Source organism: Pararge aegeria, chromosome 21 (genome assembly GCF_905163445.1).
Source record: "Pararge aegeria chromosome 21, ilParAegt1.1, whole genome shotgun sequence".
NCBI lineage: Eukaryota > Metazoa > Arthropoda > Insecta > Lepidoptera > Nymphalidae > Pararge > Pararge aegeria.
The window spans coordinates 8,894,569-8,953,441 of NC_053200.1; the positions used below are offsets into that span (position 1 = coordinate 8,894,569).

At 35.6% G+C, this 58,873-nt stretch overlaps 1 protein-coding gene across 1 annotated transcript; it reads right to left on the reverse strand.

The window, feature by feature from the left end:
• Positions 1–483: 483 nt before the first annotated feature.
• On the reverse strand, positions 484–31,668 carry LOC120633433 (thrombospondin type-1 domain-containing protein 4-like). The gene is made up of 7 exons (XM_039903641.1): positions 31,625–31,668; positions 20,895–20,961; positions 19,779–19,894; positions 5,456–5,591; positions 1,627–1,729; positions 960–1,085; positions 484–587 (listed from the first exon to the last, which is right to left on the reverse strand). Exons 1-7 carry the CDS (start codon positions 31,666–31,668, stop codon positions 484–486), a joined length of 696 nt encoding a protein of 231 aa, XP_039759575.1.
• Positions 31,669–58,873: the final 27,205 nt, after the last annotated feature.

Here is a 58,873-nt window from a genome sequence, read left to right on the forward strand (position 1 = left end):
CATCACGATGTTATTTAATGCTAGGCATACGCTAAAGGTACATGCCGTGTGGTGAAGGTAAATCAGAATACAGCTATCACCACTCCTTCTCATCCCGCGGATGTCGTACGTAGCGACTAAGGGAATGTATCTGAGATAGAGCAGCAGCATCCTCTGTGCTACTACTACCATCTGTTGACATCACCATCTGCCCAGCGTGGTGATTATGGGCTAACTTTCCAGTTGGGAGACGCCAACGAGACGTCTAGTCCAGAAGCATCTGAATAAGGCTTTTGACTATAGGTTATTTCCCAATTTTAATCCCGTCGTGTTCTGCCAATGCCACTGAGTCACGATCCAGGATCACGCAGCAGAATTAATTTATCACTCCACTGAATAACAAAACCTACCACCAAGCTACTACTTCCTACCACCAAAAGTCCACTGCTGGACTAAAGGCTCTGCCAACGGGAGGGCTTGTCGATAATTACTACTCGTACGGTATCACTTACTAGTACGGTAATATTTCCTCAGTCTCCACCTGCAACATCCGCGGTCAGAGTAGGGGTGGTCACATAATGTATTCTTATCTACAGTCAGCACTCGGCCTGCGAATTATAGATTATAGGAGAAAGTGTATTATGTCATCATCATCATATGAACCTACATTACCGTCCCACTACAGGTCTCCTCTCGCAATGAGAAGGGGTTCAGGCCCACCATAAAGGGATCAAGGGCCCACATTAAGGGGTCCACCACGCTGGCCCCGTGCGGCTTGGTCGACTCCACACACCTTTGAGAACATTATGGAGAACTCTGAGGCATGCAGGTATCCTCACGATGTTTTCTTGCACCCTTGAAGAAATTTATATTTTAATTCGGCTCCCGAAAGTGTACTCCTACCCATTGGACTATAACCGCTAAAATGTATGCTTTGTGTATAAAAATAAAGGTATAATAATAATATATACTGGCCTTACAGCTCCCTTGCACGCAGATGGCGCGATATCCGGGCTTGGTGCACGGTGTCCCATCCGCCACCAGTGATAAGGAAGCGTAGAAATGTTGACCCAGAGGTCTACAGTTCAACATGCAAGGAGAATCACCTGGTAAAAAGAAAAAATTGCATATGCTTTTACAGTCATTAAAGGTTATGATTTTTTCGTCTCTGTAAATATAGGTACATGTATATCTTATATTTATTTAAGTTATTTTCCTTTGGAGCTTTATGTAGGTACATATAAAGTACCCCTTATGGATTGTTTCTCAAAAAAATATTTTAATAACATATTTACAAACTTCATAGACATGGAAAAAACAAACAATCTTCAAACCCCTCTTTCAAAAACCCAACTTGTCCATTACACTCACTCACTCACTTACACCCCTATGTATGTACATGAAGACAAGTTATGTTAAGCCGTCAAGGCTCTGTTATTATCACAAACATATGATAATAGCCTTTAAAGCCCTCCAACCCGTAAAGGAGCAACGTGTTGGAGTTGTTGTCTTATACCCCCCTCTCCTATGAGATTCCATGACATACCCATGTGAGAAGGTATGTGACCTGCCGTGTACAGGTCTCCTGTCATGGGTATTAAAACGGTCGTCTGCTTAACAGTACGTTCTAAATTGATTATTTCTTACCATCCACATAAGGTACCCAGGTATAAAACCTTCCCCGGAAAGGTCTTCGGTCATAGGACGAGCACTGATCTGCTCGCATGTCACTTCCTCCGGTAACACAGGGCTAAACAAAAAAATATATTAAGCCCTAATATATAAAAATAAGGTTGAGCCCATCCGGAGTATTTATCGGTATTTCAATTATTTAAACAATTAGAGAAACTAAATAAAGAATTTTACGCAAACATAAAACCCCAACTTTACTTCTGAATCGGAAATGACTTTCGTGCCAACATAAATAACTATTATGCCTACATCTTCAAGATTGGTAACCTTCCAAACTTTATGAGATAACGTTGTAAGTCACCGAATGAATGCGTCTGTAAAAGCAATCTGCTTTTAATACTTATCGTTTTCGGAATAAAATTCAAATTAAGAAATGAAATGTGTAAAATTTCACGTACAGCTATTTACAAGTAACAGCTTCATATAGCTTCTATAAAATATGATCACTCTCTGCAAAGCAAACCCAAGCTCTTATTAACTGAATTTTTAAAATTCCTTGCGAAGATCGCAATAAATATTATTAGTTATACAGCGCGTTTTCTTTCAAGTAAGTACACGCGGAAAATTAAACAAACATCCAGCCAATAAATTCAAAATCCAACATTTATTACCCGTTAGCAGCGAACAATGCCAATCAAGGAAACATTTACGAGGCATAAAACTCTTAAATCATATGGGAAATTACTCTTGCGACTACATTCGACCTCAGTGTTATTCATAGATTTATGCCTATGTATTCATACTTCAGATACTCCAAGACACTGACAAGCGAGCTAAAACACCCAAACGTGCAAGTGTGGGTGTTTTAGCTGACTTCTCCTTCTTCTTAGTCCAGGACGCGTTTGGAACCCTCGCAGCTTTAGTTTGAAATTTAGGAATATGGTTATCGCCATCATCTCACTACCATATAATTCTCATGTAATGTACGCATTAAAAGTGCCACCTATGAGCTACTATGAAGACTACCTACTACTACTTGAATGAAGATATTTTTGACTTCGACTTAAGTAGTGTTAGAGCTTTTTATATCAGCACGGCTAGCATGGGCAGGAGGCAATTATCTCCGCGGGGAAAGGATAAATTATTTTCTCCCACAGCATAATCCACTCTCAGAGCACTAGCGCACAATCGGAAATAATATCAAAATAATATATTTGCAATAATAAACGGCGGTAAACTTCTCCTATTCCGTGCTTGAGCAGGTGGACGACACGTGAATTATATCCCTTGTCATAATCGGTGGATATAATTTTTGTCTCCTGCCTGTGCGAGCCCTGCAAAGCTCATCCAGGGAAGTACCTACTACCGCCATACTTATTTCTGCCGTCAAGCAGCAATGCTGTAGGTATTACAGCAATTCCAGGCACATAACACCTATGACTGATTTGTGGACACATGGGTGGGTGGCACATTGTAGGGCGTGTTCGTTGCATGATCTGCAACGAACACGCCCTACAAATTTTGTTTTGTTTATAGGCGAAAGTTTTCCACTTATTGCTTGATTATTAAAAAACCAAGAACTTCCTAACAAAAGTGTGAAGGGTAGAACCAAGAAGATTTTAATGGCTAAGAATCCCACATAAATCCCCACCGGCTATCCCCTAGGAAGTCGCGTATCTCATAAGTTTGAGATTTTTGTCAGTATCTTTTCATTCATTAAGTATGCATTGATTATACATTCCGCTGATAATTAGACACTTATTTATTTATATGTCCAAGGAAATCTGCATCGATCACAAAATGAATTGTCATCCTAAATGTAAAGTATATTTGGGCTTACATCTTCAACCATCTTTGTGATAAGATCAGATTCCATTACGAAGTGAAACATCAATGATTAAAGCTTATACGTCTGTTCTAATTTTAATCATAATGAGAAAAAGTGGTTTGGAATATAACCATTTTTAACCTAATAATAGTTTAACCGATGAACCGATCTAGTAGTACCGATACCGAATATAGTTTAATAAAACCGATAATAGTTTAATCGAGAAACTGACCACGGTGGGATCATTAGCCAATATTTGTGCCAAGTCAAAATACTATAAACAGTCCCTGACAGAGTTTAACAGGTAAATAAATTAAAATTACCATAAATGAGTGTACAACTTCTTGATAATAAGAACCGCAAACCGGTGCCCAACACTTCGCAGTACTAAGTAGGTATGTATGTAGCCAGTGTGTTATCTTAACGATTATGGCTAAGCTTAGGTGATTTCATGTGGATTACATTGTATGTTAGAATATTTTTTCCCATCACCTATAATATTGCTGGCATCCGCAGCTAGTTATTATATATTATTAAGTAAACAATCTTTTCATTACTCTTAAGTGTAAAGTATGTTCAAAAACATTAAAATAATACTCCTTTATATTTGACTGCTTTTATCATTGTTTTCACTATACCTCTTTATTTGTACAACACATCAAGAATATATTCAAGAAAAACAGAAACATGAGGAAATAAGTAAAAACCACAAGGGCCTTGTCGTTTAATAGACATCTCTGCCAGACAACCATTGAATTAGGTGAAAACAAAAGGAGTACAGACTGCAAGTGGTACAAAAGATTTTAAAATACATGCTTGCGAATAACTACGTCCTACATAAGATAATTAACACAAATACATTATACAAAATATAGTTAATAATATAAAAAAAAAACTAAAAGATAACATTATAAATAAGAAAAACTAGACACCAGTATATATTTGAATACTCTAACATACAATAAATATTTACTTTTAAAAGTCGTCGTCAATATGAATATAATGCGTCAAAACTGCTATTTCAAATATCGCCAGAAAGTTTGTTGTTTTTTTTTTTATTTTACAAAAAATAAACTAAAAAAAAATAGTAAAAGATTCATTCACTCAACCATAGGGCGTCTGCTGGACATAGATGTTTTTTGTAAAGATTTACACTTGATTTTATGCCGCTTGTATCCACTGAGAACCAACATCGGCTTTCCAGTGCGAGGCATCGCCACTCCACATCTTGGGACGCCCACGTTCATCGGTTCTCCTAGCTTTATAGCTACAAGTTATACAAGTCCTTTGTAAATCACGACTTCATAGTTTACAGCTGCTTAGGTTCAATCCTATTAGAATTATTGATACGGATAAAGGTTACCCACTTGTATTTAGTAATCTGTGATTAATATGAATTCTATTTAGTGTCAAATAAATTCAATAGGTGTAGTTAATGTGTCTGTATTGAATATAAAGTATATTTCTTCTGTTTGCTATAACTATCCAAAACTTTTTTTTTTAAATATATAGACTAGCGCTTGACTGCAATCACACCTGAAGTTAAGTGATCATAGGGCGCGCTTGCCTAGAAAATGCCTATTCACTCTTGATTTAAAGGTACCTAGATTATAGGTATCAGGGAAGATGGGAGGGCATTCCAAACCTTTGCGGTGCGTTTAAGAAAAAAAGAAGCAAAGTGCTCCGTACGTGTTGATGGTATTTTGATGGTTCGTAACAGTTCAGATTATTTCGATGCCTTGCAGTTTGATAAAACTTAAACTTAAAACTAAACCCGGTTAACTGCTACCATCTTAGACTCCGTCATCATTTACCACCACGTAAGATCCCAGTGAAGGAATGAGTTGCAGTTATATAAAAAAAAATGTAACAAACAAACAAACACACTTTGATTTATAATGCCATTATGAATAACTTAAAAAAAAAAAAAGTTTATTTGGGTAAATAAAATTACTGTAAACACTAATGGCTGGAGCCTTGTTTTAAGGGTAGTAACACTACCCCTGTGTCACTTACAGCTGTATTGCACTCGTGATATCTTTTGGATATGCCAAGGCAGTCTTGTGACGTCTGCCTAGTCACGCGTACTCTGATGGTAGGGGTGTCTAGGGTAGTATTAGGTGAAGCTATAGGAGTTGCTTGATCACGTGATCTGGAACAAAATTTTAGTTGTTAGCAAAACACAAAAAGTGTATCGTTCGATTGTAAGTAGATCAAGTGTAAGTTCTTGTGCTTACAAACTTGACAATGAAGGTAATTGCCTTCTTTGTCGAGTCTTACTGAGTGGTAAAGTGGACGTGCCGGCTCCGATTCCCTGGTCGGGACAAGAGCTTGTATTGGGTTTTTCTTTATAATAAAATATTAGGACCAGCCCTTTGGAAATGGGCGCTATCCACATTAAGCCGACGGTCTTGGTTTTTATCACTAACAATGTCATTATTAGATATCATTAAACCCCACCAACCCACATTGGAGAAGGGTGGGGGTCTACACTATAAACTCTCTTCACCTCTTAGATAAAGAATAGTAAATTAGAGAAAGTATGTAAAACTTTACTTACGTCTTCACCTACCCTGGCATAATCGTGAGCGCTGTGATCGTAGAAGTGGGAGGTCCTCTGATCGATTTCCGACATAGCATTTGGGAATTTATAATTTCAGAATTTTCTCTAGTCAGGTCAGACTTACTAGTAAACGATTTAAGGGTGCTACTATCTTAGAAGTCATCATGGGCAAACTTGTAGTGGAATTCAAAAAAATACGTTACGTAAAAAGAAACTACCACCAATGACTGCGAGAGAAAAGACTGCGAGTTAAAAGGTTGTACTAACCAAACTTTTTATTTTATTTATTTAAAACAAATCATATAAATCACACCTCCCTTATTAATTACCACTTGATGCTCTAACAGTTTAAAACAAGGCGTTTGGGGCGGTAACATCAAAGGGTCCTGCCAGGATATTAACGAGTTGAGTTACAAATAACTTCAAACCCGTTAATCTAATTTAATGATACTTAGATATTATCAGACGTATTAATAGAAAAGAAAAAAAGGACTTTCAAATATAGAGTTCATTTTCGAAAGGTATGGAATTGTGATTCCCAAAAAATAATACTCAAATATCCTCTATAAGATGCTGAGTGCTGCTCTAAATTTTACTTGGCAACGACTTAAAAAGATCGTAGAAAATATTTATTTCTTGCTTTTTACATGATTTTCTATGATATTTCGGTTTTCTATGTCATTCTTTTTATACTTTAGTTGTTTTTTAGGTTTTTTTAAATATTACCATTGCTTGCTTCTCTGGAATTGCAGTGCAAATTTAATACGAAAATAATTGCATAGCTACCTAACATTTATTAATTTTAACATGTATACTTACTTAGTCATGCTAGGTACAAGGTCGGGTCAAAAAATATTCCAGTTAAAAAAATGTCTGTACACTCAAAAAAAAAATTGGTTATTCCTAACAAGATAGTGATTGTTGTGATCAAGCATCTTGATTCCATACGAGCCTAACAAGAACATAGATACATCAAATAAGATGATAATGATTGTTTATCATAATTCAATGGACTGGGCAACTTTATTGCTCCTATTATTTTTACTTAACTAAGGCATATTCTTAACTGATTCAATTTACGTACTTGTTTAAGCTAAATAATTAAAAATTATCTAATCATACAAAGAAGTAAATAATAATAGAAACAACGTATTTATTTGTTAGAATCAATGAACATACCTACATTGTTAGCTCAATCTATAATGAACTTGCTGCTATAACTAATCAGCTTTTGTTGTTATGTTTATTATCATAATTGTTATAATTTATAAAACGTCAACTAAGAGTAAATCTCTCTTAGTTGGCTTTCTTTTTTTAGAGTGTACCAGACCGGAGACTGAAGATTGTTGCCGGTCCCGGTTAACTTCGTAAAACCCTAAAGCTTCATGGACTGACGTAGGCAATTGTAATTCAAATGTAAATTATCATGCGATATAAAGACGGCCGATTGGCGCAGTTTACAGCGACCCTGCTTTCTGAGTCCAAGTCCGTGGGTTCGATGCCCACAACTAGAAAATATTTTTGTGATGAGCATGAATGTTTTTCAGTGTCTGGGTGTTTATATGTATATTATAATTATTTATGTATATTATTCATAAAAATATTCATCAGTCATTCCTGTACACATAACAAAAGCTACGCTTACTTTGGGGCTAGGTGGCGATGAGTGCGTTGTAAAAATATGTATATATATATATATATATATATATCACTTCTGTTATTACACGGCGAGCGAAATGCGTTAGGAACGTAGGTGAAAAATTAGGCTGGAACTAGTGGTCCCTATCAGCAGTATAGGTACTCCAGAAATGGGCTCCACCCCGCCCGAGAATCGAACTCAGTCCCGCAAAAAGATAGTCCGAAGTCCTAACCAATAGGCCATCACCGCTACACTTGTATTAAACTAACTGCAAAAAGAACAAGAATTATAAACAGTAAACTCCAATTTTTTTATGAACTGATCAAGGCAGTTGTAATTCAAATGTAAAGGACCATGCGATATATCACTTCTGTTATTACTCGCCCAATGAAATGCGCCTCCTGTCGTTAGGGACGCAGATGACAAATGAGGCCGGAGCTAATTCGTCTGGTTTGTAACACCGCAACCTGGTCCCTATCAGCAGGATACTAAGGGAATGTGCTTAATGAAGGAGTTTATTCCCTCGAGGTGCTCTAGATAATTTATTTCGTGCGATAATGAACTGGAAGCCGCGTCGGTAGTTTAACTACTTGAGATATAAATTAATAAATTGATGTTACTCTTTTTTTCAAATCTTTACGCACTTTAGTTGGTTTTCGATGAATATATCATCATCATTAACATATTACCAGCCCACTGCTGGGCACGGGTCTCCTCTCAGAATTAGAAGGGTTTAGTGAAAAGCCCACCACGCTAGTCAACCATCTAAGTACTAGACTTTAATATTATATAATCTTATCTTCTTGAAAATGTACCATCTACTAGACTGTAATCCCTACTAATGTTATAAATGTCAATGTAAGTTTGTTTGTTACGCTTTCACGCAAAAACTACTTAACCGATCCTCATGAAACTTTGTACACATATTCTTGGAAGTGTTAGAAGTAATATAGGATACTTTTTATCCCGACATCAAGCTCGGTTCCTTTGGGCTCCGACAAATTATAACCGATTTAAATAATTATTTTTGTACTATAGAGGTATTAATATGTGTTTAATTTTGCCCAAACTGTGGTTGGAGATAGAGGACAGAACTCCTCAGCGGACAGCAGCAAACCTCTCATTTAAGGCTTAGCGATACTGAATAGTTAAATTTTTTTTAGAACTACAACTAAATTTAATGCCACATCAAAAAACAAAATCAAACACAGACGAAGTCGCGGGCAACAGCTAGTATTATATAATCTTATATCTTTAAACGAACAATTCTTGAAATTTTAATTTTCTTCTTAATTATATATAAATAAGAAGAAAATTAAAATTTCAAGTTCATTGTTCATTTCAAATTTAGTGTACATTTAATGAAATTTAGTATACCTACATTAAATTTAGTTTCGGGGGCAATAAATCGATCTAGCTAGGATTCATTTATATTGGAATCTCGAAATCATTTATATTGGACATATGACTATTTTTTAAGTCGACTCATTAGCGGACGAAGTCGCGCGGGTCCACTAGTTGTTTTTATACCTCTACAGGTTAAGCGATGACTGCAACGCTATTTGTGAAGGTTAATAAAAATGCGGTCTAATATGGTATAGGGCTAACCTGTTAGAAGTATTTAGCAGTTTTATTAAAGCTTTTATACTACTTATGGGTTTTAACGCTCCATCGTACCGGTACGTAAAATCGCAATAACTAACGGGAACACACATAGCCGAAACCTACCACTGGACCGGACCAGCGAAAATTCAGATATTAAAAATTACCAAATTTCCCGTTCCCAAATTTGCCGGGAATCGAACCTTCGATCTTCACTCATACCGCTCACCATTGAGTCAGTGGAGTCGTCAATTATTTATTATTATAAGAAGTAAGTATTAATAGTCGAGAATAGTTTCGTTAAAAAACTTTAGTTGGAAAGCGAGAAAGCCAATGGGTTTCTTCCTTTAAGGTTGTACAAAAAATTCAAGTGACTATTTATCTTATTCACAAGCAGACTTTTTTCAACTTTAGTTATTTATAAAGGGCATAGATAACCGTTACAGAGACGCTATAATCTAAATCGATACTAAATCGATAATACGATATCGTTTTCTCATTTCCTCTATGCTTAGTCTAGAATCTTTTATCTCTGGATCCCGGCCTAAGGCAACCCGGCAAATTAAGATTGACTGTATTTTGATTACCTACTTATCTCACTAACAGGACTTCGAAGCTGGTCGCATTAATTCTGTTGTTTTGTTACAATTATCTGTGGACTTGTACACTTTCATTTGTAAGCAAATAGCCTGGATCGTTAAAATAACGGTTTTCTCGTGTTCTATTTACTTTAATGGGTTGATTTGCCAACAAAGTTCGTGTAGCTTTGAGTGCCGCATTGACTAAGCCTTTAATGGAGTACCTAAGGCGCTGCATAAATCTTTACAGCAACTAAATAAACTATACAATGTTCTAAATATGTGTCAAACGATTATTGCAACAATTAAGTTGCCCGCGAACACATCTTTTTTTTCGGTTATCTAAAAAACTCTTGGAAAGGAGTTAAGGAGTTTTTCCGGCATTTAAAGTAAATACAAGGCAAGTTTTGTTAAATGTTTGCCAAAATCAGTTAAGCAAGGCGTTCGTAGGTAACAAAAACATTCCCCGGTAAAGATACTCGTGCTTTTATGATATGAAGAGTATCCATACTCTTCATGACATAAAAGATTGACTATCCATCTTGCATCTTGCAGGATGCAAGCTACACATTTGTGAATTTCATCAGTATCGGTGCAGTTTCGAATAGTGGTAAATAAATTTAGCCAGGTATTTTATTTCAACTCAATGAAGTCAACACTTAATTAGCTATGAGGTTAATGTGATAGTTTCTACCTGATAGAAGAACAAAAATAGAAGTATCGAGATAAAGTATTATTCTGTGTACAATTTTAAGATCAAAAATACCGTAATATCAAGTATATTTTTAGCCGTGCAGCTGTTTTAACAAGAAGGAGAATTTCAAGTTGAAGCAAACGAGACGAGCATAAAAACGTATTAATGTGGACACGCCAATTAAAATAGAAAAAATACTACAAGTTATAATGGGCATAGAATAAATTAAACACTATCACACTTCATCCTAAGTGCGGAAACAAGTACCCTTAGTATAAGATTTGCGCGCGCGCAATCGAAGAGTCGTTTTAGAGGATCAAAATATTTGAGCATCTAGTTAAAATTGATCTCATTTTATGTTGTGTTAAAGCTCAAATTTGCCTACAAAACGTCAGGTAGGGCTTATGTTAGAACGTTTATAAAATAAAAATCAGATGTACAAGATTTGCGAATCTAAAACTAGTGATATTAGGTCCATTTTACTTTGGCGGTAAAGAGTTTAATATTCGAAAACGACTCCCCGATTGCAAGTGCGCAAATTTGTACTAAGGCTACAGGTTGTGAACCCCCTTAGAATCTGGTATTCGCATCTGATAAGCGTAATGGAGGAGGCGTCATGGCGTTTTCATTCAACGTACGCATTCATTGCTGTCAGGTGTACGCTACGTGAAATGCGATACTGCGGCTGTATAGTACCTGCAATTATTTGTCAAAATGCAGGAAATTTATGTGAGAGTCATCCACAATGGTCACTAAAGTATAAGATCCAAGATTATCTTATCTTAATGACCACTGATGGCGCATTGGAATATTGAGTGGCTATGAATTCACTTAAATAATCAATCCATACTTGCAAACTAATATTATACAAAAGTTTGTATGGATTTCTGCTACTCAATCACGCTAAAAAGGCTGATGAAATCTGGGTGAAATTAACACAGAGATAGATTGTATACTCTGGAATAACTAATATAATTGATTTACTCTTGGTACGGTTCCCGTGGGATAGATTTTTTTGTTCTTAACAGAGAAAGAGATCCACTTTTTTTAATTGGTAGTAGTGACCAAGGATCAGAAAATAACAAAGGCATACATATCACTTCTACGAGAACTTAATAGCGTGTAGCAACTGGTAATATTACAAATGCGATAGTTTGTTTGTTTGTTTGCTTGCTTGTTACTTATCTATGGTAAGATTGGATCTTGACCAAAGTTGGTAAAATATAGCTTGTAATTTGGAGATAGAAATAAAGTACTTTTAATACCAGAAAAACACTCTGAATAAAAAAACGAACTTCTGTTAGCTACGTAAGCCTTAACCACTCAACCATACGTATAAAAATATAAAGACTTTATTTTTCAGCACAAAAAAACACATTTTCCCTGATAAAATCGTCATCATCATTTCAAACCTCCACTGGTATTACCTATGTGAAAATTTCTACCGTGTCGTGTCTTATGTCGCTCTGCACCTAGTGCTGCCAACGCTGTGATCTCTGGTGTGAAATTGCCGCTCCAGCGCCTTGGGGCCCAACACGTCTCGCCTCTCTCTACGAGCTACCTGCGTTGACTTTTGCCCGGACCAACTTATAAGACAGCACTCACTTAAGATATGAGGAGATCCGTAGAAGAAGTCAAAGAACTTATATTAACGATTATTATAAACGATTCGCCACTTGTTAACATACAACGTGTAACGGAATCACGAAATAGTGTTGAAGGGTGCGTAACTATATTTTGGAAGGAATCAATACCTGTAAAAATATTGTATCAAAAGAAGCATATTTTTTTTTCCATACAAACTAATGCATAACATTCGAAATGTTTACTTATGACAACCCTATTGAAGATAAAAAACTATGGCAATGGTTTACTCAAAACCTATTTAGCTTTTCGGTTTCACAGATAAGGCTCAGAGACCGTAAATAATGTACCTCTATAGCCTCTGAAGTATTATTTCGGTTTTCATTATCACGTTGTAAATCGGTAGCTTTGACTTCTTAAGACTACGGATCTCCTCATACCTTTAGTGAGCACAGTGTCTTATAAACTGGTCCGGTTTGATTTACAGCATAGGTAATTAGGGAATTAATAATTTCTTCATGTCCCCTGCAGGCCGATTCTGTATCTTAATTGATAGCCACCAAATAACTAGTTAAATCCATATTTTGCATTTTTAAACCTAAATTTCCCAACTGAGTTCATTTCAATTCGGTTAGCAGATACAATTACGCAATGTATTATGGTTTGGGCATTATTTCATGATAGCATTCTACACTGGCTAGCCTTATTTTGTGTGAACTCAAATACGATATAGATCAACTGGTCTGGTCTGGGGCTTCAGACATGACTATAGTTACCACCCTACTAGCAAAAACGTGTCCTAGCGATAAAGCGTTCCGGTACTATGCCGTACAGAAACCGATAAAGAAGAGAAAGAAACCACAAACATTTTAGACTGCATCATCATTTGGCACCAGGTCAAATTGCAGTTAGCGATTAGTGATGATAACCCCTATTGGGTAAGGCTTCGGTTTCCTTTGCAGGTGGACTGATTTCGCTCTCCGGCACGCAAATCAAACTTTCAGAGTTATGTGCGTTTTTAATTTAAGTAATTAAATTATCATTAGCTTTAACGGTGAAGGAAAACATCGTGAGGAAACCTGCATGCATAAGAGTTTACCATAATGTTCTCAAGGGCGGGTGCAGTCTACCGATCCGCACTTACCCAGCTCGGTGTAGCCTAAACCCTTCTTATTCTGACACGTGTCCTGTAGAGGACTGTTAATGTGTTGATGATGAGATTGCAGTTAATCTCCGATTGGGAGAGTTTTTTAGTCCAGTAGTGGACGGTTTCAGGCAATCGATTAATTCCAGTCAAGGGCTAACTTGTAATGGAAAAAAAAAACTTAATCATGTTAAGGTACGCATAGCTCGTTTCAATTGCTCAAATGTCAATGATCAAATACAAATAACATATAGGGTCATGGGCACAATACATGCAAGATATTGTTCGATAACACGATCTAAATAACTGCTCGTAACGACGTGGATTGACATTAATTATCCCTAAACAAAGAGAATATAAATCACTTACATGTCTTGTCCTGTATTACAAGAACTGCCCGCAGCTTCGCTCGCGTATCTATTCGTGAGTACTTTATCCTACCGGCCTACTAATGTTATAAATGTGTGCTTGTTTGTTGGTCCGTCCTTTACACCTTAACTAAGCAGCCAATCTACTTGATATTTGGCATAGAGTTAGTTGAAAAGACGAATAGTAACATTATAAAACGTTCTCACTTCGTATTTGTAAAAAGAAGTAATAAATGCGGACGAAAAACTCGGGTACTTACTAATAGGTTTTTCAGGTTAAAACAGGCTAAGTATTAAGTATAGAATCAAAAGATTCTTCTAAGATAAGCAAATCTCTAAACTAAAATTTTACAGGTCTAAAAATAGTGGAATCCTTTCCCACGGAAATGATTGTTTTTTTAAAGTACATAAAAGTGGAAGGACTAAGTCGATGGCCCGTCTGATTTTAAGTGTAGAGCTATCGTCTGTAAACAAAGCAACACCTCGAAGGGCGTGCAAGGAACAAGTCTTACGAAATTCGCCCTGTATCCATCAACCTGAGGTTTGTAAATGTACATACAATGTTCAACAATTACATATCGGATAGAAGCAGGCGTTACTTTGAGGAAAACCATAATATATTATGAAAATTAAGCTTAATTTACTATACTCCGCGAAAACAGGAGAATCTGTATGGTGTAATTTTTAATTACTTCAATCCGTATACTCCACACCAAACAGATCCTCGGCAATGTACCCTCTACGTACGCTTCGCTCCGATACCGGAGCATCCGCAGGAGATATTCAATGAATAATTGTTAAGTGATTACTTAACACATTTATTACATTGCCGAGGGATTAGAGGGTACATTGCCGAGGATCTGTTTGGTGTGGAGTATACGGATTGAAGTATTGGATATGACTTCGAGTGTTTAATTATAAATAACACTATACAGACTCTCCGGAGTATAGCAAATTAAGCTTAATTTTCATAACCACAATTACGCCCTTCAGACCGGTATACAGCAATGCTACTTGTCTGCAGAAATAAGCATGCCAGTAGTACCTAGAGTAGAGCTCTGTCTCAGAAAGCTATACTATTTCTTTATATTATAAACAAGACAGCACTAGTTTTAGTCAACTTTGTTTAGTTTAGTTACTTAATACATATATTTTTTGCATGCCATCTAAGGCGGATTGTTTGTTCCTATATTTTATCTACCAACAATGTAAAACCAATCTGCAAATAAACGATTTGAATTTGAATTTTGAATTTGAATTTAGACATTTGTTGATGCATAAGGGAATTTTAGACCCATAAAAACTGTGCATTTTAAAATCCTATGGCACTCACGAAGTATGTCTTTGCCGCAAATCATTGCTCATGCTGCGTGAAAGAAGAACAAACAAACAAAGTCATTCGCATACATAATATTATAAAGTATGCATATAGTACGAGATTATGCACAAGCCTTTATACGGCGCCACGTTGTAAGGTGTATTAAACAATTGCCGACTATAATCGACAGTAATTGCAACCTCATTAGCTACATGAGAGTCATGCGTGTCAATCACGATTACTGCAATCAGAGCCCAAACAACCTGTTGGAAGGTTAACGCTAAACACCTTTTATGAGATAAAAAAGTGTTAAGGTTGCGCCATTCATTCATTTTCTAATACTAAAACTTACTCTTATCGAAAATCTGGATGCATCATTTTAAGTATCCCAGTTGGTCAAGCATTAAATCACTGGTAAACAATATAATATTAGTAATGCACAAAAAGCTCAAGTTTATTTCTTATTTTTTTACCTGTTGAAAAGTATCTTAAACTCCTGACTTATGCTTAACCTAGCATTTCTTACAATTTTCTACCTCTCTCTTTCTCTCGGTCTCTTTGTAGTATTTTTTTTTACTTTGTTAATCTTCCTGTAACTTTTATTTATTTATGGATCGCTAAGGATACGAAAATGTTTTAGTATGATGAAAAGGTTAAGTGCTAAAGTTATTTTTACAGAAAAATTGCAAGTTATTCAAAGAATGAAAATTTAAATCAAAAACTTGGAGCTGGAGACTAAAAAGCTAATTTAAAAATGCTCGAAGATTATATTGTTAGTGTTTACTTAGTGGATTATATTATTTACAAAAATGTGCATGAGCAAAAAATTATAAAAAATATGAAATACATCGCTTTTTAAAATTATTCCTGATGTCCCCACACCTATAAAAAAAATCCGGGAACGATAAACTCCTACAAGGGCACTTTAGGGGTGACATATTTCTATTTAAACTTGCATAAGTAGTTTTAAATATAGTTTCACTAGCCATTATTAATTTAGTTTTAGTTCACTAATGCGAGGGAAATCATACTTTAACACTTTTTATTTTGCACTCACCCATGACTCAAATCTCCGGCCAGCGTACCCTTAAACGCAAGAGACATGTGCATTGTTAATGTAATCGCTGTTTTATTTTTGAGACAATAAGGTCTACTGAGAAAGCTTTTTACTTGGTTCAATGAACGATCGACCGCATATATTGTATTCAATCTATTATGAACTTTACTTTAAGAAGTGCAAGGTGTAAAGTTGGAAACCTTACGCTTATGTCGCACACCATATTTAACCTTTTAACCCGAGTAAAGCTGTACTTAAAGCAAAATTTAAACTCAACACAACTCCATCTAATAATATCATTATAATATTTAAAGGTTATTAAATGCTTAAAAATATGAATGCAGATATAATTAAGCAAAATCGCAGTGTTCTTCGGAATAATCCTCTGGTATAATATTCTGTTTTATAAGTGCTGGGTTAGTTAATTTATAAATGTACAATTTTGTAGGTACCTATATAGGTAGCAGTACGCCAACCCGAATCCTTTAGTGTGGTAGGTCAAAGCTTTATATCCCTATCTTTTATGAGACAGTTTGCATGTACTTTTTAATAGATTAAGATGATGGTTATAATAATAATAAACCCATTTCGGTTACATCCTCAATAAAAAAGTACATTTAGAAGTTTTTTTTATCACCGTCATTAGAGTGAGTTGATTTTTTTGCATAAAGACTTTTCTGAATTGGGCAGTGCAAGGCAAATTTTTTATCCCTAGAAAGTTTTAGAAAGCGCAATTCTTTTATAACCTGTTACTAAGGTATTTTAAGTAATACCTAGGATATTGCTTATACCGAGAAACCTACTACCTAGCCATACTTCGAAATAAGTATGACTACTTTGATTAATGCGAATTTATAGACTTTTGTAAATCAATCAAGCCAGAACGGCTGCACACACAAAATTGCCATAATGATGGATTCAAATTTGGAATAGCACATAAGTAACTGATATCCCGGGAAAACTAACAGCTCCTGGGGCATTTGTAAAAAAACCGTAATTGAAAGTGTGTTTGTTTTTTTGTTACCTCAATTTGGCTCAAAAACTGCACCAATGTTGGCAAATTAATTCAGTTAGAAATATATTAAAAAAGCTATCTAAGCTTGCATCTTGGAAACTGATATATATTTTTACTTTATATCTATAACTAATCAATAATGGCTAACGTATTCATATATGAATCACAATGTCCTGGGTTCGCTTCTCGGATGGGGAGAATAATTCTTAGGTAGGTATTCTGTTAAAAATACTATGCTAGGGTTACGAATTGGGTAATTCGGAGAACAGGTGAAGCAGTGGGCATAATAATTTCAATTAACCTAATAAAGATAAATGGCAGAATGCAGATCTAACTTTAATAATAGGGCGTGGCGATTTTATCGATTCCCGTTAAAAAGTATAGATACAAAACTAATTGCATTAAATTTAATTGCTTAATTTTATGATCACGTCATAATTGCATTTGATAACGGCACTAGCTATAAATTTGTGTGTGTTTTGTCATGTACAATGTAAGGTGCATACTTAAGATGGTAATCTCCAGATTGAAGGTGTAATCCGTTAAAAGAGAATTGCCATAATGGGTATGTAAATGTACGGTGTTAACGAATTTTGTTCTATCCACCACAACACGCCTTAAGTGTGTTAGCAGCGCCTTGTTTAGTAATGCATACATTTTAGTTAAAATGTTTTCTTAGTGCTTTTATACGTCCGACAACGCCTGCTTAAAACAAGTTTAATTTTCACAAATTTTGAATGGACACTTCTTTATTATCAACCCGTTTACTTGCCGAGTAATGGGCGGTCTGCCCTCAAAATGAGAATGGTAGTCACGGTGACTAAGTTCGGATTGGTAGACCTCACACGCCTTTGAGAACATTATGAAGAACTGTCAGGCATGCAAGTTGCCTCACGATGTTTTCCTTTACCGTTAATATATATATATATATATATATATGTAATCGCTTAAATTAAAAACGCATATAACTGCAAAAAGTTAGAGGTATATGCCGGGCGTCACACTGGGTCAGCCCACGCCCTAAAGAGAAGTCCAAAGGTCCGAGGAAGTCTAACCTATTCTATATTCTACTCAATTTGTTTGTTTATAGTTTATTTAACTTTATTAAATTACCTAATTTTAGGATCTGTTTTTTATTGTTTATGTTCTCTTTGATATGTTTTTGTGTAGCGTGTAGGTACTCTATAAGTTGATTCTTATGTGTTGTTTTTTTCTCGAATAAAAGATTTATTGTTAGATATTATTTACCGCTGCAGGTAGGCTATCACTGGTTACAGAGTTTAAGAACAGTCCAATAATTTTATTTGGAAAAAAAAATACTTCGTATGTGGCCTTCGAACTCAGTAATAATTATATAAATTAGTTCTTTTTTAAAAAAAATAATCTAAAACGAATTTAAAAACGTGTGTGTACTTATGTACAGGCGTTAGAAGTTATACTTTGGCGTAATAAAATAAAAATCTTTTTGAAAATTTTTCCTTTCGCCTTATTCTACGTTTGTAAAAAAAAAACTAAACTAACAATATAAAAAATGTATCTCATTCATTGAAAGTTTATTATAAAGCACTATCTAGTTAAATAAAGTTAAAAATATTTCTACATAACTAAAGAAATTGACATAATAAACATAATTTTTGCAACACTAATAGACAGTTAGTTATCGGAAAACCAAGTTTCACTCAACATTAAAATTTGAGATTTTCGTACACTTGAATCAATTATATTACCGGAATGAGCCCGCAGACTTTGACAATTCAAAGTGTACACTGTCAAACCTTATAGCTAACTTCAGGGTGTCGGTTTTTTGGGACGGTGTGCGCGCGCATCGTAAAAATTTGCTCTCATCATTTTTCCCTAACACGCCAAAAGAAGTATAACTACAAAACAGAAAAATCTTATTTTAATCTATTTTAGTTAAGTAATTGTTTCTTCAAAAAATAAATAAATATAAGTTTTGGTCATGCACGGGGTATTTGGATAGTACTCGACTGTACTTAATTCTACATTATTTATTTGAAATATATCGCTTTAGTGTGTTTTGTTTTGTAGAAATGTTCCGCTCAGTTGTGTTGTTACAATTCCACCTCTTGGCATGTTGTTAGACAACTGATCACGAGGTCCCACGTTCCATTCTCGGGGTGGGTTTTTGGGGAGCCAGTAAATCAGCGTTGTCCACCCGAGCCCCGTTCAACTGCCGATGCATCCCCAATAAAATCAGTTTCTCTAATATACCATGTCTTACTTACGTTTTTGAAATTCAGACATATTTGATTTTAACAGTGGCAGCGCCCATACTGTGTGTGCATACGTTACATTATATAATCAACCGTATCATTATGTATTGTGCTGAATAAATTGCAATTGAAATTGAAATTGGTGTCGGTGGATGTCACTAAGATGAAAATATTAGTTATTCAGCCCGCCAACCCACATTAGAACAGCGTAAAGAGCCTAAGATTCATTTAGTGGATTCATCGTCATCAACCCATTACCGGCCCACTACAGTATACTGGTCCACTCTCAGAATACGAAGGGTTTAGGCCGTAGTCTAGTTTGTAGACTTCACACGCCGCGCCGCGCCCTCGAGAACGTTATGGAGAACTCTCAGGCATGCAGGTTTCCTCACGATATTTTCTTTCACCGTCGAAGCAAGTTAATTACTTAAAACGTACATAACTTATAAAACAGGTCCGTGATGGGATTCGACCTTGGCCCCCCGAAAGTGAAGTCGAGCTCCTACCCTCTGCGCTATCGCCGCTTCATTTAGTAGATTATACCTGGATAAACACTGCCTTTCTTGCACTGATACACCGCCGCTGCAAGTTCTGGAACAAGGGCTCCAGGTGCCCCAAGAACTCCAGGCGAATAGCTCTCTTGTTGCATCTTCTGATCCCTGAAATTAAAGTTCAAAAATCTTTGATTTTTAGTCCATCATTTAAAAAAAAATATTCCTTATGAATTGTAAAAATTGAAAGAATTGTAAATCATCAATATCAACCCATTTCCGTCGGACTACAAGGTACCATGCCGGCCATGCGGGGATTGGTAGACTTCTCACGCCATTGAGAACATTATAGAGAACTCTCAGGCATGCAAGTTTCCTGCACCGTTAAAGCTAATGAAATTAAATTGCTTAAAACGCACATAACTGAAAAGTTACAGGTGCCCAAAAGGGAATCCGAAGTCTTACCAACTAGACTATCACCATTTTTCATAGACTATGTGACAATAAATCGATCAAATCTAAATTTGTTACATTTTGTAGTGCTTTCGGTTATTAAAACACTTAATAGTAAATAGGCAGAGGTTCTCAATAAGATGCTTTTCGGATTCGGCAAGGGGTGGCAACGGGATAGGGTCCCGGTGCCAGCCTCTGCTTTCACTGTTCATCCGTCTGTCTGAAGGTTGTATCTAATATACCGAAATAAGTACAGAGTTGAAATTTTCACAGAGTATATAATATAATATAATTATTACTCCTATGAACAATAGATAAAGTTGAAATTTCAAAGGGGTTGAAATACAAGAACTGTTTTTTTTGGAGCGCCAATATTGTGTAGTGCTTCATATAGAATGGAAATAGTTCTATATGGTGCAGTAGCACCATATAGAACTATTTCCTACTTTTTATTAAACGTGGCATAACGTCGGAATAGTCGTGCAGTTTTTTTGACGCGTTGACACTTGAAAAGTTGACAGTTGAAAAGGCACTTCCAGTTGAATGGTGACAAAACGGTTCATACCTACATATTTCGACGCCACGTTTATTAATAAGGTTTATTCGTGTTTAGCTTAACAACATAGCAGCTTTTTTATATGTAGCTATGTTAGGAAAACATAGGTTACTGTTGCATTTGTGCTTAGTTTTTTTTCTTTTAAGTTTTCAATCTCACCTGTGGTGAATCTGTGGTCACGTTTGCAGCTGTTGTCAATATAATCTGCTGCATAACGACAAGCAACCTGTAATGAAAATAATTTAAATATAACATACGAGAATGCTCCAACTGCTTCTTAACATGCTTATGGACGGAATTCAATTTTATCAAAAGTTTGTCATTATTATCTCTAACGTACGAAAGTCCCACAGCTGAGCAATTTAGTCCAAAGCACTCTTATTTTTATTCAACTATAAGTTAGCCCTTGACTGCGATCTCACCTTGTGGGAAGTGCGATCTAAGATCGTAGCGGGCTAACCTGTTAGGGAGTACCGGACATTGTACCGGAAAGTCTTTGTCAGTAGCAGTGTATCTATCTACGGCCGAAGCCTCTCACCAGACTTAAAAAAATTAAAAAATTAGAAATTGCCCCTTCCGGGGATCGAACCCGGAACCTACCTATAAACTTCCACTTAAAACTACAGCTCTCAGCAAGTAGATAAGGATTTAGAGCTTAAGCCACTATGCCACTTTAATATAGACCTGCGGGCTATATCTAATAATCACATTTTAGTGATAATAACCTAAAAATGGCTATTGGAATTCTACACTTATTACACGTGCATTTATTTTCCCGAGGCATATTTCCCATTTCCTAGTTGTAGGAATCGAACCCGCAGCCTTGGACCCAGAAAACCGGGTCACTGGCCACCGCGCCAATCGGCCGTCAAATTTATAATAATATAGTTACACTAATTATTCATAGTCAATCGTGAGTGTTACTCATCACATAAATCAGATGGCAGTTGTAGTAAAATTAGACGATCAAAGTTACCGATTTGTCTCGATCACTTTGTTAATTACGTTAGTAAATAACAATAATTATCCATAGGGTTGTAATGCTTTGCAAAAACATATAAGTAATAAATAAATATACTACGAAAATACACACTTCGCCATCTAGCCCCAAAGTAAGCGTAGCTTGTGTTATGGGTACTGAGATAGCTGATGAATATTTTTATGAATATAATACACATAAATACTTATAAAATACAGATAAACACCCAGACACTGAAAAATAATCATGTTTAGCCACAAACAATTTTCCAGTTGTGGGAATCGAATTTACGGCCAAGGACTCAGAAAGCAGGGTCGCTGCCCACTGCGCCATTCGGCCGTCAAATAGACTATATAATATAGACTTACAAAGCCATTTTAGCCATCTTATTTCATTATTTTTAATTATTTTAATTATTATTTTATTTTTATTATTTTTAATTTAATTTGTGCTTTTTTTTATGTCATTTTTTTTAGATGTATATGAGCTATGCCTGAAATAAAATTTTATTATTATTCGAGATTTACTCTCACGCCCGTGTACAAAATAAATACATAAAATGAGCCAAAACAACATTAATATACTTACTTAGATACATAGAGATTAATACACTTAAATATACGTTACATAAATACATATTTGCACCGGGCGGAGGATTACGCCCCGGCAGGGGGGACCAGATATAGTGATTGCATGTATTGTGAACACCCATGTGAAGATGCAGAACATACCCTGTTTCACTGCCCACGATTTGAAGAAGAAAGGGAGAATGTGAAGAAGGAAATAGGAAGTGAAATAAAGACAGAAAACCTAACCTCCGTAATGCTAGAGGCATCAGAGAAATGGGAATCTATAAAAAAATACATGGAAGAGATAATAAAAGTAAAGGAAAGGGACGAAAGAGAAGGAAGGTAGGACAACGACGTTAGTGGTAGGCCAAATGGCAGGTACACTAACGTTTAGAAGGCAGGAGGGGTTTTTAGTCGGTAGGAGTCCGGCACTATCCATAGGGATGTCCATGAGGATTTTCCCCTCCTAATATATAAAAAAAAAAAAGGGGAGACCAGACGGCCGGGGGTCAGGGCGACAGGCTTAGGAATCGGCGGATTGTCCTAGCCGAGTCCAGCATCACCACTTTCTGCATCTTGGCTGCCAGTGAATTATTATTATTTTATTATTATAATTACAATATTATAGTAGCTTAAACAATAGCTGAGTCGTGTTATTAGGAGATCTAGGAGACCCTTAACATGCGACGAAGTTGGCCTTCTTTGGGGGTTTCATCATCATCGATCGACCCATTATCAGCCAACTGCAAGGCATCTGTCTCTTCTCAAAATAAGAAGGGTTTAGGTTTTTGTTTATTTATTTATATATAGAATCGCTTTTTACAAAAACGATGGCATGTTCAAGACACTTAGTCCATTTTCACGTTACAAATTATACCTACTAAAGACTCCATAAAGATTTTATCAACCGGTTACATTAAAATAAAACGGATTAAAGCGTTTTGGTTTCTTGTATTAAAATGATTGCGCCAAGATTAATTTAAATATTTCGTACTCGAGCATATAAGAATAGAACTTGCCCTGTATAATATGGGTACCTACTTAAGATAATTAGTAAAATAGTACCCAAAGTAATTGTTTGTTTTTCCTTTGCGCCCTAACTAAGCGACAATTCAACTTGATTTGGGCATAGAGTTAGTGGAAAGGATGTCGAGTGATATAGGCTACCTACTTTTCATTCCAGGAAAACAAATGGTTCCCTGGAATGAAAAGTAGGCAGCCTAAGATTTGTAAAAAGCCGTCGGCCCGTGGGAACCATTTGAGTTAAATAGTCCACCAATCTGGCAAAATGCGGATTGGTAGACTTCACACGCCATTGAGAGCATTGTGGAGAACTCTCAGGCATGCAGGATATTTTAAATACAAATAACTTCGAAAAGTAAGAGATGTGTGCCGATAATCGAACTTGGAACTAAAACACCCCAAAGTGGATATTACCACTTTGGCGGTGTATTAGTGGATAAACATAACACAAACCCCGAATTCAAGGATTGAGTATCTTTCAAGTAGATTTCAAAAGTCAACAGAAAACATTAAAATAAATAGAACAATATGGCCCTATACAATATTTTTTCACTATTTTATTTCCATGATTAATTGATTTGTAGGCAGACTTAGGCAACCTTATACCGCAAAATACTGTCATAATTTCGCTTGAAAGAAAACACAGTAAATAGGTAGTTAGGTTCCTACTAATATATTCCCTCCACATGCATTGTGTCCACTAATAAAGCCACTGTTGTTTTTAACTCGTTAAGGGCATTTTAGCCGCCTTTTAGTACAAAAAGAACGTACCCCACGTGAAACGTGATCCAATTTCGAATTATCTGTTTAGCGATAGAAAACGGCCGCTATTTATCGTATCCACAAACAATTTGTCAGTCCGACCGTTGTACATACAATTTACGGCTCTCACGAAGAATGTAATGAGCTCTAACCACTTACATCAGACTTTACATGTCGTCGGAACTACCAAAGTCTAGTTGTTTATTAAAAAAAGTTTTACTGACCAATTTAGATTTTTGTTGAAAAATTATTTTCCGAAAAGCATCCATAAAATTCAGGATTCAATTATATCTTAATTAAACTTATCTGGATTTTAAAAATCATTCTATTTAACATAATATCGAAAATAAAAAAGTCAGAACGCCTATATACGAATAGCGTGGGCAGGCGGGCAAAGAATGAAAGTTTGTAAAGGAAAAAACTTTACGAAGCATTGAGGAATCACCGCTGAACAAGTAACAAGCAACTCGTTCACACAATTTTGCAAAATAATAACAACTTAATATTAAAACAAGTAGGTGCAACCTCTATAACACTCTCTGCCTGAGTGATGTCTGTACCAGCATTAAAATGACGCTTCTGCATTTTAGTTAGTTATAAGAAATTATTTGTAATGAATCCCACCAAAAAACGACAATATTTCTTAATTATGTGTTATTATAAAGTATGCTCCTATTTTAAAAATGAGCCCTGAGGTGCCAGACCATAAAAGTTTCTTTGTTTATCCTATTTACTTACTTTCACGGTTTGTTTACTTTATTAAGGTTGTCATCTAACAGCGGTATTCTGATATGAGTAAAAGATACGTATACGTGATATTCAAACGCCTTTCGCACTAAAAACATGCATTTTTTTAAAATAAATCTGACCTATATGGTATGGTTGTATTGCAAAAGTTGAATTGTGAAAGAAGGGCAATCTAACAAATGGCGACGTAATGTTATCAATGCAAAAGTGTATCCGTGAAGTACGGATATTAAGGAACCCATAGACTATTTACATAAAAAGCGTTATTGCTTATCCTATGATGCTGCTCACTAACGAGCAAACAGTTATTCGTATTTTGTAGTAAAGGTACGTTATTAAAATTAAAAGGTTTGTTGTTTGTGGCAACCCTAATAATCAGACCCACGCAGTTCTCAGCGACTTGCGCAATCTGACAACTCCATTAGATGTTTGAACTGCTAACGATACATATTCGACAAGCTGCGATGCACCCGAAACGTGCGCATTAAACCGATCCAATGACTTTGGAGTACGACTAGTGTTGTTGGTTTAAATGAGGCAGTTCCTTGATTTCGATCGCAACAATCAATGAGAAAACTCCACCATTTTTGAGTACTTCGTACCTGTTTCGATGGCAGATCACGAGAGTTTAGATCGTACAAGGTTTGTTAGGTATTATTCTGCTTAATGGCTCAGTTTCAGTTATTAATGTTATAAAATTCGTTAAAACCCTCCGCATTAGAACAGTGAAGAGGTTTTACGCTCTGAGTCTCTCTCTCCCTTAATACAGAAGGCCTGTGCCCCGTAGTAAGATGAGAATGATGATGCTGATAATTTGCGGATCTATTTTGTGATATATCCTACCTAAATGGCGCTGTAATAGCCTCGAATAGGCATCAGCCTGGTTAGTTGTCGAAAGATTTATCAATAAATTGTTTTTTAATGTGCTGTTTCTTTCAAAACATAAGACATAGAGAGTCATGTATTAGGTGATGTTCCTTAATGGTTAAATCTATTGTTATTTGGGTTTACTTTTCGTATTTCTATTCCTTACCTATAATCCCGAAACTTTTCTCTTGTTTTTGTGATAGGTTGCCTGGATAGAAATCGCTTGTTAGCGATAAGGCCGCCTGTTTTACCTGCCTAATATATGTCAATTTATTGTTGTTAAACTTTGGTTTGGGGTACAATGAAGTGTAATAAATGAAATAACAATAAAAAACTGGAGCCATTTGAATGAAGAAGACTTCTACATAATATTATATGTGAATACACGATACGCCTCGCCTCATTTAGCCTGATATATTTTATCGACTCACAATAAAAAGAAGAACTGCGTTTACAGACTCAATTTGAATGCATGCAATACACAACACTACTCTGGTGCGCCTAATGAATATCTTAAGTGCTTTATTAAGTGCTGATCGCAGTTATTTTTATGCCTCTCGCCCTTGATACACATTTGTGCATATATTCATTTTATCTTTATTGCCTGTTAAAAGTTTGTCTTGACGTTCTGCGTAGTGTTTTTTTCCCAGATGGATTTTTTTTCTCACATGATACTGTAATGTTTAAATATTATTCTTTTAAATACTTAACAATTGCTATCTTTACCTTCTCTCGGCTTTACCTTACCTCATCATCATCAACATAAACCCATTACTCGCCCACTACAGGGCGCAGGGTCTTCTCTCAGAATGAAAAGGGTTTAGGCCGCGCTGGCCAAGTGCGGATTGGTAGACCTCAGAGAACGTTAAGGAGAACTCTCAGGGATTAATAGAAATAAATAAATAAATATACTACGACAATACACACATCGCCATCTAGCCCCAAAGTAAGCGTAGCTTGTGTTATGGGTACTAAGAAAGCTGTTGAAAATTTTTATGATATAATACACATAAATACTTATAATATACAGATAAACACTATTATAATATACACACAAACATTTTCCAGTTGTGGGAATCGAACCCACGACCTAGGACTCAGAAAGCAGGGTCGCTGCCCACTGCGCCAGTCGGCCGTCAAAAGGCATACAGGTTTCCTCACGATATTTTCCTTCACCGATGAAAGCAAGTGATATTTTAATTGCTTAAATTTAAAACGCAGATAACTCCGAAAAGGCAGTGGTGGTAAGCCGAAGTCTCACCCAATAGGCTATCACTGCTCCCTACCCTACTGTTTTATAAATCCCGTAGGATTTTGCTGTGTTTGCCGCTACCGGAATGAAAGTTTCCCATGTACTCCGTGCTTGGTCAAAATTGGCTTAGTGACAAAAGCCAACAAACCACATAACAAACAGATTGCAGTATAATTAAATTTAAAAAAATATAATGACTCTCGATCCTACAGGATCTCAGGACACAGAGTTAAAAGTAAAGCCCATTTCAGTCTTAAACTATCTATTGAGAAACACACATTTATAATGTTATAATTTTATAGTAGGCATGGTAGGGATTTCAGTTTACGGTAAATACGAGACTACTTGCTTAGAAAATAGCATTGTTGTCTTTCTGCAGTGTTTTGTACGCCGCTTCAAGATCTCCGTTAGACGATGGGGCCGACTTCGAGGCCACATCTTGACCCTAAGCAGTCTAGATTTTATTTTTAGCATTAAGATCACCGATACTTCATTAAATGGATGAAGTAGTATATAGTAATACTCGTATCTCGAAGTATTATTTTATCTGCCGACTGACTGCTGCTTGGACGTTGGGGTTCCAAGGTTTTGGAATGGCGACCCCGCACAGGTAAACGCAGTGTTGGTTGGCCTCCAACGAGGTAGACAGATGACATCAAACGAGTCGCTGGGAGCCGCTGGAAACAAACGGCCCAGGACCTAGGATTTTGGAATACTCTACAAGTCTTGAAGTCCACTGCTGGACCTACGAGTATGTCCAGCAGTGGACTTCAATCGGTTGAAGTGATGATGATGATGATGACTGCTGCTTTGGGGCAGACAGATCAGAATACAATTGCCACCACCCCTCTTCTTCCCGCAGGTGTCTTACATATATACATAGGTGATAAGGGTTTTATACATAAGTAATTTTTAAATTTAGTCCAGCGTTGGCCGTAGCTAGTCAAAGTCAAAGTCAAAGTCAAAAATATCTTTATTCAAGTAGGCCAATAGGTGGCACTTTTGATGCGTACATAAGAATTACACGGTAGTGAGATGATGGCAATCAGTTACTAGTTACCACCCGACCGGCAAAGACTTACCGCAAAACGTTTAAGCGTTACTATGTCGCGTAGAAACCGATTAGGGGTTATAATAACTGTGATAACCGGTTACCATCTTAGACTGCATCATCACTTACCAGCTGGTGAGATTGAAGTCAACTTGTAAGGGCAGTGGCGTAAACGTCACACATGCATAAAAGCACGGCCTACCCTAAATTATTATATGATCCGTGTTTTTTCTTTCTGACGCCATTAACCTGCTTTATGTCACCCAGCCGGGTCAAAAACCCTGTGCAAACCTACCGGGGCAAGAGGTTCCGACTGCGTTAATTTTTTAACGTTCTTGTTTTATTTTTAGGTTAACCGAAAAATAACTCTGGTTCTTATAATTCCAAATTTTTAACGGTCCGGATTTTTGTTTTTATAATATGGGTACAGAACTGTACGTTATGTTTGTAACACGCACTTGGCCTGTTTTTATTGAATAGATTAACAAACTAATCCACCATATTTTAACTGAGGATAACGTACTTGTAGCTGATAAGATTTGATTTATGTAAGCAATTCTTAAAGTAAGTTTTTCAGTATGTATTTAAGATATCGCTATGTAGGTATCTACTAGAGATTTTCTATTAATAAAATTTATAGCTTCCGCTTTTCGGAGGAACATATATATTCTAAGTGGAGACCCGTGCCCTTTAGATGGCCGGTAATCCTTAACAATATTATAAAAGCGAAAGTGTGTTTATTTGTGTGTTTGTTCTTGCTTCACGCTCTACAGCAACGCTCGCTCTGAACAACTTGTTTTTTTTTGCTTAAAGTTAGTTTAAAAGACGGAGAGTGACATAGGCATAATTAGTATTTTATCTCAGGATACTAATGGTTTCCATGGGATTTATAAAAATAAACCATTATAAACGGTGATGAAGAACGAGAACAACAGCTATTAGTGTTATAATTACCATACGTAGATCTGATTTGGCATGAATGAATGAATGAATGAATGAATACACTTTTATTGTACACCAAAGAAAAAAAAGTAGTTACAGAGATAAAAATACATATTAAGAGAGTACAATTTATCATTATGGCATGTTATCTTAAGCCCCTAATAGAGCATAACGCGGCATCGTTCAGGAACGATAATTTGCAAAGCTGGTTGTCTTTATCGATAGGGTGGAAGCTAGCCAAGATCGAAGCTTCCCAAGGCTGAATCCAGCCATCAGAGCCGGCTAGAGAAATTACAGGAATAACGAATTCTGTTTTCCTACTTTCAATAAGGTGATGGATGGAACCTACCTTGTTTGTGTTCGGATGTATGTACTGTGAGAATTTATAGTAACGTATCCAAATACGGGTGAAATTTTGATTACGTCAACTTCCACTTTCCACCAATTCTACATTTGTATTAATCTATTATGAGTATACAAACAACATCATCAATTTTCATCAGGTGTTATTGCCGTCGAGCTCTATGACAGATAAAAAAACGATAAACCATAAATTGAATGCACAATTCACACGCGTTACACTCGAGATAATATTATACAAACTACACTTGGTCTTATTTTTATAATCCTGAATAAGCACGTGCTTCATGAATGGGAATATAATTTCTGTTTACTTTTACTCTCAAAGGAGTTACGAGTGGGCACAAAAAGTTTACCGTTTCGACAGAATCACTTGTTGAGTAAATAAACGAATGTGACTAGTATATTCCTACCTATGTTGGTTGATGAATGTCTCCTACAGGCACTCTAATATGATCCTTTACTTTATAGCGACATTAAAAAAAAGAAGTCAACTCTATTATCTATGTTCAACTGTAGGGAGTTTTTTCCATGTTCATCGAGTTCTCCGTCAATTATGTTGGAAACCGAATTTGAAAATATTTGTGTTGTCTGAAAGAGTATGATTTCAAGCTGGTTCTATTGTCACCAGGTCAGGATCTAATGAGTCACGGAATTTGACAATTTTTTTATGTTTGTTTTTATTTGAAGATGCATGATGTGATTAGCATCAATCATCATCATCATCATCATCATCATCAACAACGACTTATTAACGGCCCACTACAGTGCACGAGTTTCCTCTCAGAATGAGAAGGATTTAGGCCATAGTCTACCAAAAATGGCCAGCAATTAAGGTTTGGTAGACTTCACAAGCCCTTGAGAACATTATGGAGAACTCTCATGCAGGTAGCCTCACGATGTTTTCGTTCACCGTTTTCTCCCAAAGAAAAAATGGTAGTATTTTCTAGTTTAGTATAATATTGGCACTCCTTTTGATACTAAATAGATAAATAAATTAAGATTGACTTTTGTAAGCAGTTATTGCCCATAATCCAACGAGTTTCTTACACTACATACAAAACTTGCAAAAAGGAGGCATACAAACGCATTAGCCTGAAGTATTTTGTATGATGGCAACCGGTTGGCAACCTGTCAGACTAATTATAAAATACGGAGAGAAGAGAAAAAAATTACGTTAAATATACTATACCAAATATAAGAATGGTAGCAACAGACCATTATTTTGCAATGACCTAAAAACAACATACACCGAATTAGGTTGCGGGTACCCTCATACCATCAGCAAAGTCGTAAATTCACCAAGCAACAAAAACATTTACTGAATGTAATAACATATATTTTACTTTAGCAACACACTTTCTCCGCGTAAAATATCGAAAGGAAAAGTGTGTTTTGTAGTGGTCAATGAATTGAAGATTTCTTTGTTAGACATTTTGGTTAGTCTAATACATTTCAGAGATTATTTACTGCATGTTATTATTATTGATTTGTTTATTACATTTCTGTATCACTCATTTTATATAAAGATGTCGCTTTTATAAAGATGTCGCTGGCCGTGATTGTTAGCGTTCCGTAACCAAAGGGTACGGGCCTTATTATTAAGAATCCGCTATCTGGCGGTCTGTCTGTCTATCCGTCTGTCACTAAGCTGTATCTCATTAACCATCTTATTTTAACAGATAATGTACTTCTGTTGCCGCTATAACAACAAACACTAAATAACAGAATAAATTATATATTTACGAGGGTGTCCCGTACAAATTACATAATATATTTGCTTTTTTTTATAGATAGTTTGAAGTGAATTTAAATGTCACTTAACCGGTTTTTTGCGAAGGAAAAATCTAGCACAGTATTAAATATAGCATCAAGATGATGATGGTGACTTCATCATTTACAGCATATCGATTTCTAACTGTTAGGCTCAGGTATCCTCTCTGTACTGCACGGGCTGGCGCGTCGCACAATCTGCTTGGATAGCATCTATCGAACGGCTCTTATGACACTTAGTGTGATATCGTGCCCTTTAGCGGGAACTTGCGCTTAGCGCGCTCCCCGTGGCATTGGCAGTCGACAGTGCCAGTGTTTTAGTTCGCCAAAATCATACCTAAAGATTTTATTGCAACTAAATTTTAGGATCTCGAGATCCTTAAATTTCGTTCAGCGTTTATTTTGTTTGCAAATAGAACAGTTTGTAGGAGGAGAGGAGTACGTAGGTATCCTTTACAAAATTATTGGCCTAAGCCGGAATCGAACCCAGAATCGTCCCCTTAGTTGAATCTGCCAGTCACTAAACCGAGTAAGTTAGATTAGAAAATAAAAATGTATGCTCACCAAAAAGGTTGCTTTCTCCACATGAAATCTTTTCGTCTCTCCATTTCGCGTCAACACTAACTTTTATAATAACTATAAATTAACTTATATGTGTCCATTTTAAAATCCACAGACTATAGAGCACATCAATATTATGTATTTATTATATACAATGTGTCAATACAAATTAGCACAATCATTCTTGTCTACGGCAGTTTCACGTGACTCCTCGATTGACCATAATCTTCATTTGACTGGTCGAAAATCGCTCTTATCAATGGATGGACTATCTGAAACAAATTGTTAAAATTAAAATAATGCAAAAATAACAAATTCTTTATGAATAAGATTCTTAATTAAGGTTTTATCTTAATTTTTAATCTATACTTATAATAAAACTGTAACTGGAAGATTTCTGTACATTTAATATATTTTGAAAATCTTGACCGGGGGATGCTTTATAATCGGTAATGAGTCCAAAACAGATTTTTATTTAATTTTTGTATGTCTGTCTGTCCGGGCATCACGTGAAAACTACTGAACCGACTTAAATAAAATTTGGTATAGTGGTAGTTGATATAACCGGGTCAACATATAGGATACTTTTTATCCCGATAACCAATAAGTTTCCTCCGGGAAATGGGATGAAATTTTTTAACAATTTTACTTCATTGCTCTGTTAAATTTGAACCGATTTTAATCATTCTTTTTTTTTAAGTGTATACTATCAAGCATGTATTTTCTCAATTTAATGAAGATCTGATAAATATTATTGGAGATAAAGGACATAACTCTTTACAAATAACAGCAATTCGCAAGGTATATGGGACAACGATAGAATGCATGCGTACATCCTACTAATATTATAAATACGAAAGTTTTTGAGGATGGATGCATTGATAGTTAGTTTTTGAAGATTGATATTATGTATGTATGTATCAACCGCTACTATTTTCATTGGTTGGGTACTATATTCATTGTCATCGACTGAGAACCTATTGATGATAAGAAGGTTTTAGAGCATAGATCCACTGCCACATTGTTTTGGCTGCAGTATAGCTTCTTGTGTCATGACTCGCGGACTACAACCATGCTTATTTCTGCCACCAAATAGCATTGCTGCAATGCTGTGTTCCGGAAAGGTGTGGTTGCCGGTGTAATAACACGGTCATGACGCTTAACATCTACACCTCAGGTTGAATGTTGATCGACACAGAGCGGCACGCTGCAGGACGTGCTCCTAGCATGCCCTGCAAAATTTTGCTATGTTTATAGGCGATGGTTTTTTATAAGGTGGCCGAACAGCTTGCCACAAGTATGACATGTTTAGTAGTAGTAGAGGCAGAGCTGTCGGGGAAATAATATCGCCATGCTTATTTCTGGCGCCAAGCAGCGTTTGTAAGACATGCTCCTTGCATGCTCCGTGAATTTTTGCTCTCTTTATAGGCGATAGTTTTCTATCTGCCATTAGGAAGGCCATCTGCTTGATCCGTCAATTATCTCTATAAAAAAGGTGATTATAACGGACACCGACAGGTTAACATTCTCCCCAGATCAATTGATCGCTAATTTCCTGATATACCACTACCAGGCTGATACTGATGATATCTTAACATATAAACGGTACTTAATATTTTTGAGATCGGCCCAAGAATAACATCTAGGACTTTGCAATAAAGAGCAACAATGCTGTTAAGTGTTAGGTATCCATTTATCTTTTCCATATTTACATCAAGAGAACTGACAGTTTTTAGGATGAGTGCTAATAAAACTCTGTCCATCAACAGCAGTGGCGTCACAGAGGGTATGCACAGGGTATGCAGATGACATAAAATTGAATAAAATCTCCATAACGAGTTATAAATACTTGAGGGTTGGCTTTTTATAACTCTTACAATGCCTTAATTAAGTTTTTTATAGCTCGTACTAGAGATTTTCTTCACTTTATGTCATCTGCATACCCTGTGCATACCCTCTGTGACGCCACTGCTAATTTGCTAATTTTGACTAACTAACTGCTAAGTCCTGCTCAAGTAAGAAAGGGTATTTTCTTAAACCCGTAAGAATAGCAGGAAGTATCCCATGTCTATTACAGGATGCTTTGTGCAATTTCGTTGCTTAGATACCAATACCGGGTAACCGTAAGTCAAACCGGCACAGTTTTTGGGAGACTCAGTACTCAATTTTAATACTAACGTCGCATTTTAAACCTGTCTGGTTATATATCGTCTTATTATCTATTTTATTTTTGCATTAGGTACATATATGATAAGAGAGTGTTTTTATATGTCCTGAAAACTTTGCTTATTTCACTTGCGTATTGCTATCTAGTATATAGCACTATCTATCATTTGAGTTGTGGACATTCAAATGCATGTTGGCCATTAGTTGCACTCACAAAGTATCCAATATGCAAGTTCTGCGTGTCCAACTTTTGCACACCATCAAGATCGGGAAAGTTGCATATCTGGGGCACGTACTAAGGCACGAGAGATATGAGCTCCTGCAACTGTTTATGTTTGAAAAAGTTGACGGAAGGAGATGCGTTGGTCGCGTAAAAAAGTACTGGCTTCGTAACATCCTCGCGAAATTAAACAGGAATGTACTAAGCTGACTGCCACCTTCGCTAGTCGGAGAGGTAGAGAGGTAGGTATTGCTAGAAAAGCGATGTGCTTACTTATTCTACATTGATTAGTTGAACAGACGTTACTAAGACACGCATACATTTTCACATATGTAGTGTAAGTATGAATTAAAGATTAGGTCTAGAAAATATTCATTTCAAGAAAATTCTGATACTATCGATATTATAACAAAGCTTAAGATTGCAACCAAATATTATTCATATACAGCGCCTCTCCAGTATTATCTTCAAGTCAACAGGTAAGGTAAATATTCGTGGAGCGCATTACCAAACTGTTACGAAACGCCTTACTGTGTCAGTATGCTGAACTGGATAACTTATCTTAAACATCACGGTGCTGATGAGATAGCGAAAGCGGATGTGTGATCTTATAATATGTATACTTATAATGGATTTTCTATTTCCGCTTGTTTAAAAAAGCTTTCCAAATTAATTTTCTAATATTTGTCAATTAAGTGCCTAGTGCCAAAATAAGTTTGGCGAAATTGAATTTTTCTATCAGTGCAGTCTCTACATCTTCAATATTTACTACTGAATTTTTATAAAAAATATCACATTATGTTTCAGTGCAGTGAGGTTTGCCAAAAAGTGTTTGGGCAAAATACGTTTTGTACAAATAATATGCAAATAGGAATGTTATTCATTTATAATTTTTATTAGTATCTTCATCGTGCTATCAATTTAGTTAAACTTACTGCTCAAATGAGTTTGGCAAAGTTCTATTTTTACATAATTTACGAGGGCATGATGGTTTATAATAACATGTTATATATTTATAATATTTTCTGTCTAATAAGAAATAGGTTAGTTATAGGTTAAAGAGTTTAGCCAAAAGTATTTTTTTAACAAATTTACAATCTATAGATAGTAATGTGGTTTAGATAGCTTTAGTATTTAATAATTTCTTAAGTACCTACCGCCTAAATTAGTTTGGACAAATAACATTTTCCACGTATCAATCAATAAGATAGACACAGCGTCATTTTCAGATAGATAAGAATTCGTATTTATTGATTTGTATCATACTTATTCAATTGGAAATATTTTTAAAAATATAAAATATGAATTATATAGAGTAGGTACTAATTTAATAAATTATGTAAGAATAGCTTAACTTAAAAACTTTATTTGCTGGAATAAATTCTTTGATATTATTACCTTTTAATGACGTCCACGTTCAGTTTAGCTCATAAACACATAACAAACACAAATTTTAATAAGACCAAAATCTTTGGTCTCTAAATCTGGTCAACTCATTTACGGACAAAGTCAAAAATTCCCGGTTGTCAAAGGGCCCCGTGCTTATGGCGGTAAAGGAAACGGCCGTATAGGAAAGGTGCCTTAACACGACTGGACTTTGTTGCTCCCATACACCATGAGGATAGATTACTCCATACAAGTGAATTCCAGATGATAGATGCTAGATTTTCCGAATCAAGGACCAAAAATAGGACCAAAAATTTGTTAGGTACCTACTTCAAAATTAAATACCCAATAAAATATTTTTGTTCAAAATTTTAACTGCTATACAGTTAAATCAAGATTCCTTTTTTTTTACCATTTAGTGTCATCAACGAAGCTACTAAATGTAGTTTCCATCGGTTTTCTCACCGTATGGGAAAGAGCGATATCAAAAGAGACCTACCATGCTGCTTCAATGTAGATTAGCGGACAAAGCTTATGATGGGCCATTAGTAGTTTTACTTCGTACATAGTCTGACATACTAGTTAATTATTTTTTATATTTATTATTATTGTTTTATGTGTATAATCTGGATAAGTATTCGTAAGTATGAATGTAATAATAATAACCAAATCGGTTTCTCTTGATTTTCCTAATCCTAAGGTTGCAGAGAAGAGATCGCTACTAAACGATAAGGCTGACTTTTGTATCCCGCTTTTTAAGTTTCCTCTTGTTGTGTCTATTGTTTTTGTTCGTTTTGTGGTGTTAAAATAAAGTTTATAAATAAATAAAACATACTTTTTAAATTCCAACGTGAACCTACACCAAATAGGTATTTCAAGGTTGAATTCATAGAAATTTATTTATTACCGAGCTTAAAAATAAATAAGGTTAACCATTAAGTGCTCTGGATTCTGGAACGCAACAGAAAATGCCTTCATACTTCGTGAAATTTACATATTGTCACCATAAATCAGCGGTTGATTCAATCATAGTGGAGCCATGAATTCTTAAGTGGCATTAAGGAAATTCAGCTTGATGTAAATTTCTACGACGGTTGTTTTTAAAATCGTCGGTTGCAAATTCTCTAGTTTAATGGTAAAGATCCCTTTTAAAGAAAATAGGCGTGTTATGTCTTTACGATATTACAGTGTTCATAATAGAATAAAAACATAAAAAGAAATCACCGTATGAAGTTTCCATTTAATTATTTTGTACATAAAATGCGTTATTATGGCTTATAAATAATGATAATTAATAAATAAACTAAGACAATAAACACATCGCCATCTAGCCCTAAAGTAAGCGTAGCTTGTGTTATGGGTAATAAGATGACAGATAAATATTTTTATGAATAATATACATAAATACTGATAAAATACAGATTAACACTCAGACACTGAAAAACATTCATGTTCATCACACAAACATTTTCCAGTTGTAGGAATCGAGCCCAGGGCCTTAGAGTCAGAAGGCAGGGCTGCCCACTGCGCTAATCGGATGTCAATTATGCGAGAATTTGCGTTGATAATATAATCCACGACGCTTATGAGAAATTGCTAGCAAATAGCCAGCCAATATATCGTGCAAATCATAAAAGTACCTATCATGAAAATTAATCATTCAGGACCGTAAAAATCGCATTCGTCATTCAATTGTTCACCAAACGATAACTGTCGATTGCAATCAAATGTCATTGATGCGAAATATTGTTCATAAGTAGTTTTACTTTTACAAAGAGTTTTTAAATTGTTTTTTATTAGTGAGCACTAACCTGAGGTTAACCTATTTTATCTGCTTTAAAAAAAAATGTTACAGTGCAACCTCGATATAACAAATCGGAAGGGAGAAGTAGACTAGTAAATATTCGTTATATAAAGATTCGGTAATTTCAAGGTTTGTTAAACCAAGGTTAGGTCTAATTTTTTTTTTTTTGAGTCGCTTAGCAGCAAGCAAATAGATATAACTCGCATCCTGGAAATAGATTGCACTATTTTAAGCCTTTTTAAAATCAAAGTCAAAGTCAAATATTTCTTTATTCAAATATGCACATACATGGCGCTTTTGATGCGTACATTACATGTAAAATATAACATAGAAGTGAGTTGATGGCGATAACTAAATTCATCAACTTAAAACTAAAGCTACAAGGGTTCCAAACGCGCCCTAGTCTAAGAAGAACCCCGCAACAAACATAGCCGGTTGTTTTTTTTTTCCGCACAAAAGCTAGTTTGTCATAAAGAGGTAAAAAAACAAGTTTCATTCACCTCCACATTTTTTTTAATAGTTGACCAGCTTTTGGGTCAACAAAATTTATGAATTATTGGTATTTGACCATATATATAATATATAATAATTTTCGACTATGTAAGTCAAAAATTTGTTATAAAGAGGTTGTTCGCAATTGAATTTCTAATGCAAAAGTATATTTTACTTTAAATTTTATGGCGAATTCAAGGAAATTACAAAGAGTGTTGAGGTACGTTATGTTATGGTTGCCCTGGGATTTTCATATACAACACCATCAACCCAGTACCGATCCTATACAGGGAACGGATGTTCTCTCGTAATTATTAGAAGGGCTAAAGGCGTTGACCACCACGCAGGCTAAGTGCAAATGGTAGACTTCGAACACACATTTGGACATAACAAACAATTTAATTTTATTTCTCTGTCGTTTTTTCACAATATTAATTGACGAATCAAGCACATAGCATAGCATGATAAGTGGAAAACAATCTGCCTGTAATTACACCGGCAACTAAGCCCGAAACCGCATTGCAACAATGCTGCTGTACGACAGAAAGAAGCATGGTAGTGGGTACTTCCCCTGACGACCTATGATATAAAAATCTCTTCTACTACTAAAACTACAACTAGTATAGATAAGCCTTGTCAATGACGGCAACACTAACAGAAATTTTCCTAACGCTCTATTACATAGATCTATTTCTTTGAACTAGTCCACTTTAACGATTTCCTTTTAAAAACACCATTAATTTTAAACTCATTTGGGGCACGAAATTCCAGAATCGCGTTGCCGTGCCATACTTTCACCAACACTCTAGGTGGTCTAATACAATTTTATTACTTCGGCATAGATGTTTGGAACACTTTTTATCGTTCATTGATGTTCCATTTCACTTTATTCCATTATAGGGCATTAAATAAATAGCAGAGCAGCGGTATGTCATTGACTCTGCATCAGATTCGTAACTTCATTGTGTGACGTCAAACTTGATTGTTGCTATCTAAGAACAATGATTCATTCATTGTTCCTAGGTTGCTATTGAAAGCAACGTCAAAAGTGACATTAATTAACGAATTCCCTTTGTAGTTACGATTTCCTTACGTAAGTAAGTATCTCTAGTTTAGTATAATTAAACTCCGTCATTAAGTTGAGCATATACATTTATATGGTATCTTAAAACTCTTTTGATCAGAATAATTATTGTGTTATGTACTTACCTACTAAAGTGTAAACTGAAAGAATATTTTTTAGCGCATTTATTTGGCTGAGTCTTTCGTATCTAGTATAGTTTAAATTCATTTATTTTGGTACTTACTATTAAAGATTAAAATTTACACGCTTACTTAGTTCCTATCGCATACAATGTAGCAGTATGTTTTCCCACAGCTGTTTTTCTATTCTTCTTATTAAACACCAAAGGTAATCGTTGCAGATAGGCACCGAGGACAAACCTCCGCGATTTTTCCGGTGCTTTTATACTAACCATTTTGAAAAAAAAAAGCCATTTTTTAGTAGTAAAAATGTATGTAACCGAGCTTGTCCTGGGAAGTACGGCCGCCATTATTATTTCCGCCGCCAAGCTATGTTCCGGCCTGAAGGGTACGGTTTCCGGTGTAATTAAAGGCACATGAGGCTTAAAACCTACACCTTAGGCCTCCCTTAGGTTCTCATTATGACGTGTGACTCTAATGACCTAACCAAAGATCCCAATAACTTTTAAGATTAGCGATTATATATCGACCGAGATGATGACTCTTCCTTATATCAACTTACAGTAATGATAAAATGACAATCAACTTTGTGCAGCGATACAATCGTTTCTTGTAATTATTTTTTATTCTCTATGATTGATTATTAACGATTGTTCATTTAAATCAATTATATATTGCCCCATTCATCACATTATGCGCGACTCATGAGTCAGTGCATGTAAATGCATATATTATCAAAGTGAAAGTCCCCTTTTAAGTAACTCATATATTGTTTTTATAATTAAGATTCAAGAACGCACTTGTGCGTTTCAAATGAAAAAAATATTATCTAAATGACTTTCGTTGAAGTAACATCTCTAAAAAAAATTTTAAAAAGCAGCCTAACCTTTAAGGCTTTTTTAAAAAAGGAGACGATTTAATCAAAAGTAAGGTTCTCAAAAAGCTAAGTAAGTTCAATTGAGTAGCTGTAAATCTTACTTAAAGTCAAATTCAAGTCAAAGTCAGACAACTTTTTATTCAAATAGCCACATACTGATGGCGATAACTACATTCGTAAACTTAAAACTAAAGCTATACTTCATTCAACTTCTTAGATAACATCGATTATCATAATCTGAAATAAATCTTATCATTATCAATATGCCAATATGAAAACGGGAACCAATGCCACTTCAGCGAGCCAGCCCCATTAGCTACGTCGGTTACTTTACCTAGGAAAAAGACGTAAGTCTGGGTCATAACAGAAGAGTTCATTCAATCGGCAACACTAACAGAAATTTTCCTAACGCTCTATTACATAGATCTATTTCTTTGAACTAGTCCACTTTAACGATTTCCTTTTAAAAACACCATTAATTTTAAACTCATTTGGGGCACGAAATTCCAGAATCGAATTCTAATCATAATATTGACATTTTTAACAAAAGGATAAATATTTTTAAAAATCAAATTATTAAGCACTATTCCACATAATCTTTAGGGAAATAATATATATATTATTATTTAAGTGTTTCTTTTTTGTTTCAACTTTAATTTTATCTTTACTTTCTGTTTAATTTAATTCCAAGTTGTGTACACATACTTTGGGTTGTAGCTTAGAACAAAACTTGTTATTACTTATATTTAGATCTACTTTTAGTTATTACCTGTTTTGTGTACCTAATAACAATAAACAATAAACAATAAACAATAAACAATAAACAATCATTTATTTGACATTCGCACACACAGGCACACGCACACACAGACACACGCACACACACACACACACGTTCATTCACATACACATACACTAAGTCCAGTGGAAAATGCTCCACTAGATTTAGTGTTTTATTACTCGCATTTGGGCAGTGGTACATGCAGTTTATACTAATGCAGTACTATTACTAATATTTTAAGTGCCATTGGAACTGTTCCAAGTAAAAAGTTTTTGATTATTTATTTAATTTATAAAAAAAATTACCTTCGCACTATTTGAAGAAAGCTTTAATGAAACAAACAGTACTTGCAAATAGGTCTGAATATCGAGACCTCCATATGGGGTCAAAGGTAAGTGCCCTAACAGATGCCCGCTAATCGTGATAATAGAGCCTAACTTGCCCAGGCTACTAATTCGGAGTTTGTTTGAACATACAGTTACAAGCTATCATCGACTGTGTCGTGGTATTTGTAAATAGTGTAATTATTTGTAGAAAGTGTAAGGCGAGATGTACGTAGATTCGCCGGGATAGCCTAGGGTGGTGTCACCTGAAGCATTGACATCGTCATTATACTAAACCTATAAAAATGATTAATTAGATGTTCCCCGCGGCTTCTTTACGTAAAATTTAATTGGCCTTGCGAATACCTTACTCATTGACCCCTCCCATACGTCCCGTAGAAACTACCAAAGTACATTTTATAAAGGACGAGATATCGATATACTATCTACTCTATGATTGTCTTGAAACAGTTTTTTTATAAGTATTACCTAATACTGTATGCCTGAAAATGACGTTTGAAAATCACATCTCAGTTTTATTTTTGCATCAATTTGCGATACTCTTGCTTATTTATAAGAGAAAACTAGTTCATAATAATTAATTGTTTATAAAGTATTATTGGATTCAATCTGACATCTGAAGATTTTGGATAGGATTGATTAAGACCATAGCACAAAATCAGCACAAAATCACTGCCTACTCTAAAATTATTATGAAACAGTATAGACGGAAGATTCGTCCATATGATGCTGCCTTCCTGTTTTATCAAAAAACGCTGTGCACTCCACTGCAGGCGGTGCTTAAAGCTGTGCTTACTGTATAAGACGGTAACCGGCGTAATAGTTTTTCATACTATTGCCAATAATACACCAATAATCACGATTTTCATTACTACAGCTGTGACGTAAGCTCCTAGTAACCACATATCAGACGCAAGTGCGTGAAGCGAGTGACACGTTCTATCCGCGGTTTAGGTGAAATGAAACCGCAAGTGAGTCTGAATTCGCGCAGCAATTTTGTCATGAGTGTATTGGATTGCAAAGGGCCACTTTCTAGCTGGGTGGCTCAAGCTGCTTTGCTAATTAGTAATGATTCCGAGTTATTTCTCATGCGGTTCAGTGGTTAGAACTTAAGTAAGAGGTGTTACGTCCAACGCTACTTTTTAGGGTTCCTCGATAACAAAAAGAACACCCGGCCAAGTTTGTTGTGGGCTTTAATAGCTAAGCAGCAGTAGCGTGCATAGAGAGCATGCACAGGGTATGCAGATTATATAAAATGAAAAAAATCTCCAGTAAGAGTAATAAAAATCTAAAGGATATTCTTTGTAAAAGTTATAAAAAATCCTGCATTTAAGCATTTATTAGTCGTACTGGAGATTTTCTTCATTTTATATCATCTGCATGCCCTGTGCATGCATCTCTGCACGCCACTGCTAGGCAGTATAATGCCAGCTCGATATCAAAGCTCACTCGAGTGACTTGCTCACTCGAGTGACTTGCTCACTCCGAAAACCAACTCACTTAACTAAGATTTGGTATTATCTTAGCGACCACCACGCAAATGCGAACTGATGTCAGTCTCGAATTCGAAGCTCAAACTACTAGATTGTGTGATATATCACCTTGTAATAAATAATTCGGTATAGTATTTAATTCACCTAATATTGAAATATTAGAAGGATTGGAGCGGTGATAGCGTAGTGGTTAGGACTTCTGCTTCATTTTCAGGTGGCCGGGTTATGTTTTCTGAGTTATGTGTGTTTAAAGAATCAAAATATCACTTGCTTCAACGGTGTAGGAAAACATCATGAAGAAACCTGCATGCCTGAGAGTTCTCCATAATTTTCAAGAGAGTCCACCAATCCAATGGAATCTGGGGGGAGGCTTTGACCGTGGCCAGTTACCACCCTATCCATAGGGATAGGTATGGGCTTATTATACCGGTCACAAATCAAACAGTTTAGCCCGCTGCTAGCATCTGTCTAACACTGCATCAAGGGCTATATAAAAAAAATTAATTTTGAATTTATAGTTTTACCAGTCCATCTTTCTGCCCATTTATCCTCGGCCTGGCTTAGAATCTCTCGTGAAATAAACTTTATGTAGAGTATCGGGTGGCATTTCTACGGAACTCTACGCTAACTTGACACATGACATGCTCTTGACTGATCAATCTCTATAGTCTGCGTGCAACTTCTCTTAAGTAAATTTATTCCATACAAGCTTTAATCGCTTTTCTGCACAATGCACCCTGACCCACTGCGTCGAATCGCCCGCCCACGTTATATATTCGTTTGTTTGACCTTCGCTAAGTCTATCTATCATATGCAAAAGAGAACCTCTCCTTTGTATATGCTAAAGTCAAATTGACAGGTATTAAAAATTAATATCATGCGAGGTGCTAGCTCGTATCACAAATTATTTACTTGGTAGAGGACGTAGTTAATAAGTACTGTTAATTACTTGAGGTTTATAGCTTGCGGCTTAGAAGTGGCCATTGAAAACAATGTATAACTTAATTTGCATAGTTGCATTAAACTATGAACAACTCCGCTAAATTAGCTTTACCTAACTTGTTATTCAAGTTTAATTTTAAAAGACCTGCCAAATCATCTCCTCTACTACTAACTAATTTAAGACGATAATATATAATTTAAACGATTAAAATTTCACTTACTTTAACGGTGGTGGAAACATCGTGAAAAATCCAGCATGCATGAGAGTTCTGCATAAGGTTATCATTATATATTATATATATAATGTTTAAATATTGATGTACCTTTAGTAATATTTAAATCATTGTCCTTTTCATCTATTATATTTCTTCTGTTGTATGTTATTTTTTATTGTATTTTAAGTGTTTTTTACAAGAGCGATAAAATAGTATATCATCTAATTTAATATAACATGAATGCACGATTGTTTTAAAGGCTAAAACAGTATTACGTCTGTTTAATTAGACGGTAGCATACCATGGTCCTCGAGTAAGATATTGTTTGGGTACATAGGACAAAAATAAATAGGTACATAGGACAAATGCAAAAGTCAACTTCTCCTGAAGATACTCCGATATAGTAGCGAAATGTGCCTAATGGACTATAAACATTTTCTAATAATAAGCATAATACAATATTACTAGTGAAATTTACATCCAATCATAATATGGTTATTAAGCTTAAACAAGATCCTTATTAAGCGGATTGCCGTATAAAATATCTGATAGCAACAGCAAATGGGTGTTTCAGTAATACAGCATTAATAACGGAACATGGGGCCTCCTTGAGGAAATTGCAAAGTACAACGCTAACGATATTGGATATGTCCGGTTTATAATAAGTACCCAAGATGTGCCTATTCCTACCTCGATAAGTTATCTTAATATATGCTTAATTTGATATGTATATATATATATATATATATTATAGTCGTGGTTATATGGCAGGGGTGGTTGCAAAATATTTCGTACTTGATTGGTTCAGCCACAAAATAATTTGCAGTAAGTACTCGTTACACTCACACGTAATTTTGGAAATTATGCGTAAATAAATAAATGTAAATTTAATGAAATTACGGAAAATTCTACTATTAGTATAAGTTATCTGAATCCTCTAAATCGCGATGTAAACTGCTGGTGTAAAACACGAGCCGAGTTTTTGAAGTGGCCCACGGGAAAAATACAAGTTGAATCAACGGTAAGAAGCTACGTCAAGCCAGTATTAATAAAATGGCTGATGAAATACTCATTGCTCCTCAGAATAACAGAATAATGAAGAAAGCATCGCTCCATAATAATGTTGACAACCTGTCAATCAAGACGTGACAATTATTTCAATTATTATCGAAATAGCACGTGGATTGTAGCAATCAGGTTAGGGTTGTCTGCTACAGATAATAAAAATATTCATTTTATCATTGCAAAATCGTAGGATAACCAAGAATAATAATACAACGCTATATTATAATATAATATACCTTGCCTATATATATATAATATATTATTACAAAAAAAATCGGCTGTGTTTTCAAATACAATCATAAATGTGGGAGTGATTGCGGTCAAATCTACAAAAAGGTTTTTGACATACCCAAAAGATAGTCACATAACTACATTAACCAAAGACTGAAAGTTCGTTTTATGCGCAGAAATTACTCCAATTTACAAAGAAATTATTAAAATAAGTAAATTTGAATAGTCAACGAAATTTGAATTGCTCAACCTTTCGAAACACAAATGTTAGTATACACCTTTTTTTTTAATAATTTTATTGATTCACCTGTTGGTAAGTAGAAAACCGAAACCTAGATCACGACTTCGCAGGACATGCCAGGAACAAATCACGCAATGTGCACCGGCAACCACACCCTCCATACCGAAACACAGCATTGCAACAATGCCGCTTTGCGGCAGAAATAATTATGGCGGTAGTACAACTACTAATCCATTTTGATCTACATTTAAAAAAAGACTACCTACGTCAACAATGTAGTCGCTAAAATTCCAACATAAGTTGGCGCGACAAGTGACAACCCTAGTTCAAGGACACAAACAGAAGAAAATAATCGAAGCGAATGTTAAATAGAAGACGCTACTTGATAGTTGATAGGTCAAGCGTCGACGATCGACCAATATTGGACATAATTATATAACAGCGGACACCCGTGTTCAGAGGGTCAATGACACCCACACGCTAGGCAATAGAAACTTGTTATAAACCTATACATACAATTCGTTATATTACCAACATTTTTATTATGGAATGTTTTGCCAATTCTGTTTTATTCAAAACTAAATTGATAGGCATAAAAGTAGTTGTGTCATTTAAACAAAGTTTAGCTCGTCATTAGTTGAGTTTAGACATCGTACAACTGAATTAGCACCATACTGCTGCTATTCCGTTTATATTCATAACCAGCGGTTGTCCGCGTTCTTCTTCGTCGACATCGGTTTTTCAAAAAACCATCTGCCATTTGTTTTTCAGGGATATGAAAAAAATCAAATTCATTGGATGCTTAGTTATGGCTTTAAGCAAGGACAACTAGACAAGCACACTTTAGCACCTATTATATAAGTACGCCTCAAAAGTAATCAACCTCAGCCCATTAATCTAACAGTTTTCCTGACCCATTTTGGCCATGATGGTCAATCTCCAGAGAGATTTCCGATGATACGGGACGACACAGTCCGAGACAACCGGAAGGAGATCAGGCACATGACCGATAGTTTAACGTGCTTTGAATCACCGCAGATTTTCAAACTCCGGGCTGTTACTAAGAATTTCGTGATAGATAAACCCAATAATACAAACTTCCTTCCGCTATCCTGCAAATATACAATGACACAGTGTCGACCGTCGTCGATTCATCGATTCCGTCTGCCTTCCTCGAAAATTTCTATTGATGACATAATAATATCCGACTGGTACTTAGTTCCAGAGAAGATTGCTTTCAAACAAACAAAAACAACCTCTTCTGTTTAATTGTTAGTGTATTTGGATATAGGTAATAAATGAGACAGCTTAACGTGCTCGAATCTAAAAAATAAATAATAGATTTTGAACGTTCATACGGTATAATTGCTTTAAGCAAATTTCGAATTAGAAGATGACATAATAATATTGACTGGACAACACTTGGTTAAATTAAATACTTACGTTTAAATAGTAGGTTAGTGATTTGCAATATTACTGAACATATATATTTTTAAAAGCGGTAGTTTTTTTCAGTGAGACGCATTAACCTCTTCAACTTCACTCATTAACTGATCTTGTTTCGAAGATACTCAAGTAGTTAAAACAAGTGGCTGGAAAGTTAACGTGTTGCGTCACTCACACCTGACGCCTACTTATGAGTTATTAATAACGTGTAAAAAGCTACTGTATATGAGATTTAACAGATTCTCTACATTGCAGAGTAACTATAAACAGTGAACGTAAAAGTTATATTTAAAAACGTAATAGATACAGCTAGAAACCCACAGTGCGAAACATAGAAGATTTTTTTCAAGGTGGAACCTTTTTTCTCACTAGATATAATATGTATAATCATCTTTTTTTTATGTTGCTGTTAATGTTCATGAGCGTAGATTTTATTTTCTTAATTAAAATTAATCGTGCATGGAGTACTCCCATTTATGGGATGGCTTTGCCAAGTATCAGCTTGATGCCTTGGACTTAGCGGATCGCCATGCTAAAGCGGTAGGCAATAAAAAACTTCAGAGTTTGGAGCATCATCGCAAGGTTTCCTTTTGGTATTCTATAAGATATATTCCCCCCTCATCTTTTCACCCATCATCCCTACGTGGTTGATATAACACTGATGCGTACCAAGCGCTTTGCAATGTTTCGTTTCTGATTCACACTGCAAGGATCTGGAATGCCCTTGCAGCTTCCATTTCCCTCTGTACCTACAATATCAGTATAAATCAAGAGTGAAAAGGCATCGTCTAGGTAAGCTAGCTCCATCTTAGTACATTTTCCCGGTATAAAAAGCAGCCTATATGTTAATCCAGGTTATATATATCTCCATTCGAAAATTCAATCAAATTGGTCCAGTAGTTTTTGCGTAGAAGAGGAACAAACATCCATCTATCCATCCATACAAACATTCGCATTCATAATATTAGTAGGAAGAAGCAAAGAGACAGATAAGGTGATCCTATGAGAACTTTAAAAACAAATCGACTTTGTTTTCTTAATGCAACTTGCTTAATTAACTCTCAATAGTAAGGGCAACGGTAAACGGTCACAATGGCGATTAACAAAACCCTCCTGACAAATAACTCAATTAAGAGCTACAAAGACAAGCGCTTGCACGTAGATTTTATCGGCGATCTTTGCCGGTGGCCGGTCGCGCGTCACGTCCCCCCTGATTTACACATCACAGGGTAACAGCTCATTACAAACTGGTCACACATGTTTTATTTACCTACGCAGAGTTAGTTAAGAGTGCGTGTTGAGTGCCAATTTACTAAGTATTCGTTTATAAAATAAAATAGCCTTTATTGTATAAAAAAGGTAACAAAATGTCTCTTGTTTCTTTGTGCTTTTAGGCACTAACCAACTGACGCCATTGGACTATGTGCGACTCTAATCCATAGAGCTTTCAATGTTTGTTTGTAGAAATAGAGAAGATGCCCCGAGCACGTCTCACTTCACACACGCGGAATGTTGCTAGCTCACGAACTTAACCATTTTCCTCATTTTATGCAAAATGTTAAGAACATTAGAGAAAAAATAATTACTGTCAACTGCGCAATGAATGAAGTTACTAAACGGCTAAAGTACAAAATGCATTACTTATTCTCAGATCAAAAATTTACTACTGTGATTTATGGACATATATACGAATTAGATATGATACTAATATATCGTATCATATCAGACACAAGAGAATGTAAAATTCTGAGATATCGTATCCATAGTATACGAGTATCGGTAATACAACTGAGTTTCGTCTAAAAAATTCAAAAGAATATCAATTAGTTAGTAATAAGAATATCAACAGGAAACAAGGTGGCCGTAGCATAACCAGTATCAGTAGAACAATTTGGTTCGGTGTTAACTCAAACGAATAACAAGTAATTAGTTGTAGATAGTTACGTAATCAAAGTAAAAAAATGTTTGTCCCTTTTTTATTCATTTTATCATAATGTAGGCGAGACTTACAACACCAGCTATTAAAACTTTATGGGCAACAAATTAGTTATTTCCAATTCAGTTTTATCGAAGAGACAAGGCCATAGTATCGCCTTAAATAATTAGTTTATCAGTTACAGACAAATGGATGCTAGATTATTAAGACTCAAGTCCTTTGAATATCACAATTAAGATGAGAGAGTTTCGCATAAAAAAGTTTAATTTTTTCGGAATTCAATAGAATAAAATGACGTCATCATTATCATTACCAGCCTTGGTCGAATGGTGACGGCCGACTGGCGCAGTCGGCAGCGACCCTGCTTTCTGTGTCCAAGGCAAGGTTCGATTCCCACAACTGGAAGATGTTTGTGTGATGAACATGAATGTTTTTCAGTGTCTGGTCGTTTATTTGTATATTATAAGTATTTATGTATATTATTCATAAAAATATTCAAGTCATATTAGTACCCATAACACTTTGGGGCTAGATGGCGATGTGTACTTAAATTGTATATTTATTTTTAAATAAAAATATCACAATTTAAGATTTAGCTCCGCGTGAGAGTCTATTTTTGTTAATTAAAGCAATCAATAATTGTCACTAATTCTAGACCACACTTGTCTAATTTTGAACTTTTTGAAAAGGTCTTGGATGTCGTGTTTTGTGGTGTACAAATAAAGTATATCAACAATAATAACGTCCATTTCCGGAGCTTAAACTATCCAACATATGTAAACAACTAATTTCATAATTAAGAGTTAGAATATTAAAAGCATAGTATAATAGTCTGATTGATATACAAAATATTACGCCTTATTAACTTCTTTAATATTTCGCCTGTTAGTTAGAGAACACAAATACTTTATTAGTTACGTTAATGTCCCAAAATCACTCAACCTTCGTATCAGTAAGTAAATAAATTAAATTTTACAGCTTGTCCAACATTAATCGCTTGACAGGGATAGTATAATCAAACTTATAGTGTACCTTATAAAGAGCTGCTACAACAATAATTGAGAGTCTGGATCAATTTCTAGGAAAAAAAAATGTTTACGTATTAGGTCAGTTTCGTTCAAAGGGTAAAACGCTATCCTATACCTACGACTCCGCTGTCCGTCCATCTGTCTGCCTGTCCGTCTGTGTATATCACTATGTTGGATTTTTGTTGCCGCTTTTATAACAAATATCAATAAGTAGAATAAAATATAAATATTTAAGACCGACTTGCACATTGCCGGTATTTTGTATACCATAAGCTATAGTGTGAGAAAAACGTACTTATATGGTAATCGTTTATTTTGAAAAGTGCTGGATAATTTGAATTTTGTTTGGGGCGCCGACGCGCATAGACGCTGTACGATCGATACCATGTAATTCGTAGTAAATGGAAAATAATGTTAAGTACTGAAATGGATTGTGCGGCGTGCGTTGGCTCTCAGTAAACAATCACACGATTCTTTTATCCGACCAAACGTACAACTGGCTATGGCGTGGTATTATTTACCTAGTACAGACAATAGACTACTTAATTTTATTTCAAAGTTAAATAAAAAGCTTTGTCGCTTTTTAATTATTTTTTTTGCATTATAACATAAAATAGTAGTTTATACCTTTAAGAGTTCATTTGACATAATATGCAATAAGTATTACCATAAACAACATAGAAATTTTATAGCTACGTTATTTAATAAATAAATTTATGTTTAATAGGTATTAACAGCTTTATTCATTTTCTCATTCTCAATCTACTCAAATGATCGTAATAATAACGTGAAGTGGATTGTGCGGCGTGCGTTGGCTCTCAGTAAATACTCACAGGATTGACCGCTCCGACCAAATGTACGACTGAACATGTAGCATTTTATCGACCTTCCTGGCGCAGTGGCGAGCGCTGTAGTTTTTAAGCCGGGACGGGTTCGATTTCGGTAGGGGCAATTTGGGTATTTATGATTTCAAGTTTTCTCTGGTCTGGTCCGTTGGCGGGCTTTCGCTGTGGCTTATTAACCCCCATAGGATAGGATCACGATCAGATCTTATTTATTTATGAAACCGATTAGGGGTAATAAAAACATACAAATAGAACTAATAGTATAGAACGTATAATAAATATAACTTAGTTGTTTAATATAACTGCCATACTCCCTAACAATTTAGCCCGCTACCATCGTAGAGTGCATCATCAATAACTTGTAGTGAAATAAAAAATAAACAACCTATGTTTTTAATTTAATATAATTTTTTAACATAAATGTGAGAAAAAATTATGACAGCCTTGTTTTTAATTATTGATACCATAAAGTTTTTACTGTCTTTGTTACAGTTTGCTATAAGTTTATGGTACTTATTTGTTTATACTGTTAAATCATTAGACTAGTTAACATTTCATGATTATATTTTTATAAATGGAACAAGTAGGAGACTCTGAAATCTTACGTTAGCTTGGGATTTATACCGGCGCCCTTAAAATAAAACATTACATAACCCTGTTGTTGAGCAATCTACAAATAAAATTTATCTAAGTTTCAATTATTTACTTTAAAATTGTTTATGGCACTCATAACGTTTAACGTGAAATGCGTATTAACGTAGCTATGGACTATAGCTACGTTATCGGATAACCAGCTGTTTCTTATATGTACCCCTCTTTTTGTATCGAGCTCATTAAAAAAAGCATAAAACTCAACTTTTTCTGTGTATTAATTACTTTAAATGCACTGCGTTTGGCAGCCATGTCGTTTATTATAAAATGCTTATTATTATATCAACTCCACTCAGTAAATACGGTATCGGTTGACCGGTTATTAGAAGCGGATCGATTGAACCCGACCAGCGCGGTAGCTATTGCACAGGCTATTATTAAAATAGCATCCCCGTCATTATAAAGAACCCTTTTATTATGAAAGACCACCCAGTCATGAGTTCCTATTACGCGTCTAACCCACTGCATCGGTCTGTTAAGCTAAATTGCTTTCAAATCTCCGGCTCTGTGAAAAAATCGCATAGATATTTTTTCCGTTGCTGCATGAGAGCAGCGCAAACTAAGAATTACCATTTCACATTTAAATTAAGTATTAGTAATAATTCTCCTTTGAGTTCTTACTATTTGGTATTAAGGACATCCTATCTCTAAGAATAAATCGATTTGAATCAGCGTAGCACTTTTAGAAATCATAATTTTTTTTTTAATTATTGACGGACCAAACTTGTGCCCCATCTGATGGAGTGGAAAACTATCGCCTATTAACAGCGCAACACTTTGGAGGGCATACAAGGTATATTTCGTTGCATGACCTGTGGAGTGCTTCTCTGTTGCCTAAAGAGTATCGCCGTGTCCATCAACTTGAGGAGAGTTGCCAGCAATTACACTGACAAAAACGTGTTTCACACACAGAAATAATAATAAGCGCAGTCTAGAGTGTTTTTGGTGGACATAACGATTCCGTATGACGAGAACCTGGTGACAGCTGAGACCAAGAAAAAACGTTAGTATCTCGATCTAGCTTACGAGGTTACCGCCATGTGGCACGTGGAGTCCACTGAAAGCATCCCTATAGTTAATCCCAGTTTAATCCCCGTAAGGCTAACACACCATCTAAGGCGACTGGGGTTCCGTGGCAGCTCACTGGCAGCCAAGATGCAGATAGTGGCGTTGCTGGACCCGGCTAGGACATTCCACCGATTTCTTAGCCTGTCGCCCTGATCCCGGATCCCTGGCCGTCTGGTCTCCCCTACCGGGGTGTAATCCTCCGCCCGGTGCAAATATGTATTTATATAATGTACATTTAAGTATATTAATCTCTATGCATCTAAGTAAGTATATTAGAAGAAGAAGAAGAAAAAGTCTTTATTTCACATACAAATATAAAATCAGGTTAACAAAAAAATAAAAACTATACATATGCACAAAGGCGGTCTTATCGCTTGAAGCGATATTAATGTTGTTGCTCACTTTATGTATTTATTATGTACTTCAGCTATTAGGTACTTCAGCTGAAAAGGTACCTCAGCATGATGCTGCAGTATTTGACTACTGCAGCTCTGATTTTCAGGTATAGATTTGATTGACGTCACGGATTTTCTGGGAAAAGTTTAAGTAGCTGAGAAGTAAAATTGACAAGGAGTACGACGTAAAAAAATTGTAGATATTATTTGTTTGTACCTAATGTATTAACTTATTTTGTATTGTATTAACTTAATTTTCAAATCATCATCATCATCATCACATACAAGGCACGGGTCTCCTCCCACAATGAGAAGGGTTTAAGGCCGTAGTCCACCACGATGGCCCAGTGCGGATTGGTAAACTCCGCACACTTTGAGAAAATTATGTAGAACTCTCAGGCATGAAGATTTCCTCACGATGTTTTCCTTCGCCGTCGAAGGAAGTGATATTTTTAATAACTTAAAACGCGAGGTGCGAGCCTCAAACTCGGACACCCGAAATTGCTCGAGCTCCTACCAACTGCGCTATCACAGCTTTTGGCCATGTACCAATTCAAAAGGAGCCAAATATACCTACGGTGTGGTTTTCGTCAGAACGTATGGAGCGGACATTAAATTCCACGAAACTGTTGATTTATGTGTCCCTATTTAGTAACTTGTACCTAAAACTGTATAGTTACATACCAAATTTGTATAAAATATCATATTGCGACGCCAATTTTCGGGCATCACGACGTCTAATATATCCGCTAGTATTTATATAAGTTTTTATTGATTCTACAGTTTTAGTACTACCAGAGCTTTTGTGACAGAGCTCGTCCGGGGAAGTACTACCACGATACATATTTCTGCCGCCAATGCAACTCCGTGAAGCGATCTGTGGTCTGTCCTGTAATAACAGGCTTATTAGGGTTAACACTTACGCCTCAGGTACAGGTGGACACAGAGCAGCAGTACTTTGTAGGACGCCCTGTATCGAATGCCCTGCCTGCTTTGCAGTGGCGTGCATAGGGTTTTCGGTCAGGGTATGCATAAAAAAAAATAGGTACTGAACATGCTATTTTGATGTTACTGTATAATTTTATTTGTGAGTAGGTACCTAACCTAACATTGTTTGTGATACCCATGTAGATCTTCTCATCATCTCCTATTTCCAGTAGGTATAGTAAGCTCTGAGACGACCGACTAGCGAGTTTTTAAAATTGTCTGCCATTGCGGCAATTACATTAAATAATGTTTTTTAGTGTAAACAATAAACAAACATAGGTATTATTATAAATAAATAATGAAACAAAACATTGATCACTGCTATTCGCCTGTTTCTGTAAGTCAGTCAGAGCTCTTTTTACGTGCCGCTCCTTGTAGGTGCATTCCTTCCTTTACGAATAATCTCAATTAAACGTTAGTTAAGAATTAGCTCTAAACTTACCTACATTTTCCAAGCACACTGAACCATCAGATCACACGCCGAATATAAGAACTTTCTTACACTAAGAATATTCCTCACAATCATTTACAAACAGTACACTGTCACAAAGGTTAATGTTAACAATAATAATTGTAACTATTTACAAACAACCGTACAGCAAACGAAAAAACAGTAATTAATTCTAATTCGGTGAATATAAGTTGTTATGACAGAAGGTAAAAGGTAAACAATAATGGCGCTGAGCGATCGCCAGCGATAATGAGAAGAGAATATCATAGTCAAAATATGTCCGTAATATTTTCTTAGTACACAAATGCTATTAAAAGTTGTCATTTGAAGAATATTACTTCATCAGTTACCATTGGCACCTGGTATACGTTAATAATTTATTTAACATAATTCGGCAACTTTTAATTTGGTTATTTTAATATACTTTTTGAACAAATTAGGTACTTATAAATTTCTAAAGACCTTGAATGTAATAAAATTCATTGATAAATTTTTTAACTACAAAAAAGAATTATTGCCGTTTAAAACAATAACAAACAAAGCAAATTACTTGTGCTTATAAAAAAACAAAGCATACATTTGGATTTCAAATTTCCGTAAGCAGTGCTTTTAAGATTTGCACACAAGCGAAACCCCTATACTGGAAACCTGGAAAACTCGCACACATAGAAAGAGCCAAATATTGTGTAAGCACGCACGCGATTATATCACTACACACCAGAACTTCCATGTGTGCTGGTGCACACAAGTAACGACAGATGCATTCAATCGCCGTGCTTCTATGGAGACCGCGGCGGCGCGGCGCATTAATTCGAGCGACGAATAAACGATTTGCCCGGCAATGGATACTTAATCGTGAAAACCCCAGCTAATTTTATGAGATTTAAATTATATTTAAAGCGTTACTTTTTATTTAGGTTTACTGTTTACAACTCAAAATTAAAATATAGTCGAAATATTATGCAGTTTGTCTATTTTAGTTCTAAACCATGACACGGGACTTGTCCATTGATTTACATAGAAGTGCGGCCGGTTTTAACTAGATGGCGCTTTTATAGTTTTCTATAAATTGTTTAATTTTTTTTCAATCTTTAAATTTTAAGTCGTCCTTATGGTCTGAGAGGCCCTGAGGTCAGGGTATGCACTGCTTATTTGCATCTATGAGATGCACGCCACTGCTGCTTTGGTTATAGGCGATATTTTTCCACTTACCATAAGGTGGGCCAAGCTGCTGGCCCAAAAAAATAAAATAAGTGTCAATAATCAATCTATCTATATATATATATATATATATATATATAATAAAAAGTCTGTGGATATGTTCCGTATAGGCTCCGAAACGGCTGGACCGATTTCAATGAAACTTTCAGAGAATTTCCGGACTGACCTGGCGAGTAATGCTTTAAAGTTTGGTGACGATCGGAGCACTCCTATTTTTGGACTGTCAAATACAGCTTTGATTACTACGATGATATTCTATTGTTGGATGTACATGGGTGTAGATAATATCTTCACCCGCTCGAGAAGAGAATAGAAGAGAAAGAATACGGAGAGAAATAAATGATTTAATATATATGATGTAAGTTTATTGTTTAAATAAAATAAAGCTAAATCTAGCCCGGCGAAGCGGGCTGGGTACGCTAGTAATTTATAAAAAAAACGCTTACATATATTTATCATCTTGTCTTGCACCCTCTGAGTTCATGATATTACATTAACGTGTAGTATAAAAACAAGTCAAGAACTAGACATAGTAATCAGAGCCGATGTCGCAGCCACGCCATTAGCTTGCGGTGTCAAGTTCTCTTCCTGACTGTACCGCATTAGCAAGGACTCGAGCAAAAAAAATAACCGTATGTTCATTTGCTTACGCTGTTTCGCAACAAAGAATAAAAAATGAACTAATACTTATGATAACAAATTATAAATAAAGATGCTTGTGGGGTTTAACGCACCTAAACGCACATACTAAATTTTTATCTAATTTCCTTACGATGTGTGTTAGATACTGCGAAGTTACTACACAATTGATGAATTTCTTAATGACAAGGCTGCTTGGAAGCATCCGGCTCAGCTTTTATCTCTCACAAGATAGAAAAATGAATGTTAAAATATGTAATGTAAATGTAAATAGTTGAGGTTGGAAATGAGTTTGCTGAGTTTTTTGGCTTCGTCTCGGTAGAATCTGCCTTCCGAACCGGTGGTAGAGACACATCAAAAAGACAGACTTGACGATTCAAAAGTGCTTATATAAGGCCTACTTGAAATAAATGAATTTTGAATGTTTGAAATTTGAATTGATTCTCCGCCCTAACTAAACAGATTGATGATTTTTGACTGCAGGATTTTTGGCATAAAGCTTTTTTTGGCTTGGCTTTGGCTTTTTATCCCAGGAAATCAAATGGGATTTGTGGAAAACTGTAATTAAAATTGGCAAAGAACGTGGGTATAATAGAACTTCTCTTTCATCGTTTGGACTATCAGAAAACATCTCGGTCTAGTTTACAGAAATCCGTTGACTATGCAAATATCCTGTGCTCGAAGTAAACTCGTGCGCCGTGATAAGGATCTTTATTGCTGTTAGTGGGTCTACTGTTTCTAGTGCACTGTATAATTTTATTGCAAGCGTTTTTTCTCCTCATTTCCTAATAGACGAAAAAGAGAGTTAGGCTGTTTTTTGAAAAAACCACGCGTAGAAAAGCAGCCGAACTCTCTTGTCTGGACTCTTTGTCTAGAGGCTTCGGCCGTGGCTTACCACCCGACTAAGACATGCCGCCAAGCGATTCTGGAACGATACCGCGTAGAAAACCATTAGGGTTATTGGGTTTGATATCTATATTTTTTTTTCTGTTTCGTTCGCAAGGTTACAATCAACTGCTTACTCTAATGAAAAATATTATAACTACTATTTGGCATGTATACCTATACAATTGTGCCTTCTCGATACGAATATAGCATGCAAGTCCGCTGGGTACATCAGTGCCGTACCTGTGTACCCTGCGGATTTGCATGTTATGTTGTTAGCAGCTGTTAACAGCTAAAAAAAAAATTAAAATGTACTCTGCGCCACTCGGCGCCACTCGGCCGTCCGAAAGACGTGTGAATTCTCGCAATCCGCACTTGGTCATTGCAGCGTGGTGGACTACAGCCTAAACCCTTCTCAGTCTGAGAGGAGACTCATGTAGGCCGGTCACGGGTTGATGATGATGATGATGTAGCCCGACACCATCTTAGACTGCATTATGTATTACATATTACATGTATTATTGTATTACATGTTCAATTCCAGTCAAGGACTTCTTGTAAAAAAAATCATTGTAGTGATCAAAATTATTATCAATGCAAAAACCTACGCTAAATCTACGAGGGTAAATAAAAGTAGGTGTTATAAGTTCAACGTGTCTTTGTGTGTGTGTGTGTGTGTCGATGGCATCGTATTTCCCAAACGGATGAACCGATTTTGATATTGTTTTTTTTTTGTTTGAAAAGTGAATTTGTCAGGAGTGTTCTTAGCTATGTCTGATGAAAAACGGTCCAAGATGGCGGCACAAAATGGCGGATTAAAAGTTTTTTTGCACAACTCTCTCAACATGAGCAAAATAAAGGCTCTTGACTATTAAAATAATGTACAATATAGATATAAAAGTCGGGAGAATTGAATTTTTTTTAATTGATATATTATTATATATTTCCATAATTATTGTCGATAAAATTGCGTTGTGTGCGTTGTGCCTTAGGCTGGTGGGCTGAATAACCTGTTATCGTGCACGTGGCGCGTAGTCCAAAAAGAATGCAGCGTTCGCGATGAGCTGATCGGCGTTTAGCCCTACAATCGCCCACCGAAATAGATCGGTTATTGTACGCAAATGCTAAAAATATCCGGATTTGTAAAATTTACGATACTTAAATTTTTTGGAAGGAAACTTTTGTCCGAGTACGTCGGCGATTATAAATAATTACAATCGCCGCCGTAATTTTATCAAAATCGGTTTTACTGCTTAGCTGAACAATGTTATGATAAAGAAACTACGAAACTTGAATAAACCAATCAAGAAAACAAAGATATCTAGTTATTTACTACTACCATGGGAATAGCCATTGGGGCTTTTGAATTTGAAGACTTAAATTCAAAATTCATTTTTTTCAAATAGGTCTACTTTATAAGCACTTTTAAAATCACATTTAAAATCAAGTCAGTCTGTTTGTAGTGACTCTACCACCGGTTTGGAAGACAGATCCAACCGAGAAGAGTCGGCAAGAAACTCAGCAGATTGCTCTTTTTCAACACCATTTCACAGTATACAATCTTTGGAATTCTACTAATTTGTGAGAGATGAGAGCGGAGCTAAGAAAAAAGACAGAAACTAACAAATTGGCACATTGACAATATACGTATGGATCCGAAGATGTCGGTTCTGCAAATTTTATATTAAATTACCAAAATCGATGAATAAAACTACACGTTGTGTCATTAACTGTACGTCCATGTTTTATGCACTTGTGCAAATCAGCCACATAGTTATACATGAGGAACATGCATTGTCACTATGTTGGCTTATGTTAAACAACTTTACTGATAGGCTAATTTCGTGATCGACGAAATAACAAGCACTTTAACGGCACTTTAGTTGTTTAACTCAATGGAATATTTATAAGTGACAACTGACAAGCTTTTTCAACTTTTCAACAAGTTTAAGTATAACAACCTGAAGTGGTATGCAAACTATAGGTATTTAAAAAGTTTTGTATAAATAAATGAAGTTATTTTACAAATACTAAATATAGACCAATTCTTAGGTAAGTACCAGATAATGAAAAATACACAACGTACTATGCTTTAACCATGGGTCTTTTTCGTATTTTTGAATAATTTGCAATAAACCCATAATTCCAATAACAAACTTACCGATTTTTTTTTTTTAATTCAGCCTGCATTTCAGTGTTGCACTTCACTCATGAATTAAATAATAATAATAAATTAGTTA

Coding starts and splice junctions, on each gene's coding strand:
- LOC120633433 (XM_039903641.1), bottom strand. CDS start 31,668: ATGGAGAGACGAAAAGATTTCATGTGGAGAAAGCAACCTTTTTG. Junction 20,962..31,624: donor TGGAGAAAGCAACCTTTTTG/GTGAGCATACAT, acceptor TTTTCATTACAG/GTTGCTTGTCGTTATGCAGC. Junction 588..959: donor CATCTGCGTGCAAGGGAGCT/GTAAGGCCAGTA, acceptor TATAATTCGCAG/GCCGAGTGCTGACTGTAGAT.